Source organism: Phytophthora infestans, genomic scaffold (assembly GCF_000142945.1).
Source record: "Phytophthora infestans T30-4 supercont1.75 genomic scaffold, whole genome shotgun sequence".
NCBI classification, from domain to species: domain Eukaryota; phylum Oomycota; class Peronosporomycetes; order Peronosporales; family Peronosporaceae; genus Phytophthora; species Phytophthora infestans.
In genome coordinates this window covers 48,587-104,553 of record NW_003303684.1, presented here as the reverse complement: position 1 = coordinate 104,553, position 55,967 = coordinate 48,587, and the positions used below count along the sequence as shown (strand labels likewise).

Below are 55,967 nucleotides of genomic sequence, written 5' to 3'. Positions count from 1 at the left end.
TATTACTGTAAGGGCGCTTGCTCGCGTGGTTTGGACAGTGCCGAGACCAAGCATCGAAGCTGGCTCCTGTTCGTTGGCACGCGCTCCGAAATGGCCAAAACACCAGACGTAATAAAACGAAGCAGTACTTTCCCGAATAGGGTAGACGTATGTGAGCATGAGGAGGAAGTGCGACCGTGTGACAGGCCAACACAGCGTTTGGCAGGCTCATGAAAATGGACGACATCAGATCAGTCAAGTCTTGGGTGGGTGAAGACGGAGTGAGGCAAGCGGTGGCGGAGGCGAGTCGTCCAAGACAGGTGGTGTGCTGCATGGTTCGTTTAACTGCGTGTGGCGCGTGGCTTGTGAGCTGTGGTGTGTTGGCGAATGGCGTTTTTTGTTTGCGCGAGGGTTGTGGTTTGCGTAAGGTGGTCAATTGGCCGAGCGGTCTAAGGCGCCAGTTTAAGGCACTGGTGTGGGTTCGAATCCATCATTGGCCAACTTCTTCTTTCTTTTGCCACTGGCTTGCCTGTTTTGGCGTATTTACTCGCTTCACCGACCTCTCGCGTCGTCCAGTGAACCTACCCGTCCTACCGGATCGCCCATCTTACTCTCCAACGACTCATTTCGCGTGGGTTCAAATCCACCATGGGCCTGAGTTCCGATGTCAACCTTTGTCATTTAACGGTACTCGCACTAGAACACAGACCGTGCTGGGTTAAGAGGACTATGCTGTGACACCCTGTCAACGCCTTATTACTGTAAGGGCGCTTGCTCGCGTGGTTTGGACAGTGCCGAGACCAAGCATCGAAGCTGGCTCCTGTTCGTTGGCACGCGCTCCGAATGGCCAAAACACCAGACGTAATAAAACGAAGCAGTACTTTCCCGAATAGGGTAGACGTATGTGAGCATGAGGAGGAAGTGCGACCGTGTGACAGGCCAACACAGCGTTTGGCAGGCTCATGGAAATGGACGACATCAGATCAGTCAAGTCTTGGGTGGGTGAAGACGGAGTGAGGCAAGCGGTGGCGGAGGCGAGTCGTCCAAGACAGGTGGTGTGCTGCATGGTTCGTTTGGCTACGTGCGGCGCGTGGCTTGTGAGCTGTGGTGTGTTGGCGAATGGCGTTTTTTGTTTGCGCGAGGGTTGTGGTTTGCGTAAGGTGGTCAATTGGCCGAGCGGTCTAAGGCGCCAGTTTAAGGCACTGGTCCGAAAGGGCGTGGGTTCGAATCCCACATTGGCCAACTTCTTCTTTCTTTTGCCACTGGCTTGCCTGTTTTGGCGTCTTTACTCGCTTCGCCGACCTCTCGCGTCGTCCAGTGAACCTACCCGTCCTACCGGATCGCCCATCTTACTCTCCAACGACTCATTTCGCGTGGGTTTCAAATCCACCATGGGCCTGAGTTCCGATGTCAACCTTTGTCATTTAACGGTACTCGCACTAGAACACAGACCGTGCTGGGTTAAGAGGACTATGCTGTGACACCCTGTCAACGCCTTATTACTGTAAGGGCGCTTGCTCGCGTGGTTTGGACAGTGCCGAGACCAAGCATCGAAGCTGGCTCCTGTTCGTTGGCACGCGCTCCGAATGGGCAAAACACCAGACGTAATAAAACGAAGCAGTACTTTCCCGAATAGGGTAGACGTATGTGAGCATGAGGAGGAAGTGCGACCGTGTGACAGGCCAGCACAGCGTTTGGCAGGCTCATGGAAATGGACGACATCAGATCAGTCAAGTCTTGGGTGGGTGAAGACGGAGTGAGGCAAGCGGTGGCGGAGACGCGTCGTCCAAGACAGGTGGTGTGCTGCATGGTTCGTTTGGCTACGTGCGGCGCGTGGCTTGTGAGCTGTGGTGTGTTGGCGAATGGCGTTTTTTGTTTGCGCGAGGGTTGTGGTTTGCGTAAGGTGGTCAATTGGCCGAGCGGTCTAAGGCGCCAGTTTAAGGCACTGGTCCGAAAGGGCGTGGGTTCGAATCCCACATTGGCCAACTTCTTCTTTCTTTTGCCACTGGCTTGCCTGTTTTGGCGTCTTTACTCGCTTCGCCGACCTCTCGCGTCGTCCAGTGAACCTACCCGTCCTACCGGATCGCCCATCTTACTCTCCAACGACTCATTTCGCGTGGGTTCAAATCCACCATGGGCCTGAGTTCCGATGTCAACCTTTGTCATTTAACGGTACTCGCACTAGAACACAGACCGTGCTGGGTTAAGAGAACTATGCTGTGACACCCTGTCAACGCCTTATTACTGTAAGGGCGCTTGCTCGCGTGGTTTGGACAGTGCCGAGACCAAGCATCGAAGCTGGCTCCTGTTCGTTGGCACGCGCTCCGAATGGCCAAAACACCAGACGTAATAAAACGAAGCAGTACTTTCCCGAATAGGGTAGACGTATGTGAGCATGAGGAGGAAGTGCGACCGTGTGACAGGCCAACACAGCGTTTGGCAGGCTCATGGAAATGGACGACATCAGATCAGTCAAGTCTTGGGTGGGTGAAGACGGAGTGAGGCAAGCGGTGGCGGAGGCGAGTCGTCCAAGACAGGTGGTGTGCTGCATGGTTCGTTTGGCTACGTGCGGCGCGTGGCTTGTGAGCTGTGGTGTGTTGGCGAATGGCGTTTTTTGTTTGCGCGAGGGTTGCGGCTTGCGTAAGGTGGTCAATTGGCCGAGCGGTCTAAGGCGCCAGTGTAAGGCACTGGTCCGAAAGGGCGTGGGTTCGAATCCCACATTGGCCAACTTCTTCTTTCTTTTGCCACTGGCTTGCCTGTTTTGGCGTCTTTACTCGCTTCGCCGACCTCTCGCGTCGTCCAGTGAACCTACCCGTCCTACCGGATCGCCCATCTTACTCTCCAACGACTCATTTCGCGTGGGTTCAAATCCACCATGGGCCTGAGTTCCGATGTCAACCTTTGTCATTTAACGGTACTCGCACTAGAACACAGACCGTGCTGGGTTAAGAGGACTATGCTGTGACACCCTGTCAACGCCTTATTACTGTAAGGGCGCTTGCTCGCGTGGTTTGGACAGTGCCGAGACCGAGCATCGAAGCTGGCTCCTGTTCGTTGGCACGCGCTCCGAATGGCCAAAACACCAGACGTAATAAAACGAAGCAGTACCTTCCCGAATAGGGTAGACGTATGTGAGCATGAAAAGGAAGTGCGACCGTGTGACAGGCCAACACAGCGTTTGGCAGGCTCATGGAAATGGACGACATCAGATCAGTCAAGTCTTGGGTGGGTGAAGACGGAGTGAGGCAAGCGGTGGCGGAGGCGAGTCGTCCAAGACAAGTGGTGTGCTGCATGGTTCGTTTGGCTACGTGCGGCGCGTGGCTTGTGAGCTGTGGTGTGTTGGCGAATGGCGTTTTTTGTTTGCGCGAGGGTTGTGGTTTGCGTAAGGTGGTCAATTGGCCGAGCGGTCTAAGGCGCCAGTTTAAGGCACTGGTCCGAAAGGGCGTGGGTTCGAATCCCACATTGGCCAACTTCTTCTTTCTTTTGCCACTGGCTTGCCTGTTTTGGCGTCTTTACTCGCTTCGCCGACCTCTCGCGTCGTCCAGTGAACCTACCCGTCCTACCGGATCGCCCATCTTACTCTCCAACGACTCATTTCGCGTGGGTTCAAATCCACCATGGGCCTGAGTTCCGATGTCAACCTTTGTCATTTAACGGTACTCGCACTAGAACACAGACCGTGCTGGGTTAAGAGGACTATGCTGTGACACCCTGTCAACGCCTTATTACTGTAAGGGCGCTTGCTCGCGTGGTTTGGACAGTGCCGAGACCAAGCATCGAAGCTGGCTCCTGTTCGTTGGCACGCGCTCCGAATGGCCAAAACACCAGACGTAATAAAACGAAGCAGTACTTTCCCGAATAGGGTAGACGTATGTGAGCATGAGGAGGAAGTGCGACCGTGTGACAGGCCAACACAGCGTTTGGCAGGCTCATGGAAATGGACGACATCAGATCAGTCAAGTCTTGGGTGGGTGAAGACGGAGTGAGGCAAGCGGTGGCGGAGGCGAGTCGTCCAAGACAGGTGGTGTGCTGCATGGTTCGTTTGGCTGCGTGCGGCGCGTGGGCTTGTGAGCTGTGGTGTGTTGGCGAATGGCGTTTTTTGTTTGCGCGAGGGTTGTGGCTTGCGTAAGGTGGTCAATTGGCCGAGCGGTCTAAGGCGCCAGTTTAAGGCACTGGTCCGAAAGGGCGAGGGTTCGAATCCCACATTGGCCAACTTCTTCTTTCTTTTGCCACTGGCTCGCCTGTTTTGGCGTATTTACTCGCTTCACCGACCTCTCGCGTCGTCCAGTGAACCTACCCGTCCTACCGGATCGCCCATCTTACTCTCCAACGACTCATTTCGCGTGGGTTCAAATCCACCATGGGCCTGAGTTCCGATGTCAACCTTTGTCATTTAACAGTACTCGCACTAGAACACAGACCGTGCTGGGTTAAGAGGACTATGCTGTGACACCCTGTCAACGCCTTATTACTGTAAGGGCGCTTGCTCGCGTGGTTTGGACAGTGCCGAGACCAAGCATCGAAGCTGGCTCCTGTTCGTTGGCACGCGCTCCGAATGGCCAAAACACCAGACGTAATAAAACGAAGCAGTACTTTCCCGAATAGGGTAGACGTATGTGAGCATGAGGAGGAAGTGCGACCGTGTGACAGGCCAACACAGCGTTTGGCAGGCTCATGGAAATGGACGACATCAGATCAGTCAAGTCTTGGGTGGGTGAAGACGGAGTGAGGCAAGCGGTGGCGGAGGCGAGTCGTCCAAGACAGGTGGTGTGCTGCATGGTTCGTTTGGCTGCGTGCGGCGCGTGGCTTGTGAGCTGTGGTGTGTTGGCGAATGGCGTTTTTTGTTTGCGCGAGGGTTGTGGTTTGCGTAAGGTGGTCAATTGGCCGAGCGGTCTAAGGCGCCAGTTTAAGGCACTGGTCCGAAAGGGCGTGGGTTCGAATCCCACATTGGCCAACTTCTTCTTTCTTTTGCCACTGGCTTGCCTGTTTTGGCGTCTTTACTCGCTTCGCCGACCTCTCGCGTCGTCCAGTGAACCTACCCGTCCTACCGGATCGCCCATCTTACTCTCCAACGACTCATTTCGCGTGGGTTCAAATCCACCATGGGCCTGAGTTCCGATGTCAACCTTTGTCATTTAACGGTACTCGCACTAGAACACAGACCGTGCTGGGTTAAGAGGACTATGCTGTGACACCCTGTCAACGCCTTATTACTGTAAGGGCGCTTGCTCGCGTGGTTTGGACAGTGCCGAGACCGAGCATCGAAGCTGGCTCCTGTTCGTTGGCACGCGCTCCGAATGGCCAAAACACCAGACGTAATAAAACGAAGCAGTACTTTCCCGAATAGGGTAGACGTATGTGAGCATGAGGAGGAAGTGCGACCGTGTGACAGGCCAACACAGCGTTTGGCAGGCTCATGGAAATGGACGACATCAGATCAGTCAAGTCTTGGGTGGGTGAAGACGGAGTGAGGCAAGCGGTGGCGGAGGCGAGTCGTCCAAGACAGGTGGTGTGCTGCATGGTTCGTTTGACTGCGTGCGGCGCGTGGCTTGTGAGCTGTGGTGTGTTGGCGAATGGCGTTTTTTGTCTGCGCGAGGGTTGTGGTTTGCGTAAGGTGGTCAATTGGCCGAGCGGTCTAAGGCGCCAGTTTAAGGCACTGGTCCGAAAGGGCGTGGGTTCGAATCCCACATTGGCCAACTTCTTCTTTCTTTTGCTACTGGCTTGCCTGTTTTGGCGTCTTTACTCGCTTCGTCGACCTCTCGCGTCGTCCAGTGAACCTACCCGTCCTACCGGATCGCCCATCTTACTCTCCAACGACTCATTTCGCGTGGGTTCAAATCTACCATGGGCCTGAGTTCCGATGTCAACCTTTGTCATTTAACGGTACTCGCACTAGAACACAGACCGTGCTGGGTTAAGAGGACTATGCTGTGACACCCTGTCAACGCCTTATTACTGTAAGGGCGCTTGCTCGCGTGGTTTGGACAGTGCCGAGACCGAGCATCGAAGCTGGCTCCTGTTCGTTGGCACGCGCTCCGAATGGCCAAAACACCAGACGTAATAAAACGAAGCAGTACTTTCCCGAATAGGGTAGACGTATGTGAGCATGAGGATGAAGTGCGACCGTGTGACAGGCCAACACAGCGTTTGGCAGGCTCATGGAAATGGACGACATCAGATCAGTCAAGTCTTGGGTGGGTGAAGACGGAGTGAGGCAAGCGGTGGCGGAGGCGAGTCGTCCAAGACAGGTGGTGTGCTGCATGGTTCATTTGACTGCGTGCGGCGCGTGGCTTGTGAGCTGTGGTGTGTTGGCGAATGGCGTTTTTTGTCTGCGCGAGGGTTGTGGTTTGCGTAAGGTGGTCAATTGGCCGAGCGGTCTAAGGCGCCAGTTTAAGGCACTGGTCCGAAAGGGCGTGGGTTCGAATCCCACATTGGCCAACTTCTTCTCTCTTTTGCCACTGGCTTGCCTGTTTTGGCGTCTTTACTCGCTTCGCCGACCTCTCGCGTCGTCCAGTGAACCTACCCGTCCTACCGGATCGCCCATCTTACTCTCCAACGACTCATTTCGCGTGGGTTCAAATCCACCATGGGCCTGAGTTCCGATGTCAACCTTTGTCATTTAACGGTACTCGCACTAGAACACAGACCGTGCTGGGTTAAGAGGACTATGCTGTGACACCCTGTCAACGCCTTATTACTGTAAGGGCGCTTGCTCGCGTGGTTTGGACAGTGCCGAGACCAAGCATCGAAGCTGGCTCCTGTTCGTTGGCACGCGCTCCGAATGGCCAAAACACCAGACGTAATAAAACGAAGCAGTACTTTCCCGAATAGGGTAGACGTATGTGAGCATGAGGAGGAAGTGCGACCGTGTGACAGGCCAACACAGCGTTTGGCAGGCTCATGGAAATGGACGACATCAGATCAGTCAAGTCTTGGGTGCGTGAAGACGGAGTGAGGCAAGCGGTGTCGGAGGTGAGTCGGCCAAGACAGGTGGTGTGCTGCATGAACGTTTGGCTGCGTGCGGAGCGTGACTTGTGAGCTGTGGGTGTGGGCGAGTGGGCGTTTTTTGTATGCGCGAGGGTAGTGGGTTGCGTAAAGTGGGGCAGTTGGTCGAGCGGGCTAAGGTGCCCAGTTTAGGGCACTGGTACGACAGGGCGTGGGTTCGAATCCCACATTGGCCAACTTCTTCTTTCTTTTGCCACTGGCTTGCCTGTTTTGGCGTCTTTACTCGCTTCGCCGACCTCTCGCGTCGTCCAGTGAACCTATTCGTCCTACCGGATCGCCCATCTTACTCTCCAACGACTCATTTCGCGTGGGTTCAAATCCACCATGGGCCTGAGCTCCGATGTCAGCCTTTGTCATTTAACGGTACTCGCACTAGAACACAGACCGTGCTGGGTTAAGAGGACTATGCTGTGACACCCTGTCAACGCCTTATTACTGTAAGGGCACTTGCTCGCGTGGTTTGGACAGTGCCGAGACCAAGCATCGAAGCTGGCTCCTGTTCGTTGGCACGCGCTCCGAATGGCCAAAACACCAGACGTAATAAAACGAAGCAGTACTTTCCCGAATAGGGTAGACGTATGTGAGCATGAGGAGGAAGTGCGACCGTGTGACAGGCCAACACAGCGTTTGGCAGGCTCATGGAAATGGACGACATCAGATCAGTCAAGTCTTGGGTGGGTGAAGACGGAGTGAGGCAAGCGGTGGCGGAGGCGAGTCGTCCAAGACAGGTGGTGTGCTGCATGGTTCGTTTGGCTGCGTGCGGCGCGTGGCTTGTGAGCTGTGGTGTGTTGGCGAATGGCGTTTTTTGTTTGCGCGAGGGTTGTGGTTTGCGTAAGGTGGTCAATTGGCCGAGCGGTCTAAGGCGCCAGTTTAAGGCACTGGTCCGAAAGGGCGTGGGTTCGAATCCCACATTGGCCAACTTCTTCTTTCTTTTGCCACTGGCTTGCCTGTTTTGGCGTCTTTACTCGCTTCGCCGACCTCTCGCGTCGTCCAGTGAACCTACCCGTCCTACCGGATCGCCCATCTTACTCTCCAACGACTCATTTCGCGTGGGTTCAAATCCACCATGGGCCTGAGTTCCGATGTCAACCTTTGTCATTTAACGGTACTCGCACTAGAACACAGACCGTGCTGGGTTAAGAGGACTATGCTGTGACACCCTGTCAACGCCTTATTACTGTAAGGGCGCTTGCTCGCGTGGTTTGGACAGTGCCGAGACCGAGCATCGAAGCTGGCTCCTGTTCGTTGGCACGCGCTCCGAATGGCCAAAACACCAGACGTAATAAAACGAAGCAGTACTTTCCCGAATAGGGTAGACGTATGTGAGCATGAGGAGGAAGTGCGACCGTGTGACAGGCCAACACAGCGTTTGGCAGGCTCATGGAAATGGACGACATCAGATCAGTCAAGTCTTGGGTGGGTGAAGACGGAGTGAGGCAAGCGGTGGCGGAGGCGAGTCGTCCAAGACAGGTGGTGTGCTGCATGGTTCGTTTGGCTGCGTGCGGCGCGTGGCTTGTGAGCTGTGGTGTGTTGGCGAATGGCGTTTTTTGTTTGCGCGAGGGTTGTGGTTTGCGTAAGGTGGTCAATTGGCCGAGCGGTCTAAGGCGCCAGTTTAAGGCACTGGTCCGAAAGGGCGTGGGTTCGAATCCCACATTGGCCAACTTCTTCTTTCTTTTGCCACTGGCTTGCCTGTTTTGGCGTCTTTACTCGCTTCGCCGACCTCTCGCGTCGTCCAGTGAACCTACCCGTCCTACCGGATCGCCCATCTTACTCTCCAACGACTCATTTCGCGTGGGTTCAAATCCACCATGGGCCTGAGTTCCGATGTCAACCTTTGTCATTTAACGGTACTCGCACTAGAACACAGACCGTGCTGGGTTAAGAGGACTATGCTGTGACACCCTGTCAACGCCTTATTACTGTAAGGGCGCTTGCTCGCGTGGTTTGGACAGTGCCGAGACCAAGCATCGAAGCTGGCTCCTGTTCGTTGGCACGCGCTCCGAATGGCCAAAACACCAGACGTAATAAAACGAAGCAGTACTTTCCCGAATAGGGTAGACGTATGTGAGCATGAGGAGGAAGTGCGACCGTGTGACAGGCCAACACAGCGTTTGGCAGGCTCATGGAAATGGACGACATCAGATCAGTCAAGTCTTGGGTGGGTGAAGACGGAGTGAGGCAAGCGGTGGCGGAGGCGAGTCGTCCAAGACAGGTGGTGTGCTGCATGGTTCGTTTGGCTGCGTGCGGCGCGTGGCTTGTGAGCTGTGGTGTGTTGGCGAATGGCGTTTTTTGTTTGCGCGAGGGTTGTGGTTTGCGTAAGGTGGTCAATTGGCCGAGCGGTCTAAGGCGCCAGTTTAAGGCACTGGTCCGAAAGGGCGTGGGTTCGAATCCCACATTGGCCAACTTCTTCTTTCTTTTGCCACTGGCTTGCCTGTTTTGGCGTCTTTACTCGCTTCGCCGACCTCTCGCGTCGTCCAGTGAGCCTACCCGTCCTACCGGATCGCCCATCTTACTCTCCAACGACTCATTTCGCGTGGGTTCAAATCCACCATGGGCCTGAGTTCCGATGTCAACCTTTGTCATTTAACGGTACTCGCACTAGAACACAGACCGTGCTGGGTTAAGAGGACTATGCTGTGACACCCTGTCAACGCCTTATTACTGTAAGGGCGCTTGCTCGCGTGGTTTGGACAGTGCCGAGACCGAGCATCGAAGCTGGCTCCTGTTCGTTGGCACGCGCTCCGAATGGCCAAAACACCAGACGTAATAAAACGAAGCAGTACCTTCCCGAATAGGGTAGACGTATGTGAGCATGAGGAGGAAGTGCGACCGTGTGACAGGCCAACACAGCGTTTGGCAGGCTCATGGAAATGGACGACATCAGATCAGTCAAGTCTTGGGTGGGTGAAGACGGAGTGAGGCAAGCGGTGGCGGAGGCGAGTCGTCCAAGACAGGTGGTGTGCTGCATGGTTCGTTTGGCTGCGTGCGGCGCGTGGCTTGTGAGCTGTGGTGTGTTGGCGAATGGCGTTTTTTGTTTGCGCGAGGGTTGTGGTTTGCGTAAGGTGGTCAATTGGCCGAGCGGTCTAAGGCGCCAGTTTAAGGCACTGGTCCGAAAGGGCGTGGGTTCGAATCCCACATTGGCCAACTTCTTCTTTCTTTTGCCACTGGCTTGCCTGTTTTGGCGTCTTTACTCGCTTCGCCGACCTCTCGCGTCGTCCAGTGAACCTACCCGTCCTACCGGATCGCCCATCTTACTCTCCAACGACTCATTTCGCGTGGGTTCAAATCCACCATGGGCCTGAGCTCCGATGTCAGCCTTTGTCATTTAACGGTACTCGCACTAGAACACAGACCGTGCTGGGTTAAGAGGACTATGCTGTGACACCCTGTCAACGCCTTATTACTGTAAGGGCGCTTGCTCGCGTGGTTTGGACAGTGCCGAGACCAAGCATCGAAGCTGGCTCCTGTTCGTTGGCACGCGCTCCGAATGGCCAAAACACCAGACGTAATAAAACGAAGCAGTACTTTCCCGAATAGGGTAGACGTATGTGAGCATGAGGAGGAAGTGCGACCGTGTGACAGGCCAACACAGCGTTTGGCAGGCTCATGGAAATGGACGACATCAGATCAGTCAAGTCTTGGGTGGGTGAAGACGGAGTGAGGCAAGCGGTGGCGGAGGCGAGTCGTCCAAGACAGGTGGTGTGCTGCATGGTTCGTTTAACTGCGTGCGGCGCGTGGCTTGTGAGCTGTGGTGTGTTGGCGAATGGCGTTTTTTGTTTGCGCGAGGGTTGTGGTTTGCGTAAGGTGGTCAATTGGCCGAGCGGTCTAAGGCGCCAGTTTAAGGCACTGGTCCGAAAGGGCGTGGGTTCGAATCCCACATTGGCCAACTTCTTCTTTCTTTTGCCACTGGCTTGCCTGTTTTGGCGTCTTTACTCGCTTCGCCGACCTCTCGCGTCGTCCAGTGAGCCTACCCGTCCTACCGGATCGCCCATCTTACTCTCCAACGACTCATTTCGCGTGGGTTCAAATCCACCATGGGCCTGAGTTCCGATGTCAACCTTTGTCATTTAACGGTACTCGCACTAGAACACAGACCGTGCTGGGTTAAGAGGACTATGCTGTGACACCCTGTCAACGCCTTATTACTGTAAGGGCGCTTGCTCGCGTGGTTTGTACAGTGCCGAGACCGAGCATCGAAGCTGGCTCCTGTTCGTTGGCACGCGCTCCGAATGGCCAAAACACCAGACGTAATAAAACGAAGCAGTACTTTCCCGAATAGGGTAGACGTATGTGAGCATGAGGAGGAAGTGCGACCGTGTGACAGGCCAACACAGCGTTTGGCAGGCTCATGGAAATGGACGACATCAGATCAGTCAAGTCTTGGGTGGGTGAAGACGGAGTGAGGCAAGCGGTGGCGGAGGCGAGTCGTCCAAGACAGGTGGTGTGCTACATGGTTCGTTTGGCTGCGTGCGGCGCGTGGCTTGTGAGCTGTGGTGTGTTGGCGAATGGCGTTTTTTGTTTGCGCGAGGGTTGTGGTTTGCGTAAGGTGGTCAATTGGCCGAGCGGTCTAAGGCGCCAGTTAAGGCACTGGTCCGAAAGGGCGTGGGTTCGAATCCCACATTGGCCAACTTCTTCTTTCTTTTGCCACTGGCTTGCCTGTTTTGGCGTCTTTACTCGCTTCGCCGACCTCTCGCGTCGTCCAGTGAACCTACCCGTCCTACCGGATCGCCCATCTTACTCTCCAACGACTCATTTCGCGTGGGTTCAAATCCACCATGGGCCTGAGTTCCGATGTCAACCTTTGTCATTTAACGGTACTCGCACTAGAACACAGACCGTGCTGGGTTAAGAGGACTATGCTGTGACACCCTGTCAACGCCTTATTACTGTAAGGGCGCTTGCTCGCGTGGTTTGGACAGTGCCGAGACCAAGCATCGAAGCTGGCTCCTGTTCGTTGGCACGCGCTCCGAATGGCCAAAACACCAGACGTAATAAAACGAAGCAGCACTTTCCCGAATAGGGTAGACGTATGTGAGCATGAGGAGGAAGTGCGACCGTGTGACAGGCCAACACAGCGTTTGGCAGGCTCATGGAAATGGACGACATCAGATCAGTCAAGTCTTGGGTGGGTGAAGACGGAGTGAGGCAAGCGGTGGCGGAGGCGAGTCGTCCAAGACAAGTGGTGTGCTGCATGGTTCGTTTGGCTACGTGCGGCGCGTGGCTTGTGAGCTGTGGTGTGTTGGCGAATGGCGTTTTTTGTTTGCGCGAGGGTTGTGGTTTGCGTAATGTGGTCAATTGGCCGAGCGGTCTAAGGCGCCAGTTTAAGGCACTGGTCCGAAAGGGCGTGGGTTCGAATCCCACATTGGCCAACTTCTTCTTTCTTTTGCCACTGGCTTGCCTGTTTTGGCGTCTTTACTCGCTTCGCCGACCTCTCGCGTCGTCCAGTGAACCTACCCGTCCTACCGGATCGCCCATCTTACTCTCCAACGACTCATTTCGCGTGGGTTCAAATCCACCATGGGCCTGAGTTCCGATGTCAACCTTTGTCATTTAACGGTACTCGCACTAGAACACAGACCGTGCTGGGTTAAGAGGACTATGCTGTGACACCCTGTCAACGCCTTATTACTGTAAGGGCGCTTGCTCGCGTGGTTTGGACAGTGCCGAGACCAAGCATCGAAGCTGGCTCCTGTTCGTTGGCACGCGCTCCGAATGGCCAAAACACCAGACGTAATAAAACGAAGCAGCACTTTCCCGAATAGGGTAGACGTATGTGAGCATGAGGAGGAAGTGCGACCGTGTGACAGGCCAACACAGCGTTTGGCAGGCTCATGGAAATGGACGACATCAGATCAGTCAAGTCTTGGGTGGGTGAAGACGGAGTGAGGCAAGCGGTGGCGGAGGCGAGTCGTCCAAGACAGGTGGTGTGCTGCATGGTTCGTTTGGCTGCGTGCGGCGCGTGGCTTGTGAGCTGTGGTGTGTTGGCGAATGGCGTTTTTTGTTTGCGCGAGGGTTGTGGTTTGCGTAAGGTGGTCAATTGGCCGAGCGGTCTAAGGCGCCAGTTTAAGGCACTGGTCCGAAAGGGCGTGGGTTCGAATCCCACATTGGGCCAACTTCTTCTTTCTTTTCCACTGGCTTGCCTGTTTTGGCGTCTTTACTCGCTTCGCCGACCTCTCGCGTCGTCCAGTGAACCTACCCGTCCTACCGGATCGCCCATCTTACTCTCCAACGACTCATTTCGCGTGGGTTCAAATCCACCATGGGCCTGAGTTCCGATGTCAACCTTTGTCATTTAACGGTACTCGCACTAGAACACAGACCGTGCTGGGTTAAGAGGACTATGCTGTGACACCCTGTCAACGCCTTATTACTGTAAGGGCGCTTGCTCGCGTGGTTTGGACAGTGCCGAGACCAAGCATCGAAGCTGGCTCCTGTTCGTTGGCACGCGCTCCGAATGGCCAAAACACCAGACGTAATAAAACGAAGCAGTACTTTCCCGAATAGGGTAGACGTATGTGAGCATGAGGAGGAAGTGCGACCGTGTGACAGGCCAACACAGCGTTTGGCAGGCTCATGGAAATGGACGACATCAGATCAGTCAAGTCTTGGGTGGGTGAAGACGGAGTGAGGCAAGCGGTGGCGGAGGCGAGTCGTCCAAGACAGGTGGTGTGCTGCATGGTTCGTTTGGCTGCGTGCGGCGCGTGGCTTGTGAGCTGTGGTGTGTTGGCGAATGGCGTTTTTTGTCTGCGCGAGGGTTGTGGTTTGCGTAAGGTGGTCAATTGGCCGAGCGGTCTAAGGCGCCAGTTTAAGGCACTGGTCCGAAAGGGCGTGGGTTCGAATCCCACATTGGCCAACTTCTTCTTTCTTTTGCCACTGGCTTGCCTGTTTTGGCGTCTTTACTCGCTTCGCCGACCTCTCGCGTCGTCCAGTGAACCTACCCATCCTACCGGATCGCCCATCTTACTCTCCAACGACTCATTTCGCGTGGGTTCAAATCCACCATGGGCCTGAGTTCCGATGTCAACCTTTGTCATTTAACGGTACTCGCACTAGAACACAGACCGTGCTGGGTTAAGAGGACTATGCTGTGACACCCTGTCAACGCCTTATTACTGTAAGGGCGCTTGCTCGCGTGGTTTGGACAGTGCCGAGACCGAGCATCGAAGCTGGCTCCTGTTCGTTGGCACGCGCTCCGAATGGCCAAAACACCAGACGTAATAAAACGAAGCAGTACTTTCCTGAATAGGGTAGACGTATGTGAGCATGAGGAGGAAGTGCGACCGTGTGACAGGCCAACACAGCGTTTGGCAGGCTCATGGAAATGGACGACATCCGATCAGTCAAGTCTTGGGTGGGTGAAGACGGAGTGAGGCAAGCGGTGGCGGAGGCGAGTCGTCCAAGACAGGTGGTGTGCTGCATGGTTCGTTTGGCTGCGTGCGGCGCGTGGCTTGTGAGCTGTGGTGTGTTGGCGAATGGCGTTTTTTGTTTGCGCGAGGGTTGTGGTTAGCGTAAGGTGGTCAATTGGCCGAGCGGTCTAAGGCGCCAGTTTAAGGCACTGGTCCGAAAGGGCGTGGGTTCGAATCCCACATTGGCCAACTTCTTCTTTCTTTTGCCACTGGCTTGCCTGTTTTGGCGTCTATACTCGCTTCGCCGACCTCTCGCGTCGTCCAGTGAACCTACCCGTCCTACCGGATCGCCCATCTTACTCTCCAACGACTCATTTCGCGTGGGTTCAAATCCACCATGGGCCTGAGTTCCGATGTCAACCTTTGTCATTTAACGGTACTCGCACTAGAACACAGACCGTGCTGGGTTAAGAGGACTATGCTGTGACACCCTGTCAACGCCTTATTACTGTAAGGGCGCTTGCTCGCGTGGTTTGGACAGTGCCGAGACCAAGCATCGAAGCTGGCTCCTGTTCGTTGGCACGCGCTCCGAATGGCCAAAACACCAGACGTAATAAAACGAAGCAGTACTTTCCCGAATAGGGTAGACGTATGTGAGCATGAGGAGGAAGTGCGACCGTGTGACAGGCCAACACAGCGTTTGGCAGGCTCATGGAAATGGACGACATCAGATCAGTCAAGTCTTGGGTGGGTGAAGACGGAGTGAGGCAAGCGGTGGCGGAGGCGAGTCGTCCAAGACAGGTGGTGTGCTGCATGGTTCGTTTGGCTGCGTGCGGCGCGTGGCTTGTGAGCTGTGGTGTGTTAGCGAATGGCGTTTATTGTTTGCGCGAGGGTTGTGGTTTGCGTAAGGTGGTCAATTGGCCGAGCGGTCTAAGGCGCCAGTGTAAGGCACTGGTCCGAAAGGGCGTTGGTTCGAATCCCACATTGGCCAACTTCTTCTTTCTTTTGCCACTGGCTTGCCTGTTTTGGCGTCTTTACTCGCTTCGCCGACCTCTCGCGTCGTCCAGTGAACCTACCCGTCCTACCGGATCGCCCATCTTACTCTCCAACGACTCATTTCGCGTGGGTTCAAATCCACCATGGGCCTGAGTTCCGATGTCAACCTTTGTCATTTAACGGTACTCGCACTAGAACACAGACCGTGCTGGGTTAAGAGGACTATGCTGTGACACCCTGTCAACGCCTTATTACTGTAAGGGCGCTTGCTCGCGTGGTTTGGACAGTGCCGAGACCGAGCATCGAAGCTGGCTCCTGTTCGTTGGCACGCGCTCCGAATGGCCAAAACACCAGACGTAATAAAACGAAGCAGTACTTTCCCGAATAGGGTAGACGTATGTGAGCATGAGGAGGAAGTGCGACCGTGTGACAGGCCAACACAGCGTTTGGCAGGCTCATGGAAATGGACGACATCAGATCAGTCAAGTCTTGGGTGGGTGAAGACGGAGTGAGGCAAGCGGTGGCGGAGGCGAGTCGTCCAAGACAGGTGGTGTGCTGCATGGTTCGTTTGGCTGCGTGCGGCGCGTGGCTTGTGAGCTGTGGTGTGTTGGCGAATGGCGTTTTTTGTTTGCGCGAGGGTTGTGGGTTGCGTAAGGTGGTCAATTGGCCGAGCGGTCTAAGGCGCCAGTTTAAGGCACTGGTCCGAAAGGGCGTGGGTTCGAATCCCACATTGGCCAACTTCTTCTTTCTTTTGCCACTGGCTTGCCTGTTTTGGCGTCTTTACTCGCTTCGCCGACCTCTCGCGTCGTCCAGTGAACCTACCCGTCCTACCGGATCGCCCATCTTACTCTCCAACGACTCATTTCGCGTGGGTTCAAATCCACCATGGGCCTGAGTTCCGATGTCAACCTTTGTCATTTAACGGTACTCGCACTAGAACACAGACCGTGCTGGGTTAAGAGGACTATGCTGTGACACCCTGTCAACGCCTTATTACTGTAAGGGCGCTTGCTCGCGTGGTTTGGACAGTGCCGAGACCGAGCATCGAAGCTGGCTCCTGTTCGTTGGCACGCGCTCCGAATGAGCGAAACACCAGACGTAATAAAACGAAGCAGTACTTTCCCCGAATAGGGTAGACGTATGTGAGCATGAGGAGGAAAGTGCGACCGTGTGACAGGCCAACACAGCGTTTGGGCAGGCTCATGGAAATGGACGACATCAGATCAGTCAAGTCTTGGGTGGGTGAAGACGGAGTGAGGCAAGCGGTGGCGGAGGCGAGTCGTCCAAGACAGGTGGTGTGCTGCATGGTTCGTTTGGCTGCGTGCGGCGCGTGGCTTGTGAGCTGTGGTGTGTTGGCAAATGGCGTTTTTTGTTTGCGCGAGGGTTGTGGTTTGCGTAAGGTGGTCAATTGGCCGAGCGGTCTAAGGCGCCAGTTTAAGGCACTGGTCCGAAAGGGCGTGGGTTCGAATCCCACATTGGCCAACTTCTTCTTTCTTTTGCCACTGGCTTGCCTGTTTTGGCGTCTTTACTCGCTTCGCCGACCTCTCGCGTCGTCCAGTGAACCTACCCGTCCTACCGGATCGCCCATCTTACTCTCCAACGACTCATTTCGCGTGGGTTCAAATCCACCATGGGCCTGAGTTCCGATGTCAACCTTTGTCATTTAACGGTACTCGCACTAGAACACAGACCGTGCTGGGTTAAGAGGACTATGCTGTGACACCCTGTCAACGCCTTATTACTGTAAGGGCGCTTGCTCGCGTGGTTTGGACAGTGCCGAGACCAAGCATCGAAGCTGGCTCCTGTTCGTTGGCACGCGCTCCGAATGGCCAAAACACCAGACGTAATAAAACGAAGCAGTACTTTCCCGAATAGGGTAGACGTATGTGAGCATGAGGAGGAAGTGCGACCGTGTGACAGGCCAACACAGCGTTTGGCAGGCTCATGGAAATGGACGACATCAGATCAGTCAAGTCTTGGGTGGGTGAAGACGGAGTGAGGCAAGCGGTGGCGAAGGCGAGTCGTCCAAGACAGGTGGTGTGCTGCATGGTTCGTTTGGCTGCGTGCGGCGCGTGGCTTGTGAGCTGTGGTGTGTTGGCGAATGGCGTTTTTTGTTTGCGCGAGGGTTGTGGTTTGCGTAAGGTGGTCAATTGGCCGAGCGGTCTAAGGCGCCAGTTTAAGGCACTGGTCCGAAAGGGCGTGGGTTCGAATCCCACATTGGCCAACTTCTTCTTTCTTTTGCCACTGGCTTGCCTGTTTTGGCGTCTTTACTCGCTTCGCCGACCTCTCGCGTCGTCCAGTGAACCTACCCGTCCTACCGGATCGCCCATCTTACTCTCCAACGACTCATTTCGCGTGGTTCAATCCACCATGGGCCTGAGTTCCGATGTCAACCTTTGTCATTTAACGGTACTCGCACTAGAACACAGACCGTGCTGGGTTAAGAGGACTATGCTGTGACACCCTGTCAACGCCTTATTACTGTAAGGGCGCTTGCTCGCGTGGTTTGGACAGTGCCGAGACCGAGCATCGAAGCTGGCTCCTGTTCGTTGGCACGCGCTCCGAATGGCCAAAACACCAGACGTAATAAAACGAAGCAGTACTTTCCCGAATAGGGTAGACGTATGTGAGCATGAGGAGGAAGTGCGACCGTGTGACAGGCCAACACAGCGTTTGGCAGGCTCATGGAAATGGACGACATCAGATCAGTCAAGTCTTGGGTGGGTGAAGACGGAGTGAGGCAAGCGGTGGCGGAGGCGAGTCGTCCAAGACAGGTGGTGTGCTGCATGGTTCGTTTGGCTGCGTGCGGCGCGTGGCTTGTGAGCTGTGGTGTGTTGGCGAATGGCGTTTTTTGTTTGCGCGAGGGTTGTGGTTTGCGTAAGGTGGTCAATTGGCCGAGCGGTCTAAGGCGCCAGTTTAAGGCACTGGTCCGAAAGGGCGTGGGTTCGAATCCCACATTGGCCAACTTCTTCTTTCTTTTGCCACTGGCTTGCCTGTTTTGGCGTCTTTACTCGCTTCGCCGACCTCTCGCGTCGTCCAGTGAACCTACCCGTCCTACCGGATCGCCCATCTTACTCTCCAACGACTCATTTCGCGTGGGTTCAAATCCACCATGGGCCTGAGTTCCGATGTCAACCTTTGTCATTTAACGGTACTCGCACTAGAACACAGACCGTGCTGGGTTAAGAGGACTATGCTGTGACACCCTGTCAACGCCTTATTACTGTAAGGGCGCTTGCTCGCGTGGTTTGGACAGTGCCGAGACCAAGCATCGAAGCTGGCTCCTGTTCGTTGGCACGCGCTCCGAATGGCCAAAACACCAGACGTAATAAAACGAAGCAGTACTTTCCCGAATAGGGTAGACGTATGTGAGCATGAGGAGGAAGTGCGACCGTGTGACAGGCCAACACAGCGTTTGGCAGGCTCATGGAAATGGACGACATCAGATCAGTCAAGTCTTGGGTGGGTGAAGACGGAGTGAGGCAAGCGGTGGCGGAGGCGAGTCGTCCAAGACAAGTGGTGTGCTGCATGGTTCGTTTGGCTACGTGCGGCGCGTGGCTTGTGAGCTGTGGTGTGTTGGCGAATGGCGTTTTTTGTTTGCGCGAGGGTTGTGGTTTGCGTAAGGTGGTCAATTGGCCGAGCGGTCTAAGGCGCCAGTTTAAGGCACTGGTCCGAAAGGGCGTGGGTTCGAATCCCACATTGGCCAACTTCTTCTTTCTTTTGCCACTGGCTTGCCTGTTTTGGCGTCTTTACTCGCTTCGCCGACCTCTCGCGTCGTCCAGTGAACCTACCCATCCTACCGGATCGCCCATCTTACTCTCCAACGACTCATTTCGCGTGGGTTCAAATCCACCATGGGCCTGAGCTCCGATGTCAGCCTTTGTCATTTAACGGTACTCGCACTAGAACACAGACCGTGCTGGGTTAAGAGGACTATGCTGTGACACCCTGTCAACGCCTTATTACTGTAAGGGCGCTTGCTCGCGTGGTTTGGACAGTGCCGAGACCAAGCATCGAAGCTGGCTCCTGTTCGTTGGCACGCGCTCCGAATGGCCAAAACACCAGACGTAATAAAACGAAGCAGTACTTTCCCGAATAGGGTAGACGTATGTGAGCATGAGGAGGAAGTGCGACCGTGTGACAGGCCAACACAGCGTTTGGCAGGCTCATGGAAATGGACGACATCAGATCAGTCAAGTCTTGGGTGGGTGAAGACGGAGTGAGGCAAGCGGTGGCGGAGGCGAGTCGTCCAAGACAGGTGGTGTGCTGCATGGTTCGTTTGGGCTGCGTGCGGCGCGTGGCTTGTGAGCTGTGGTGTGTTGGCGAATGGCGTTTTTTGTTTGCGCGAGGGTTGTGGTTTGCGTAAGGTGGTCAATTGGCCGAGCGGTCTAAGGCGCCAGTTTAAGGCACTGGTCCGAAAGGGCGTGGGTTCGAATCCCACATTGGCCAACTTCTTCTTTCTTTTGCCACTGGCTTGCCTGTTTTGGCGTCTTTACTCGCTTCGCCGACCTCTCGCGTCGTCCAGTGAACCTACCCGTCCTACCGGATCGCCCATCTTACTCTCCAACGACTCATTTCGCGTGGGTTCAAATCCACCATGGGCCTGAGTTCCGATGTCAACCTTTGTCATTTAACGGTACTCGCACTAGAACACAGACCGTGCTGGGTTAAGAGGACTATGCTGTGACACCCTGTCAACGCCTTATTACTGTAAGGGCGCTTGCTCGCGTGGTTTGGACAGTGCCGAGACCAAGCATCGAAGCTGGCTCCTGTTCGTTGGCACGCGCTCCGAATGGCCAAAACACCAGACGTAATAAAACGAAGCAGTACTTTCCCGAATAGGGTAGACGTATGTGAGCATGAGGAGGAAGTGCGACCGTGTGACAGGCCAACACAGCGTTTGGCAGGCTCATGGAAATGGACGACATCAGATCAGTCAAGTCTTGGGTGGGTGAAGACGGAGTGAGGCAAGCGGTGGCGGAGGCGAGTCGTCCAAGACAGGTGGTGTGCTGCATGGTTCGTTTGGCTGCGTGCGGCGCGTGGCTTGTGAGCTGTGGTGTGTTGGCGAATGGCGTTTTTTGTTTGCGCGAGGGTTGTGGTTTGCGTAAGGTGGTCAATTGGCCGAGCGGTCTAAGGCGCCAGTTTAAGGCACTGGTCCGAAAGGGCGTGGGTTCGAATCCCACATTGGCCAACTTCTTCTTTCTTTTGCCACTGGCTTGCCTGTTTTGGCGTCTTTACTCGCTTCGCCGACCTCTCGCGTCGTCCAGTGAACCTACCCGTCCTACCGGATCGCCCATCTTACTCTCCAACGACTCATTTCGCGTGGGTTCAAATCCACCATGGGCCTGAGTTCCGATGTCAACCTTTGTCATTTAACGGTACTCGCACTAGAACACAGACCGTGCTGGGTTAAGAGGACTATGCTGTGACACCCTGTCAACGCCTTATTACTGTAAGGGCGCTTGCTCGCGTGGTTTGGACAGTGCCGAGACCGAGCATCGAAGCTGGCTCCTGTTCGTTGGCACGCGCTCCGAATGGCCAAAACACCAGACGTAATAAAACGAAGCAGTACTTTCCCGAATAGGGTAGACGTATGTGAGCATAAGGAGGAAGTGCGACCGTGTGACAGGCCAGCACAGCGTTTGGCAGGCTCATGGAAATGGACGACATCAGATCAGTCAAGTCTTGGGTGGGTGAAGACGGAGTGAGGCAAGCGGTGGCGGAGGCGAGTCGTCCAAGACAGGTGGTGTGCTGCATGGTTCGTTTGGCTGCGTGCGGCGCGTGGCTTGTGAGCTGTGGTGTGTTGGCGAATGGCGTTTTTTGTTTGCGCGAGGGTTGTGGTTTGCGTAAGGTGGTCAATTGGCCGAGCGGTCTAAGGCGCCAGTTTAAGGCACTGGTCCGAAAGGGCGTGGGTTCGAATCCCACATTGGCCAACTTCTTCTTTCTTTTGCCACTGGCTTGCCTGTTTTGGCGTCTTTACTCGCTTCGCCGACCTCTCGCGTCGTCCAGTGAACCTACCCGTCCTACCGGATCGCCCATCTTACTCTCCAACGACTCATTTCGCGTGGGTTCAAATCCACCATGGGCCTGAGTTCCGATGTCAACCTTTGTCATTTAACGGTACTCGCACTAGAACACAGACCGTGCTGGGTTAAGAGGACTATGCTGTGACACCCTGTCAACGCCTTATTACTGTAAGGGCGCTTGCTCGCGTGGTTTGGACAGTGCCGAGACCGAGCATCGAAGCTGGCTCCTGTTCGTTGGCACGCGCTCCGAATGGCCAAAACACCAGACGTAATAAAACGAAGCAGTACCTTCCCGAATAGGGTAGACGTATGTGAGCATGAGGAGGAAGTGCGACCGTGTGACAGGCCAACACAGCGTTTGGCAGGCTCATGGAAATGGACGACATCAGATCAGTCAAGTCTTGGGTGGGTGAAGACGGAGTGAGGCAAGCGGTGGCGGAGGCGAGTCGTCCAAGACAGGTGGTGTGCTGCATGGTTCGTTTGGCTACGTGCGGGCGCGTGGCTTGTGAGCTGTGGTGTGTTGGCGAATGGCGTTTTTTGTTTGCCGCGAGGGTTGTGGGTTTGCGTAAGGTGGGCAATTGGGCCGAGCGGTCTAAGGCGCCAGTTTAAGGGACTGGTCCGAAAGGGCGTGGGTTCGAATCTCACAATTGGCCAACTTCTTCTTTCTTTTGCCACTGGCTTGCCTGTTTTGGCGTCTTTACTCGCTTCGCCGACCTCTCGAGTCGTCCCAGTGAACCTACCCGTCCTACCGGATCGCCCATCTTACTCTCCAACGACTCATTTCGCGTGGGTTCAAATCCCACCATGGGCCTGAGTTCCGATGTCAACCTTTGTCATTTAACGGTACTCGCACTAGAACACAGACCGTGCTGGGTTAAGAGGACTATGCTGTGACACCCTTTCAACGCCTTATTACTGTAAGGGCGCTTGCTCGCGTGGTTTGGACAGTGCCGAGACCGAGCATCGAAGCTGGCTCCTGTTCGTTGGCACGCGCTCCGAATGGCCAAAACACCAGACGTAATAAAACGAAGCAGTACTTTCCCGAATAGGGTAGACGTATGTGAGCATGAGGAGGAAGTGCGACCGTGTGACAGGCCAACACAGCGTTTGGCAGGCTCATGGAAATGGACGACATCAGATCAGTCAAGTCTTGGGTGGGTGAAGACGGAGTGAGGCAAGCGGTGGCGGAGGCGAGTCGTCCAAGACAAGTGGTGTGCTGCATGGTTCGTTTGGCTACGTGCGGCGCGTGGCTTGTGAGCTGTGGTGTGTTGGCGAATGGCGTTTTTTGTTTGCGCGAGGGTTGTGGTTTGCGTAAGGTGGTCAATTGGCCGAGCGGTCTAAGGCGCCAGTTTAAGGCACTGGTCCGAAAGGGCGTGGGTTCGAATCCCACATTGGCCAACTTATTCTTTCTTTTGCCACTGGCTTGCCTGTTTTGGCGTCTTTACTCGCTTCGCCGACCTCTCGCGTCGTCCAGTGAACCTACCCGTCCTACCGGATCGCCCATCTTACTCTCCAACGACTCATTTCGCGTGGGTTCAAATCCACCATGGGCCTGAGTTCCGATGTCAACCCTTTGTCATTTAACGGGTACTCGCACTAGAACACAGACCGTGCTGGGTTAAGAGGACTATGCTGTGACACCCTGTCAACGCCTTATTACTGTAAGGGCGCTTGCTCGCGTGGTTTGGACAGTGCCGAGACCAAGCATCGAAGCTGGCTCCTGTTCGTTGGCACGCGCTCCGAATGGCCAAAACACCAGACGTAATAAAACGAAGCAGTACTTTCCCGAATAGGGTAGACGTATGTGAGCATGAGGAGGAAGTGCGACCGTGTGACAGGCCAACACAGCGTTTGGCAGGCTCATGGAAATGGACGACATCAGATCAGTCAAGTCTTGGGTGAGTGAAGACGGAGTGAGGCAAGCGGTGGCGGAGGCGAGTCGTCCAAGACAAGTGGTGTGCTGCATGGTTCGTTTGGCTACGTGCGGCGCGTGGCTTGTGAGCTGTGGTGTGTTGGCGAATGGCGTTTTTTGTTTGCGCGAGGGTTGTGGTTTTGCGTAACGGTGGTCTAATTGGCCGAGCGAGTCTCAAGGCGCCAGTTTAAAGGCACTGGTCCGAAAGGGTCGTGGGTTCGAATCCCACATTGAGCCAACTTCTTCTTTCTTTTGCCACTGGCTTGCCTGTTTTTGGCGTCTTTACTCTGCTTCGCCGACCTCTCGCGTCGTCCAGGTGAACCTACCCGTCCTACCGGGATCGCCCATCTTACTCTCCAACGACTCATTTCGCGTGGGTTCAAATCCACCATGGGCCTGAGTTCCGATGTCAACCTTTGTCATTTAACGGTACTCGCACTCAGAACACAGACCGTGCTGGGTTAAGAGGACTATGCTGTGACACCCTGTCAACGTCTTTATTACTGTAAGGGCGCTTGCTCGCGTGGTTTGGACAGCGCCGAGACAAAGCATCGAAGCTGGCTCCTGTTCGTTGGCACGCGCTGCGAATGGCCAACACACGAGACGTAATAAAACGAAGCAGTACTTTCCCGAATAGGGTAGACGTATGTGAGCATGAGGAGGAAGTGCGACCGTGTGACAGGCCAACACAGCGTTTGGCAGGCTCATGGAAATGGACGACATCAGATCAGTCAAGTCTTGGGTGGGTGAAGACGGAGTGAGGCAAGCGGTGGCGGAGGCGAGTCGTCCAAGACAGGTGGTGTGCTGCATGGTTCGTTTGGCTGCGTGCGGCGCGTGGCTTGTGAGCTGTGGTGTGTTGGCAAATGGCGTTTTTTGTTTGCGCGAGGGTTGCGGCTTGGGTAAGGTGGTCAATTGGCCGAGCGATCTAAGGCGCCAGTTTAAGGCACTGGTCCGAAAGGGCGTGGGTTCGAATCCCACATTGGCCAACTTCTTCTTTCTTTTGCCACTGGCTTGCCTGTTTTGGCGTCTTTACTCGCTTCGCCGACCTCATGCGTAGTCCAGTGAACCTACCCGTCCTACCGGATCGCCCATCTTACTCTCCAACGACTCATTTCGCGTGGGTTCAAATCCACCATGGGCCTGCGCTCCGATGTCAACCTTTGTCATTTAACGGTACTCGCACTAGAACACAGACCGTGCTGGGTTAAGAGGACTATGCTGTGACACCCTGTCAACGGCCTTATTACTGGTAAGGGGCGCTTGCTCGGCGTGGATTTGGACAAGTGCCCGAAGACCAAGGCATCGAAAGCTGGCTTCCTGTTTCGTTGGCACGGCGCTCCGGAATGGCCAAAACACCCAAGACGTAATAAAAACGAAGCAGTTCCTTTCCCGAATAGGGTAGACGTATGTGAGCATGAGGAGGAAGTGCGACCGTGTGACAGGCACAACACAGCGGTTGGCAGCATCATGGAAAATGGACGACATCAGATCAGTCAAGTCTTGGGTGGGTGAAGACGGAGTGAGGCAAGCGGTGGCGGAGGCGAGTCGTCCAAGACAGGTGGTGTGCTGCATGGTTCGTTTGGCTGCGTGCGGCGCGTGGCTTGTGAGCTGTGGTGTGTTGGCGAATGGCGTTTTTTGTTTGCGCGAGGGTTGTGATTTGCGTAAGGTGGTCAATTGGCCGAGCGGTCTAAGGCGCCAGTTTAAGGCACTGGTCCGAAAGGGCGTGGGTTCGAATCCCACATTGGCCAACTTCTTCTTTCTTTTGCCACTGGCTTGCCTGTTTTGGCGTCTTTACTCGCTTCGCCGACCTCTCGCGTCGTCCAGTGAACCTACCCGTCCTACCGGATCGCCCATCTTACTCTCCAACGACTCATTTCGCGTGGGTTCAAATCCACCATGGGCCTGAGTTCCGATGTCAACCTTTGTCATTTAACGGTACTCGCACTAGAACACAGACCGTGCTGGGTTAAGAGGACTATGCTGTGACACCCTGTCAACGCCTTATTACTGTAAGGGCGCTTGCTCGCGTGGTTTGGACAGTGCCGAGACCGAGCATCGAAGCTGGCTCCTGTTCGTTGGCACGCGCTCCGAATGGCCAAAACACCAGACGTAATAAAACGAAGCAGTACTTTCCCGAATAGGGTAGACGTATGTGAGCATGAGGAGGAAGTGCGACCGTGTGACAGGCCAACACAGCGTTTGGCAGGCTCATGGAAATGGACGACATCAGATCAGTCAAGTCTTGGGTGGGTGAAGACGGAGTGAGGCAAGCGGTGGCGGAGGCGAGTCGTCCAAGACAAGTGGTGTGCTGCATGGTTCGTTTGGCTACGTGCGGCGCGTGGCTTGTGAGCTGTGGTGTGTTGGCGAATGGCGTTTTTTGTTTGCGCGAGGGTTGTGGTTTGCGTAAGGTGGTCAATTGGCCGAGCGGTCTAAGGCGCCAGTTTAAGGCACTGGTCCGAAAGGGCGTGGGTTCGAATCCCACATTGGCCAACTTCTTCTTTCTTTTGCCACTGGCTTGCCTGTTTTGGCGTCTTTACTCGCTTCGCCGACCTCTCGCGTCGTCCAGTGAACCTACCCGTCCTACCGGATCGCCCATCTTACTCTCCAACGACTCATTTCGCGTGGGTTCAAATCCACCATGGGCCTGAGGTCCGATGTCAACCTTTGTCATTTAACGGTACTCGCACTAGAACACAGACCGTGCTGGGTTAAGAGGACTATGCTGTGACACCCTGTCAACGCCTTATTACTGTAAGGGCGCTTGCTCGCGTGGTTTGGACAGTGCCGAGACCGAGCATCGAAGCTGGCTCCTGTTCGTTGGCACGCGCTCAGAATGGCCAAAACACCAGACGTAATAAAACGAAGCAGTACTTTCCCGAATAGGGTAGACGTATGTGAGCATGAGGAGGAAGTGCGACCGTGTGACAGGCCAGCACAGCGTTTGGCAGGCTCATGGAAATGGACGACATCAGATCAGTCAAGTCTTGGGTGGGTGAAGACGGAGTGAGGCAAGCGGTGGCGGAGGCGAGTCGTCCAAGACACGTGGTGTGCTGCATGGTTCGTTTGGCTGCGTGCGGCGCGTGGCTTGTGAGCTGTGGTGTGTTGGCGAATGGCGTTTTTTTGTTTGCGCGAGGGTTGTGGTTTGAGTAAGGTGGTCAATTGGCCGAGCGGTCTAAGGCGCCAGTTTAAGGCACTGGTCCGAAAGGGCGTGGGTTCGAATCCCACATTGGCCAACTTCTTCTTTCTTTTGCCACTGGCTTGCCTGTTTTGGCGTCTTTACTCGCTTCGCCGACCTCTCGCGTCGTCCAGTGAACCTACCCGTCCTACCGGATCGCCCATCTTACTCTCCAACGACTCATTTCGCGTGGGTTCAAATCCACCATGGGCCTGAGTTCCGATGTCAACCTTTGTCATTTAACGGTACTCGCACTAGAACACAGACCGTGCTGGGTTAAGAGGACTATGCTGTGACACCCTGTCAACGCCTTATTACTGTAAGGGCGCTTGCTCGCGTGGTTTGGACAGTGCCGAGACCAAGCATCGAAGCTGGCTCCTGTTCGTTGGCACGCGCTCCGAATGGCCAAAACACCAGACGTAATAAAACGAAGCAGTACTTTCCCGAATAGGGTAGACGTATGTGAGCATGAGTAGGAAGTGCGACCGTGTGACAGGCCAACACAGCGTTTGGCAGGCTCATGGAAATGGACGACATCAGATCAGTGAAGTCTTGGGTGGATGAAGACGGAGTGAGGCAAGCGGTGGCGGAGGCAAGTCGTCCAAGACAGGTGGTGTGCTGCATGGTTCGTTTGGCTGCGTGCGGCGCGTGGCTTGTGAGCTGTGGTGTGTTGGCGAATGGCGTTTTTTGTTTGCGCGAGGGTTGTGGTTTGCGTAAGGTGGTCAATTGGCCGAGCGGTCTAAGGCGCCAGTTTAAGGCACTGGTCCGAAAGGGCGTGGGTTCGAATCCCACATTGGCCAACTTCTTCTTTCTTTTGCCACTGGCTTGCCTGTTTTGGCGTCTTTACTCGCTTCGCCGACCTCTCGCGTCGTCCAGTGAACCTACCCGTCCTACCGGATCGCCCATCTTACTCTCCAACGACTCATTCGCGTGGGTTCAAATCCACCATGGGCCTGAGTTCCGATGTCAACCTTTGTCATTTAACGGTACTCGCACTAGAACACAGACCGTGCTGGGTTAAGAGGACTATGCTGTGACACCCTGTCAACGCCTTATTACTGTAAGGGCGCTTGCTCGCGTGGTTTGGACAGTGCCGAGACCAAGCATCGAAGCTGGCTCCTGTTCGTTGGCACGCGCTCCGAATGGCCAAAACACCAGACGTAATAAAACGAAGCAGTACTTTCCCGAATAGGGTAGACGTATGTGAGCATGAGGAGGAAGTGCGACCGTGTGACAGGCCAACACAGCGTTTGGCAGGCTCATGGAAATGGACGACATCAGATCAGTCAAGTCTTGGGTGGGTGAAGACGGAGTGAGGCAAGCGGTGGCGGAGGCGAGTCGTCCAAGACAGGTGGTGTGCTGCATGGTTCGTTTGGCTGCGTGCGGCGCGTGGCTTGTGAGCTGTGGTGTGTTGGCGAATGGCGTTTTTTGTTTGCGCGAGGGTTGTGGTTTGCGTAAGGTGGTCAATTGGCCGAGCGGTCTAAGGCGCCAGTTTAAGGCACTGGTCCGAAAGGGCGTGGGTTCGAATCCCACATTGGCCAATTTCTTCTTTCTTTTGCCACTGGCTTGCCTGTTTTGGCGTCTTTACTCGCTTCGCCGACCTCTCGCGTCGTCCAGTGAACCTACCCGTCCTACCGGATCGCCCATCTTACTCTCCAACGACTCATTTCGCGTGGGTTCAAATCCACCATGGGCCTGAGTTCCGATGTCAACCTTTGTCATTTAACGGTACTCGCACTAGAACACAGACCGTGCTGGGTTAAGAGGACTATGCTGTGACACCCTGTCAACGCCTTATTACTGTAAGGGCGCTTGCTCGCGTGGTTTGGACAGTGCCGAGACCGAGCATCGAAGCTGGCTCCTGTTCGTTGGCACGCGCTCCGAATGGCCAAAACACCAGACGTAATAAAACGAAGCAGTACTTTCCCGAATAGGGTAGACGTATGTGAGCATGAGGAGGAAGTGCGACCGTGTGACAGGCCAACATAGCGTTTGGCAGGCTCATGGAAATGGACGACATCAGATCAGTCAAGTCTTGGGTGGGTGAAGACGGAGTGAGGCAAGCGGTGGCGGAGGCGAGTCGTCCAAGACAAGTGGTGTGCTGCATGGTTCGTTTGGCTGCGTGCGGCGCGTGGCTTGTGAGCTGTGGTGTGTTGGCGAATGGCGTTTTTTGTTTGCGCGAGGGTTGTGGTTTGCGTAAGGTGGTCAATTGGCCGAGCGGTCTAAGGCGCCAGTTTAAGGCACTGGTCCGAAAGGGCGTGGGTTCGAATCCCACATTGGCCAACTTCTTCTTTCTTTTGCCACTGGCTTGCCTGTTTTGGCGTCTTTACTCGCTTCGCCGACCTCTCGCGTCGTCCAGTGAACCTACCCGTCCTACCGGATCGCCCATCTTACTCTCCAACGACTCATTTCGCGTGGGTTCAAATCCACCATGGGCCTGAGTTCCGATGTCAACCTTTGTCATTTAACGGTACTCGCACTAGAACACAGACCGTGCTGGGTTAAGAGGACTATGCTGTGACACCCTGTCAACGCCTTATTACTGTAAGGGCGCTTGCTCGCGTGGTTTGGACAGTGCCGAGACCAAGCATCGAAGCTGGCTCCTGTTCGTTGGCACGCGCTCCGAATGGCCAAAACACCAGACGTAATAAAACGAAGCAGTACTTTCCCGAATAGGGTAGACGTATGTGAGCATGAGGAGGAAGTGCGACCGTGTGACAGGCCAACATAGCGTTTGGCAGGCTCATGGAAATGGACGACATCAGATCAGTCAAGTCTTGGGTGGGTGAAGACGGAGTGAGGCAAGCGGTGGCGGAGGCGAGTCGTCCAAGACAGGTGGTGTGCTGCATGGTTCGTTTAACTGCGTGCGGCGCGTGGCTTGTGAGCTGTGGTGTGTTGGCGAATGGCGTTTTTTGTTTGCGCGAGGGTTGTGGTTTGCGTAAGGTGGTCAATTGGCCGAGCGGTATAAGGCGCCAGTTTAAGGCACTGGTGTGGGTTCGAATCCCACATTGGCCAACTTCTTCTTTCTTTTGCCACTGGCTTGCCTGTTTTGGCGTCTTTACTCGCTTCGCCGACCTCTCGCGTCGTCCAGTGAACCTACCCGTCCTACCGGATCGCCCATCTTACTCTCCAACGACTCATTTCGCGTGGGTTCAAATCCACCATGGGCCTGAGTTCCGATGTCAACCTTTGTCATTTAACGGTACTCGCACTAGAACACAGACCGTGCTGGGTTAAGAGGACTATGCTGTGACACCCTTTCAACGCCTTATTACTGTAAGGGCGCTTGCTCGCGTGGTTTGGACAGTGCCGAGACCGAGCATCGAAGCTGGCTCCTGTTCGTTGGCACGCGCTCCGAATGGCCAAAACACCAGACGTAATAAAACGAAGCAGTACTTTCCCGAATAGGGTAGACGTATGTGAGCATGAGGAAGAAGTGCGACCGTGTGACAGGCCAACACAGCGTTTGGCAGGCTCATGGAAATGGACGACATCAGATCAGTCAAGTCTTGGGTGGGTGAAGACGGAGTGAGGCAAGCGGTGGCGGAGGCGAGTCGTCCAAGACAGGTGGTGTGCTGCATGGTTCGTTTAACTGCGTGTGGCGCGTGGCTTGTGAGCTGTGGTGTGTTGGCGAATGGCGTTTTTTGTTTGCGCGAGGGTTGTGGTTTGCGTAAGGTGGTCAATTGGCCGAGCGGTCTAAGGCGCCAGTTTAAGGCACTGGTCCGAAAGGGCGTGGGTTCGAATCCCACATTGGCCAACTTCTTCTTTCTTTTGCCACTGGCTTGCCTGTTTTGGCGTCTTTACTCGCTTCGCCGACCTCTCGCGTCGTCCAGTGAACCTACCCGTCCTACCGGATCGCCCATCTTACTCTCCAACGACTCATTTCGCGTGGGTTCAAATCCACCATGGGCCTGAGTTCCGATGTCAACCTTTGTCATTTAACGGTACTCGCACTAGAACACAGACCGTGCTGGGTTAAGAGGACTATGCTGTGACACCCTTTCAACGCCTTATTACTGTAAGGGCGCTTGCTCGCGTGGTTTGGACAGTGCCGAGACCGAGCATCGAAGCTGGCTCCTGTTCGTTGGCACGCGCTCCGAATGGCCAAAACACCAGACGTAATAAAACGAAGCAGTACTTTCCCGAATAGGGTAGACGTATGTGAGCATGAGGAGGAAGTGCGACCGTGTGACAGGCCAACACAGCGTTTGGCAGGCTCATGGAAATGGACGACATCAGATCAGTCAAGTCTTGGGTGGGTGAAGACGGAGTGAGGCAAGCGGTGGCGGAGGCGAGTCGTCCAAGACAAGTGGTGTGCTGCATGGTTCGTTTGGCTACGTGCGGCGCGTGGCTTGTGAGCTGTGGTGTGTTGGCGAATGGCGTTTTTTGTCTGCGCGAGGGTTGTGGTTTGCGTAAGGTGGTCAATTGGCCGAGCGGTCTAAGGCGCCAGTTTAAGGCACTGGTCCGAAAGGGCGTGGGTTCGAATCCCACATTGGCCAACTTCTTCTTTCTTTTGCCACTGGCTTGCCTGTTTTGGCGTCTTTACTCGCTTCGCCGACCTCTCGCGTCCTCCAGTGAGCCTACCCGTCCTACCGGATCGCCCATCTTACTCTCCAACGACTCATTTCGCGTGGGTTCAAATCCACCATGGGCCTGAGTTCCGATGTCAACCTTTGTCATTTAACGGTACTCGCACTAGAACACAGACCGTGCTGGGTTAAGAGGACTATGCTGTGACACCCTGTCAACGCCTTATTACTGTAAGGGCGCTTGCTCGCGTGGTTTGGACAGTGCCGAGACCGAGCATCGAAGCTGGCTCCTGTTCGTTGGCACGCGCTCCGAATGGCCAAAACACCACACGTAATAAAACGAAGCAGTACTTTCCCGAATAGGGTAGACGTATGTGAGCATGAGGAGGAAGTGCGACCGTGTGACAGGCCAACACAGCGTTTGGCAGGCTCATGGAAATGGACGACATCAGATCAGTCAAGTCTTGGGTGGGTGAAGACGGAGTGAGGCAAGCGGTGGCGGAGGCGAGTCGTCCAAGACAGGTGGTGTGCTGCATGGTTCGTTTGGCTGCGTGCGGCGCGTGGCTTGTGAGCTGTGGTGTGTTGGCGAATGGCGTTTTTTGTTTGCGCGAGGGTTGTGATTTGCGTAAGGTGGTCAATTGGCCGAGCGGTCTAAGTTAAGGCACTGGTCCGAAAGGGCGTGGGTTCGAATCCCACATTGGCCAACTTCTTCTTTCTTTTGCCACTGGCTTGCCTGTTTTGGCGTCTTTACTCGCTTCGCCGACCTCTCGCGTCGTCCAGTGAACCTACCCGTCCTACCGGATCGCCCATCTTACTCTCCAACGACTCATTTCGCGTGGGTTCAAATCCACCATGGGCCTGAGTTCCGATGTCAACCTTTGTCATTTAACGGTACTCGCACTAGAACACAGACCGTGCTGGGTTAAGAGGACTATGCTGTGACACCCTGTCAACGCCTTATTACTGTAAGGGCGCTTGCTCGCGTGGTTTGGACAGTGCCGAGACCGAGCATCGAAGCTGGCTCCTGTTCGTTGGCACGCGCTCCGAATGGCCAAAACACCAGACGTAATAAAACGAAGCAGTACTTTCCCGAATAGGGTAGACGTATGTGAGCATGAGGAGGAAGTGCGACCGTGTGACAGGCCAACACAGCGTTTGGCAGGCTCATGGAAATGGACGACATCAGATCAGTCAAGTCTTGGGTGGGTGAAGACGGAGTGAGGCAAGCGGTGGCGGAGGCGAGTCGTCCAAGACAGGTGGTGTGCTGCATGGTTCGTTTGGCTGCGTGCGGCGCGTGGCTTGTGAGCTGTGGTGTGTTGGCGAATGGCGTTTTTTGTTTGCGCGAGGGTTATGGTTTGCGTAAGGTGGTCAATTGGCCGAGCGGTCTAAGTTAAGGCACTGGTCCGAAAGGGCGTGGGTTCGAATCCCACATTGGCCCAACTTCTTCTTTCTTTGCCACTGGCTTGCCTGTTTTGGCGTCTTTACTCGCTTCGCCGACCTCTCGCGTCGTCCAGTGAACCTACCCGTCCTACCGGATCGCCCATCTTACTCTCCAACGACTCATTTCGCGTGGGTTCAAATCCACCATGGGCCTGAGTTCCGATGTCAACCTTTGTCATTTAACGGTACTCGCACTAGAACACAGACCGTGCTGGGTTAAGAGGACTATGCTGTGACACCCTGTCAACGCCTTATTACTGTAAGGGCGCTTGCTCGCGTGGTTTGGACAGTGCCGAGACCAAGCATCGAAGCTGGCTCCTGTTCGTTGGCACGCGCTCCGAATGGCCAAAACACCAGACGTAATAAAACGAAGCAGTACTTTCCCGAATAGGGTAGACGTATGTGAGCATGAGGAGGAAGTGCGACCGTGTGACAGGCCAACACAGCGTTTGGCAGGCTCATGGAAATGGACGACATCAGATCAGTCAAGTCTTGGGTGGGTGAAGACGGAGTGAGGCAAGCGGTGGCGGAGGCGAGTCGTCCAAGACAGGTGGTGTGCTGCATGGTTCGTTTGGCTGCGTGCGGCGCGTGGCTTGTGAGCTGTGGTGTGTTGGCGAATGGCGTTTTTTGTTTGCGCGAGGGTTGTGGTTTGCGTAAGGTGGTCAATTGGCCGAGCGGTCTAAGGCGCCAGTTTAAGGCACTGGTCCGAAAGGGCGTGGGTTCGAATCCCACATTGGCCAACTTCTTCTTTCTTTTGCCACTGGCTTGCCTGTTTTGGCGTCTTTACTCGCTTCGCCGACCTCTCGCGTCGTCCAGTGAACCTACCCGTCCTACCGGATCGCCCATCTTACTCTCCAACGACTCATTTCGCGTGGGTTCAAATCCACCATGGGCCTGAGTTCCGATGTCAACCTTTGTCATTTAACGGTACTCGCACTAGAACACAGACCGTGCTGGGTTAAGAGGACTATGCTGTGACACCCTGTCAACGCCCTTATTACTGTAAGGGCGCTTGCTCGCGTGGTTTGGACAGTGCCGAGAACCAAGCATCGAAGCTGGCTCCTGTTCGTTAGCCACGCGCTCCGAATGGACCAAAACACCAGACGTAATAATACGAAGCAGTTCTTTCCCGAATAGGGTAGACGTATGTGAGCATGAGGAGGAAGTGCGACCGTGTGACAGGCCAACACAGCGTTTGGCAGGCTCATGGAAATGGACGACATCAGATCAGTCAAGTCTTGGGTGGGTGAAGACGGAGTGAGGCAAGCGGTGGCGGAGGCGAGTCGTCCAAGACAGGTGGTGTGCTGCATGGTTCGTTTGGCTGCGTGCGGCGCGTGGCTTGTGAGCTGTGGTGTGTTGGCGAATGGCGTTTTTTGTTTGCGCGAGGGTTGTGGTTTGCGTAAGGTGGTCAATTGGCCGAGCGGTCTAAGGCGCCAGTTTAAGGCACTGGTCCGAAAGGGCGTGGGTTCGAATCCCACATTGGCCAACTTCTTCTTTCTTTTGCCACTGGCTTGCCTGTTTTGGCGTCTTTACTCGCTTCGCCGACCTCTCGCGTCGTCCAGTGAGCCTACCCGTCCTACCGGATCGCCCATCTTACTCTCCAACGACTCATTTCGCGTGGGTTCAAATCCACCATGGGCCTGAGTTCCGATGTCAACCTTTGTCATTTAACGGTACTCGCACTAGAACACAGACCGTGCTGGGTTAAGAGGACTATGCTGTGACACCCTGTCAACGCCTTATTACTGTAAGGGCGCTTGCTCGCGTGGTTTGGACAGTGCCGAGACCAAGCATCGAAGCTGGCTCCTGTTCGTTGGCACGCGCTCCGAATGGCCAAAACACCAGACGTAATAAAACGAAGCAGTACTTTCCCGAATAGGGTAGACGTATGTGAGCATGAGGAGGAAGTGCGACCGTGTGACAGGCCAACACAGCGTTTGGCAGGCTCATGGAAATGGACGACATCAGATCAGTCAAGTCTTGGGTGGGTGAAGACGGAGTGAGGCAAGCGGTGGCGGAGGCGAGTCGTCCAAGACAGGTGGTGTGCTGCATGGTTCGTTTGGCTGCGTGCGGCGCGTGGCTTGTGAGCTGTGGTGTGTTGGCGAATGGCGTTTTTTGTTTGCGCGAGGGTTGTGGTTTGCGTAAGGTGGTCAATTGGCCGAGCGGTCTAAGGCGCCAGTTTAAGGCACTGGTCCGAAAGGGCGTGGGTTCGAATCCCACATTGGCCAACTTCTTCTTTCTTTTGCCACTGGCTTGCCTGTTTTGGCGTCTTTACTCGCTTCGCCGACCTCTCGCGTCGTCCAGTGAACCTACCCGTCCTACCGGATCGCCCATCTTACTCTCCAACGACTCATTTCGCGTGGGTTCAAATCCACCATGGGCCTGAGTTCCGATGTCAACCTTTGTCATTTAACGGTACTCGCACTAGAACACAGACCGTGCTGGGTTAAGAGGACTATGCTGTGACACCCTGTCAACGCCTTATTACTGTAAGGGCGCTTGCTCGCGTGGTTTGGACAGTGCCGAGACCAAGCATCGAAGCTGGCTCCTGTTCGTTGGCACGCGCTCCGAATGGCCAAAACACCAGACGTAATAAAACGAAGCAGTACTTTCCCGAATAGGGTAGACGTATGTGAGCATGAGGAGGAAGTGCGACCGTGTGACAGGCCAACACAGCGTTTGGCAGGCTCATGGAAATGGACGACATCAGATCAGTCAAGTCTTGGGTGGGTGAAGACGGAGTGAGGCAAGCGGTGGCGGAGGCGAGTCGTCCAAGACAGGTGGTGTGCTGCATGGTTCGTTTGGCTGCGTGCGGCGCGTGGCTTGTGAGCTGTGGTGTGTTGGCGAATGGCGTTTTTTGTTTGCGCGAGGGTTGTGGTTTGCGTAAGGTGGTCAATTGGCCGAGCGGTCTAAGTTAAGGCACTGGTCCGAAAGGGCGTGGGTTCGAATCCCACATTGGCCAACTTCTTCTTTCTTTTGCCACTGGCTTGCCTGTTTTGGCGTCTTTACTCGCTTCGCCGACCTCTCGCGTCGTCCAGTGAACCTACCCGTCCTACCGGATCGCCCATCTTACTCTCCAACGACTCATTTCGCGTGGGTTCAAATCCACCATGGGCCTGAGTTCCGATGTCAACCTTTGTCATTTAACGGTACTCGCACTAGAACACAGACCGTGCTGGGTTAAGAGGACTATGCTGTGACACCCTGTCAACGCCTTATTACTGTAAGGGCGCTTGCTCGCGTGGTTTGGACAGTGCCGAGACCGAGCATCGAAGCTGGCTCCTGTTCGTTGGCACGCGCTCCGAATGGCCAAAACACCAGACGTAATAAAACGAAGCAGTACTTTCCCGAATAGGGTAGACGTATGTGAGCATGAGGAGGAAGTGCGACCGTGTGACAGGCCAACACAGCGTTTGGCAGGCTCATGGAAATGGACGACATCAGATCAGTCAAGTCTTGGGTGGGTGAAGACGGAGTGAGGCAAGCGGTGGCGGAGGCGAGTCGTCCAAGACAGGTGGTGTGCTGCATGGGTCGTTTGTCTGCGTGCGGCGCGTGGCTTGGTGAGCTGTGGTGTGTTGGCGAAATGGCGTTTTTTGTTTGCGCGAGGGGTTGTGGTTTGCGTAAGGTGGTCAATTGGCCGAGCGGTCTAAGGCGCCAGTTTAAGGCACTGGTCCGAAAGGGCGTGGGTTCGAATCCCACATTGGCCAACTTCTTCTTTCTTTTGCCACTGGCTTGCCTGTTTGGCGTCTTTACTCGCTTCGCCGACCTCTCGCGTCGTCCAGTGAACCTACCCGTCCTACCGGATCGCCCATCTTACTCTCCAACGACTCATTTCGCGTGGGTTCAAATCCACCATGGGCCTGAGTTCCGATGTCAACCTTTGTCATTTAACGGTACTCGCACTAGAACACAGACCGTGCTGGGTTAAGAGGACTATGCTGTGACACCCTGTCAACGCCTTATTACTGTAAGGGCGCTTGCTCGCGTGGTTTGGACAGTGCCGAGACCAAGCATCGAAGCTGGCTCCTGTTCGTTGGCACGCGCTCCGAATGGCCAAAACACCAGACGTAATAAAACGAAGCAGTACTTTCCCGAATAGGGTAGACGTATGTGAGCATGAGGAGGAAGTGCGACCGTGTGACAGGCCAACACAGCGTTTGGCAGGCTCATGGAAATGGACGACATCAGATCAGTCAAGTCTTGGGTGGGTGAAGACGGAGTGAGGCAAGCGGTGGCGGAGGCGAGTCGTCCAAGACAGGTGGTGTGCTGCATGGTTCGTTTGGCTACGTGCGGCGCGTGGCTTGTGAGCTGTGGTGTGTTGGCGAATGGCGTTTTTTGTTTGCGCGAGGGTTGTGGTTTGCGTAAGGTGGTCAATTGGCCGAGCGGTCTAAGGCGCCAGTTTAAGGCACTGGTCCGAAAGGGCGTGGGTTCGAATCCCACATTGGCCAACTTCTTCTTTCTTTTGCTACTGGCTTGCCTGTTTTGGCGTCTTTACTCGCTTCGCCGACCTCTCGCGTCGTCCAGTGAACCTACCCGTCCTACCGGATCGCCCATCTTACTCTCCAACGACTCATTTCGCGTGGGTTCAAATCCACCATGGGCCTGAGTTCCGATGTCAACCTTTGTCATTTAACGGTACTCGCACTAGAGCACAGACCGTGCTGGGTTAAGAGGACTATGCTGTGACACCCTTTCAACGCCTTATTACTGTAAGGGCGCTTGCTCGCGTGGTTTGGACAGTGCCGAGACCGAGCATCGAAGCTGGCTCCTGTTCGTTGGCACGCGCTCCGAATGGCCAAAACACCAGACGTAATAAAACGAAGCAGTACTTTCCCGAATAGGGTAGACGTATGTGAGCATGAGGAGGAAGTGCGACCGTGTGACAGGCCAACACAGCGTTTGGCAGGCTCATGGAAATGGACGACATCAGATCAGTCAAGTCTTGGGTGGGTGAAGACGGAGTGAGGCAAGCGGTGGCGGAGGCGAGTCGTCCAAGACAAGTGGTGTGCTGCATGGTTCGTTTGGCTACGTGCGGCGCGTGGCTTGTGAGCTGTGGTGTGTTGGCGAATGGCGTTTTTTGTTTGCGCGAGGGTTGTGGTTTGCGTAAGGTGGTCAATTGGCCGAGCGGACTAAGGCGCCAGTTTAAGGCACTGGTCCGAAAGGGCGTGGGTTCGAATCCCACATTGGCCAACTTCTTCTTTCTTTTGCCACTGGCTTGCCTGTTTTGGCGTCTTTACTCGCTTCGCCGACCTCTCGCGTCGTCCAGTGAACCTACCCGTCCTACCGGATCGCCCATCTTACTCTCCAACGACTCATTTCGCGTGGGTTCAAATCCACCATGGGCCTGAGTTCCGATGTCAACCTTTGTCATTTAACGGTACTCGCACTAGAACACAGACCGTGCTGGGTTAAGAGGACTATGCTGTGACACCCTGTCAACGCCTTATTACTGTAAGGGCGCTTGCTCGCGTGGTTTGGACAGTGCCGAGACCAAGCATCGAAGCTGGCTCCTGTTCGTTGGCACGCGCTCCGAATGGCCAAAACACCAGACGTAATAAAACGAAGCAGTACTTTCCCGAATAGGGTAGACGTATGTGAGCATGAGGAGGAAGTGCGACCGTGTGACAGGCCAACACAGCGTTTGGCAGGCTCATGGAAATGGACGACATCAGATCAGTCAAGTCTTGGGTGGGTGAAGACGGAGTGAGGCAAGCGGTGGCGGAGGCGAGTCGTCCAAGACACGTGGTGTGCTGCATGGTTCGTTTGGCTGCGTGCGGCGCGTGGCTTGTGAGCTGTGGTGTGTTGGCGAATGGCGTTTTTTGTTTGCGCGAGGGTTGTGGTTTGCGTAAGGTGGTCAATTGGCCGAGCGGTCTAAGGCGCCAGTTTAAGGCACTGGTCCGAAAGGGCGTGGGTTCGAATCCCACATTGGCCAACTTCTTCTTTCTTTTGCCACTGGCTTGCCTGTTTTGGCGTCTTTACTCGCTTCGCCGACCTCTCGCGTCGTCCAGTGAACCTACCCGTCCTACCGGATCGCCCATCTTACTCTCCAACGACTCATTTCGCGTGGGTTCAAATCCACCATGGGCCTGAGTTCCGATGTCAACCTTTGTCATTTAACGGTACTCGCACTAGAACACAGACCGTGCTGGGTTAAGAGGACTATGCTGTGACACCCTGTCAACGCCTTATTACTGTAAGGGCGCTTGCTCGCGTGGTTTGGACAGTGCCGAGACCGAGCATCGAAGCTGGCTCCTGTTCGTTGGCACGCGCTCCGAATGGCCAAAACACCAGACGTAATAAAACGAAGCAGTACTTTCCCGAATAGGGTAGACGTATGTGAGCATGAGGAGGAAGTGCGACCGTGTGACAGGCCAACACAGCGTTTGGCAGGCTCATGGAAATGGACGACATCAGATCAGTCAAGTCTTGGGTGGGTGAAGACGGAGTGAGGCAAGCGGTGGCGGAGGCGAGTCGTCCAAGACAGGTGGTGTGCTGCATGGTTCGTTTGGCTGCGTGCGGCGCGTGGCTTGTGAGCTGTGGTGTGTTGGCGAATGGCGTTTTTTGTTTGCGCGAGGGTTGTGGTTTGCGTAAGGTGGTCAATTGGCCGAGCGGTCTAAGGCGCCAGTTTAAGGCACTGGTCCGAAAGGGCGTGGGTTCGAATCCCACATTGGCCAACTTCTTCTTTCTTTTGCCACTGGCTTGCCTGTTTTGGCGTCTTTACTCGCTTCGCCGACCTCTCGCGTCGTCCAGTGAACCTACCCGTCCTACCGGATCGCCCATCTTACTCTCCAACGACTCATTTCGCGTGGGTTCAAATCCACCATGGGCCTGAGTTCCGATGTCAACCTTTGTCATTTAACGGTACTCGCACTAGAACACAGACCGTGCTGGGTTAAGAGGACTATGCTGTGACACCCTGTCAACGCCTTATTACTGTAAGGGCGCTTGCTCGCGTGGTTTGGACAGTGCCGAGACCAAGCATCGAAGCTGGCTCCTGTTCGTTGGCACGCGCTCCGAATGGCCAAAACACCAGACGTAATAAAACGAAGCAGTACTTTCCCGAATAGGGTAGACGTATGTGAGCATGAGGAGGAAGTGCGACCGTGTGACAGGCCAACACAGCGTTTGGCAGGCTCATGGAAATGGACGACATCAGATCAGTCAAGTCTTGGGTGGGTGAAGACGGAGTGAGGCAAGCGGTGGCGGAGGCGAGTCGTCCAAGACAGGTGGTGTGCTGCATGGTTCGTTTGGCTACGTGCGGCGCGTGGCTTGTGAGCTGTGGTGTGTTGGCGAATGGCGTTTTTTGTTTGCGCGAGGGTTGTGGTTTGCGTAAGGTGGTCAATTGGCCGAGCGGTCTAAGGCGCCAGTTTAAGGCACTGGTCCGAAAGGGCGTTGGTTCGAATCCCACATTGGCCAACTTCTTCTTTCTTTTGCCACTGGCTTGCCTGTTTTGGCGTCTTTACTCGCTTCGCCGACCTCTCGCGTCGTCCAGTGAACCTACCCGTCCTACCGGATCGCCCATCTTACTCTCCAACGACTCATTTCGCGTGGGTTCAAATCCACCATGGGCCTGAGTTCCGATGTCAACCTTTGTCATTTAACGGTACTCGCACTAGAACACAGACCGTGCTGGGTTAAGAGGACTATGCTGTGACACCCTGTCAACGCCTTATTACTGTAAGGGCGCTTGCTCGCGTGGTTTGGACAGTGCCGAGACCAAGCATCGAAGCTGGCTCCTGTTCGTTGGCACGCGCTCCGAATGGCCAAAACACCAGACGTAATAAAACGAAGCAGTACTTTCCCGAATAGGGTAGACGTATGTGAGCATGAGGAGGAAGTGCGACCGTGTGACAGGCCAACACAGCGTTTGGCAGGCTCATGGAAATGGACGACATCAGATCAGTCAAGTCTTGGGTGGGTGAAGACGGAGTGAGGCAAGCGGTGGCGGAGGCGAGTCGTCCAAGACAGGTGGTGTGCTGCATGGTTCGTTTGGCTGCGTGCGGCGCGTGGCTTGTGAGCTGTGGTGTGTTGGCGAATGGCGTTTTTTGTTTGCGCGAGGGTTGTGGTTTGCGTAAGGTGGTCAATTGGCCGAGCGGTCTAAGGCGCCAGTTTAAGGCACTGGTCCGAAAGGGCGTGGGTTCGAATCCCACATTGGCCAACTTCTTCTTTCTTTTGCCACTGGCTTGCCTGTTTTGGCGTCTTTACTCGCTTCGCCGACCTCTCGCGTCGTCCAGTGAACCTACCCGTCCTACCGGATCGCCCATCTTACTCTCCAACGACTCATTTCGCGTGGGTTCAAATCCACCATGGGCCTGAGTTCCGATGTCAACCTTTGTCATTTAACGGTACTCGCACTAGAACACAGACCGTGCTGGGTTAAGAGGACTATGCTGTGACACCCTGTCAACGCCTTATTACTGTAAGGGCGCTTGCTCGCGTGGTTTGGACAGTGCCGAGACCAAGCATCGAAGCTGGCTCCTGTTCGTTGGCACGCGCTCAGAATGGCCAAAACACCAGACGTAATAAAACGAAGCAGTACTTTCCCGAATAGGGTAGACGTATGTGAGCATGAGGAGGAAGTGCGACCGTGTGACAGGCCAACACAGCGTTTGGCAGGCTCATGGAAATGGACGACATCAGATCAGTCAAGTCTTGGGTGGGTGAAGACGGAGTGAGGCAAGCGGTGGCGGAGGCGAGTCGTCCAAGACAGGTGGTGTGCTGCATGGTTCGTTTGGCTGCGTGCGGCGCGTGGCTTGTGAGCTGTGGTGTGTTGGCAAATGGCGTTTTTTGTTTGCGCGAGGGTTGTGGTTTGCGTAAGGTGGTCAATTGGCCGAGCGGTCTAAGGCGCCAGTTTAAGGCACTGGTCCGAAAGGGCGTGGGTTCGAATCCCACATTGGCCAACTTCTTCTTTCTTTTGCCACTGGCTTGCCTGTTTTGGCGTCTTTACTCGCTTCGCCGACCTCTCGCGTCGTCCAGTGAACCTACCCGTCCTACCGGATCGCCCATCTTACTCTCCAACGACTCATTTCGCGTGGGTTCAAATCCACCATGGGCCTGAGTTCCGATGTCAACCTTTGTCATTTAACGGTACTCGCACTAGAACACAGACCGTGCTGGGTTAAGAGGACTATGCTGTGACACCCTGTCAACGCCTTATTACTGTAAGGGCGCTTGCTCGCGTGGTTTGGACAGTGCCGAGACCAAGCATCGAAGCTGGCTCCTGTTCGTTGGCACGCGCTCCGAATGGCCAAAACACCAGACGTAATAAAACGAAGCAGTACTTTCCCGAATAGGGTAGACGTATGTGAGCATGAGGAGGAAGTGCGACCGTGTGACAGGCCAACACAGCGTTTGGCAGGCTCATGGAAATGGACGACATCAGATCAGTCAAGTCTTGGGTGGGTGAAGACGGAGTGAGGCAAGCGGTGGCGGAGGCGAGTCGTCCAAGACAGGTGGTGTGCTGCATGGTTCGTTTGGCTGCGTGCGGCGCGTGGCTTGTGAGCTGTGGTGTGTTGGCGAATGGCGTTTTTTGTTTGCGCGAGGGTTGTGGTTTGAGTAAGGTGGTCAATTGGCCGAGCGGTCTAAGGCGCCAGTTTAAGGCACTGGTCCGAAAGGGCGTGGGTTCGAATCCCACATTGGCCAACTTCTTCTTTCTTTTGCCACTGGCTTGCCTGTTTTGGCGTCTTTACTCGCTTCGCCGACCTCTCGCGTCGTCCAGTGAACCTACCCGTCCTACCGGATCGCCCATCTTACTCTCCAACGACTCATTTCGCGTGGGTTCAAATCCACCATGGGCCTGAGTTCCGATGTCAACCTTTGTCATTTAACGGTACTCGCACTAGAACACAGACCGTGCTGGGTTAAGAGGACTATGCTGTGACACCCTGTCAACGCCTTATTACTGTAAGGGCGCTTGCTCGCGTGGTTTGGACAGTGCCGAGACCAAGCATCGAAGCTGGCTCCTGTTCGTTGGCACGCGCTCCGAATGGCCAAAACACCAGACGTAATAAAACGAAGCAGTACTTTCCCGAATAGGGTAGACGTATGTGAGCATGAGGAGGAAGTGCGACCGTGTGACAGGCCAACACAGCGTTTGGCAGGCTCATGGAAATGGACGACATCAGATCAGTCAAGTCTTGGGTGGGTGAAGACGGAGTGAGGCAAGCGGTGGCGGAGGCGAGTCGTCCAAGACACGTGGTGTGCTGCATGGTTCGTTTGGCTGCGTGCGGCGCGTGGCTTGTGAGCTGTGGTGTGTTGGCAAATGGCGTTTTTTTGTTTGCGCGAGGGTTGTGGTTTGCGTAAGGTGGTCAATTGGCCGAGCGGTCTAAGGCGCCAGTTTAAGGCACTGGTCCGAAAGGGCGTGGGTTCGAATCCCACATTGGCCAACTTCTTCTTTCTTTTGCCACTGGCTTGCCTGTTTTGGCGTCTTTACTCGCTTCGCCGACCTCTCGCGTCGTCCAGTGAACCTACCCGTCCTACCGGATCGCCCATCTTACTCTCCAACGACTCATTTCGCGTGGGTTCAAATCCACCATGGGCCTGAGTTCCGATGTCAACCTTTGTCATTTAACGGTACTCGCACTAGAACACAGACCGTGCTGGGTTAAGAGGACTATGCTGTGACACCCTGTCAACGCCTTATTACTGTAAGGGCGCTTGCTCGCGTGGTTTGGACAGTGCCGAGACCAAGCATCGAAGCTGGCTCCTGTTCGTTGGCACGCGCTCCGAATGGCCAAAACACCAGACGTAATAAAACGAAGCAGTACTTTCCCGAATAGGGTAGACGTATGTGAGCATGAGGAGGAAGTGCGACCGTGTGACAGGCCAACACAGCGTTTGGCAGGCTCATGGAAATGGACGACATCAGATCAGTCAAGTCTTGGGTGGGTGAAGACGGAGTGAGGCAAGCGGTGGCGGAGGCGAGTCGTCCAAGACAAGTGGTGTGCTGCATGGTTCGTTTGGCTACGTGCGGCGCGTGGCTTGTGAGCTGTGGTGTGTTGGCGAATGGCGTTTTTTGTTTGCGCGAGGGTTGTGGTTTGCGTAATGTGGTCAATTGGCCGAGCGGTCTAAGGCGCCAGTTTAAGGCACTGGTCCGAAAGGGCGTGGGTTCGAATCCCACATTGGCCAACTTCTTCTTTCTTTTGCCACTGGCTTGCCTGTTTTGGCGTCTTTACTCGCTTCGCCGACCTCTCGCGTCGTCCAGTGAACCTACCCGTCCTACCGGATCGCCCATCTTACTCTCCAACGACTCATTTCGCGTGGGTTCAAATCCACCATGGGCCTGAGTTCCGATGTCAACCTTTGTCATTTAACGGTACTCGCACTAGAACACAGACCGTGCTGGGTTAAGAGGACTATGCTGTGACACCCTGTCAACGCCTTATTACTGTAAGGGCGCTTGCTCGCGTGGTTTGGACAGTGCCGAGACCAAGCATCGAAGCTGGCTCCTGTTCGTTGGCACGCGCTCCGAATGGCCAAAACACCAGACGTAATAAAACGAAGCAGTACTTTCCCGAATAGGGTAGACGTATGTGAGCATGAGGAGGAAGTGCGACCGTGTGACAGGCCAACACAGCGTTTGGCAGGCTCATGGAAATGGACGACATCAGATCAGTCAAGTCTTGGGTGGGTGAAGACGGAGTGAGGCAAGCGGTGGCGGAGGCGAGTCGTCCAAGACAGGTGGTGTGCTGCATGGTTCGTTTGGCTGCGTGCGGCGCGTGGCTTGTGAGCTGTGGTGTGTTGGCGAATGGCGTTTTTTGTTTGCGCGAGGGTTGTGGTTTGCGTAAGGTGGTCAATTGGCCGAGCGATCTAAGGCGCCAGTTTAAGGCACTGGTCCGAAAGGGCGTGGGTTCGAATCCCACATTGGCCAACTTCTTCTTTCTTTTGCCACTGGCTTGCCTGTTTTGGCGTCTTTACTCGCTTCGCCGACCTCTCGCGTCGTCCAGTGAACCTACCCGTCCTACCGGATCGCCCATCTTACTCTCCAACGACTCATTTCGCGTGGGTTCAAATCCACCATGGGCCTGAGTTCCGATGTCCAACCTTTGTCATTTAACGGTACTCGCACTAGAAACACAGACCGTGCTGGGTTAAGAGGAACTATGCTGTGACACCCTGTCAACGCCTTATTACTGTAAGGGCGCTTGCTCGCGTGGTTTGGACAGTGCCGAGACCGAGCATCGAAGCTAGGCTCCTGTTCGTTGGCACGCGCTCCGAATGGCCAAAAACACCAGACGTAATAAAACGAAAGCAGTACTTTCCCGAATAGGGTAGACGTATGTGAGCATGAGGAAGGAAGTGCCGACCGTGTGACAGGCCAACACAGCGTTTGGCAGGCTCATGGAAATGGACGACATCAGATCAGTCAAGTCTTGGGTGGGTGAAGACGGAGTGAGGCAAGCGGTGGCGGAGGCGAGTCGTCCAAGACAGGTGGTGTGCTGCATGGTTCGTTTGGCTGCGTGCGGCGCGTGGCTTGTGAGCTGTGGTGTGTTGGCGAATTGGCGTTTTTTTGTTTGCGCGAGGGGTTGTGGTTTGCGTAAAGGTGTTCATTTGCCGAAGCGGTCTAAGGGCGTCCAGTTTAAGGCACTGGTCCGAAAAGGGCGTGAGTTTCGAACTCCCACATTGGCCATACTTCTTCTTTCTTTTGCCACTGGCTTGCCTGTTTTGGCGTCTTTACTCGCTTCGCCGACCTCTCGCGTCGTCCAGTGAACCTACCCGTCCTACCGGATCGCCCATCTTACTCTCCAACGACTCATTTCGCGTGGATTCAAATCCACCATGGGCCTGAGTTCCGATGTCAACCTTTGTCATTTAACGGTACTCGCACTAGAACACAGACCGTGCTGGGTTAAGAGGACTATGCTGTGACACCCTGTCAACGCCTTATTACTGTAAGGGCGCTTGCTCGCGTGGTTTGGACAGTGCCGAGACCAAGCATCGAAGCTGGCTCCTGTTCGTTGGCACGCGCTCCGAATGGCCAAAACACCAGACGTAATAAAACGAAGCAGCACTTTCCCGAATAGGGTAGACGTATGTGAGCATGAGGAGGAAGTGCGACCGTGTGACAGGCCAACACAGCGTTTGGCAGGCTCATGGAAATGGACGACATCAGATCAGTCAAGTCTTGGGTGGGTGAAGACGGAGTGAGGCAAGCGGTGGCGGAGGCGAGTCGTCCAAGACAGGTGGTGTGCTGCATGGTTCGTTTGGCTGCGTGCGGCGCGTGGCTTGTGAGCTGTGGTGTGTTGGCGAATGGCGTTTTTTGTTTGCGCGAGGGTTGTGGTTTGCGTAAGGTGGTCAATTGGCCGAGCGGTCTAAGGCGCCAGTTTAAGGCACTGGTCCGAAAGGGCGTGGGTTCGAATCCCACATTGGCCAACTTCTTCTTTCTTTTGCCACTGGCTTGCCTGTTTTGGCGTCTTTACTCGCTTCGCCGACCTCTCGCGTCGTCCAGTGAACCTACCCGTCCTACCGGATCGCCCATCTTACTCTCCAACGACTCATTTCGCGTGGGTTCAAATCCACCATGGGCCTGAGTTCCGATGTCAACCTTTGTCATTTAACGGTACTCGCACTAGAACACAGACCGTGCTGGGTTAAGAGGACTATGCTGTGACACCCTGTCAACGCCTTATTACTGTAAGGGCGCTTGCTCGCGTGGTTTGTACAGTGCCGAGACCGAGCATCGAAGCTGGCTCCTGTTTGTTGGCACGCGCTCAGAATGGCCAAAACACCAGACGTAATAAGACGAAGCAGTACTTTCCCGAATAGGGTAGGCATATGTGAGCATGAGCAAGAAGTGTGACCGAGTGACTCCGCTCGAACATGAGCCTGGTAGTTTCTGGAATCTACAACAAGTAAGCGTCATTAGCTGCAACATCACTAAATGGAGCTTTCAACGAAGTAACTGAAGCCAAGCGAAGTAGCCGTGAGTGCACTGTAAACCCGGAAGGCGTTTCCAGTCTCGAAGACGTGGAAAACCGAGAGAAGCGTCAGGTTGACTAGTACGCCGTTCAGCCATAACGTGCCAAATGTAAGGCCCAACTTAATGGAGTGAAATTTGTCCGGCAGAATCTCTGAGCAGACGACCCACATCAACGGCGCCCAGCTCAGATTCCAGACAAATACGTAGAGGTTCCATGCGCCTATCGTTTGTACGGTTTCCGAGTGTGTTGAGCTGAGGGTCCAAAAGGAAAAGGCGAAAATGAAGTGGCAGATTAGCATCAAGCTAGCTCCGATGATCAGCAGGGGCGACGACCTCTGCTTTAGCCTTCGCTCAGGCCATTCAGATGGTCATTGTCCTCTTTGTTCATATAGTCTAGATGTTTAAATAATAGACCAGTAATTTAGTATTATTACTATTGTAGTGTCTCTTCTCGTCTCGCTAATACTTCTTGAGTATTAGTTTTGTGGACTGTAATTTGGCAAAATATCATTCCCCTGACTACAGGAGTAATTCTGAAATTAGGCCCAGCCATTCTTGGTAATGCAACTGCTACACTCTCAGCACCAAAACTAGTCTGATGTTGGGAGTTTGTTCGTTATGTTGGTCCTGTTGTAGCACGTCGCACCTCTTTGGAGAAGCCATTGCACTTCTCGCCCGCCAGCAAGCCGAATTTCAAGCAATGATGCTGGACCAATACGCTGCCACCAAGATACGCATCGACGCGCTCGCATTGATGCCAACAGCGGCCCGCAAGAATCAACCTTCGACGTATAGCAAGCTAGACGAGGATCTGGAGCTTTGGGGTTTCACCCTGAAGCAATATTACACCGACTATCACCCTCAAATGACGGAGGAGTCACCGCAATTTGTAACAATGTCATCATGTCGTCTGGGGATGACCTTTAAAAACTGGTACCGTTATTTTGTCAGCGGGATGCGACGCGAGAGGACAAGTGAAGACCTGCGCGGTTTTTAAAGCGGTCATGCGCAAGCGATTCCTACCACCTGAAAGCGAGTATCACTTACGGGATCTAATGTGTGCTTAGTCAGTCCACGTCACTTCATGATTACGTGGAGAAGTTTTTAAATTTGCTCATCCCATGCACGATGCAAGTAAGCCAGCTGGAACTGCGTCTCTACTTCCAACAAGGGTTAAGGCCGGCGACCGCAAATCATTTGTGAGAGAATCACCCGGTGACGCTCGATGAGACTAACCAGCTAGCGCTTTGTTTCGATCACGCAAGGCAAAGAGCCGCCGCAGCTAAAGAGGACTGATAGAGCTCAGCGAGTGTCATCGCTGCAAGAAAGTCGGCCACATCGCTCCAAACCGCCCGGCGAAATAAGCACCTTCTTTCAAAAGGAAGTCGTGTGACGTATCCGTTCAAATTATTACTGTACGCTTAAGGTCAGGTAAAAGTATGGTGGGTATAATATAGGTTAAGCTTACTGTAAGCTTCCAAGACGGAATAAAATGAGTAAACAAGCCTAAAGGAGTGGACACGACAAAGTGTAGACGTCCTTCAAGCTCTAGTTTATAATGTCACTTTTCATTTTGTCAAACACTACACAAGCCTCATCAATCGGTTACATCAAGAGGTCAGTAAGCCCAGAAATTTACGTGGGGCTTCTGATGGTGTAAGCACCTACACATAACTATAAATGACCAGAAAATAAACGCATTGCAGCTGCGCAAGAAGAATGTATAACAAAAATATTGCTTCCAATGGCTGCACGGATGAGAAGACGGACTTCGCTGGTGGATAGAAGCTCGATGGCAGAAAGTACAGGGCACAACAGCGATGTTCTGGCAATGGCGTTCCCAAACACAGCTACAGTTGAGTCAGATTTAAGCAATTTTCGGCTGGGAGCGCAATGAATACTGACAAAGTTTTCACTGGAGAACAGTTTACGGGCTAAACAACTTGATCCGCTCTCGCAGATTTCCACAGAACAAATACGTAGTAAACGTTTCAAAACATATATGCTATATTTACTATGGATGTTTGTTTATGCACGTTACATTTCATATCATCATTAGCTTTATAGTAACCCCCTTCATTAATAAAGAGGCAGCGGCTTGGCGCTCAACGGAGCACTGCTGATCCGCAGTAAAAAGAAATTTGTAATTGTCATCCGCGCCTAAAGCTTTCATTGTGATGGCAAATCCGTGTACATTGTTTCCCGCATGGTTCATCGTAACACATTTGCGATGAAAAATATATTTCTACACTCGCCATTCCTTGTTAAGGCAACGGAGAAACTCGAATACTAGGGGCTGTGCGCTCCGTACATGTATCTGCACAGTTTGAGCGCGTTGTGGAGGGTGATTCGAAATTGCGGGCACCGCATACTCGTAAACTCAAGGCAAGTAGGATTCAGCGAAGAAGAGTAACGCCACGAGATATCAGCTTCGGAACACTCGCAATCTCCTACATCGGCTTCCAAAGCTCGCCTCATCGTTGCTATTAGTAGTATAGATGTGAACGGCGTGCAAGGCCAGTACGTTGGCGACATCTTTTATACCTTTAAAACCCGACAAAGCTCGGTCCGTTTGTACACAGTTGTGGGATATAAATCGCTTTATATATAAGTGTTTGGGACAACGAGACATGCAATGCGACAACCCATCCAGAAGGCTTCTCGGCTTATTTGACTGCCCCCCGTGTTGTCCAGTACTCTGCCAAAGTTGCGGCTGCCGACTTTGGCAGCTGTATTAGCTGGCTCCTGCTGCCTAAACCGGCTGTAAAAAGCTGCTGAAATTCCGCACGTTCCAGGATCAAATTGTACAGCGGTTGATCATTGATGTGAATGTGGCGATACTTGACCAATTCTAGCATGTCTTTGATGTCATTACGAAGCATTGTTGGCGAGAGGTTTTCCATCAAAATCTTCGTTCTTGATTCATTTTGGCTGCATAAGCACCGTCTGTCGCCTTTCCTCTGACCAGGTTCTCCTAGAAACCGTTGTCAGCAATGTTTCTCTCAAACTAACGAAAGTATTTAGTCTCGACGAGGAACATCTTTAATATAGAGATTTTTTTTAGTTGCTGGGAAAAAGCGCTGAAGGACTAACCAAATAGTCAGTGGTGTCTTTTTTCTCCTTGCTAATCTCATAAGAATCCAGGAACTAGGGCAAGTCTGGGCCCGCCGCAGTGCTCTCCGGACCATTGAAAACGATCCCAGACTGTCATCTTGCACTGCACTTCCGCTCCCCACAACGTTATCAGCGACACATAATCCCATGCTTCCAGCTTCGGCGGCAAAACAAAAACCTCGAATATCAGATGTAGGACTGTCGTGATCACGTCGCATTTACTGTCCATTCAGAAGCGCGATATCAGTGCTAGTAGTTGATCTTCGAATTTTTTCCAACTGCTCGCAACTAAAGTATATTTCGTAGTCGCTTGTTCTGTAGAAAAAAAACTGATAATGTGTACTGTGAAGCTGCTTGCTGCTCCTATATATGCAATGATTGGCAGCTAGTACTACGACTCTTGGCATGGCGACTTCGGGTTGGATCGCCATGGGCATTGTCCGTTAGAGCATCTCCAGTGGCAAATCTTAGTGCCGGTTTTAATGTGAAAGTAATGAGATTAAGACCTGACCAGGTTTTAATTGCTTCCAGCCACAAGTCTTTTTTTAGCAGCGTTTTTTTACGTTTTGAAGTTCTAAAGTAGCGATTCAAGTCTAAAGATAAGACTCCAGTTTTAACAGATTATGAGGCCCACCCACTTCAACATACGTGGGCAAAGTCGCAGATTGCATCGATTCATGGGCAAGTGGCCTGAGTGGAGCGACGACGACACTACTTAGCTGTGCAAGTCACGAATAGACACCTCATAAGACCATATACGTGGTGTCGGTCAGAAGAAGACGACGTACAACATGAGGATTTACCAACTTTGGCTTCAAATTAAAAGCAAAGAATCGGATGACTGCTCCGAGCTCGCTGTCGCTGGCAGGTGAAAAACAAACTGCAGCCCGCAATGACAAAGTTCGAAGGAATTTTCTCAAACTGAAAAGCTGAAAAGTGCTCTGGATGCAATGAGGAAAAGTACATAACATAGGCAGTGGAGATTTACGCTGAGCGGCATAAGCAACAATTCAAGTTCCTGGCGGCGTAAAAAGAGCTCCGTGACAAGTCGAAGTGGACAGCTCAGCTCACAGCGACGGCAGGTGCGAAACGAAGTGGAACGGATGCATTGGTTGTCTGTCGACCACGGGGCGAAAAAGCTGCAAAGCGATCAAAAGATGGGTTGGCAAATGACGTTCAGCTACGCTTCGTTGCTGCTTCAAAGAAGAAGGCGTCGTTGATGGAGCAACAACTACACTTCAATATCTTTATGCAGGACCCGTACAGTGACGATTCAAAAGAGTACTTTTCGATTCAGCGGAAGCAATTATAATCAAAATGCGAGAGACTGCGCGCACTGTTATTATTCAAGATGAAGAGAAGACTGCTGAAAGCCAAGATATGCACCCATTTGACAACGAAAACGGTAACAGTACAGACAGCAATCAAATCGATATTCAAGCTTCGACTTCAGTTTAGCACAGTGATATCAAGACCACGTGCTACCTCCCGTTCATAACCTCTCTACTCATTAGCGCTAACTAGTACCGTAGGCTTGTGAAATGTGTTCAATCAGGTCGTGTTTTAATCCGTAATGTAAATATTTATCCTTCACAATTTTTAATGCGTGGGCAATCAGCAATACTGGACAAATGTTGATAAGCCTTACGATAAGACTTGCCGCTGGAGATGCAGACTTGGCTACACTAACGCTCTTAGAGAGCGTTAGTGTAGCCAAGTCTGGAATCACACTCTCACGCTCCACAACGAGTGTGATGCGGGGCTGGCTTGCTTATAGGTTTGACTGACATTTTGATGGCACTAGCTCAATTGAGAACCCGGGAGGGACCGCAAACAAAAAACTGGAATTGGTGATTGACCTTTTATTTGTGTGCCATTTAGAATGTATACTAAAGCTTAGCCACCCCCATAATAAGGAAATGCATGTTGACTTAGATAGGAATAAAGGGTTGAAGGAACCGGTAAGAGTGCTATCCCAAATTTAAAAGCGAGTTTTTTAGGCTGCTGATTGTTCTACTCTTGAAAAAATGTAGTCAAATAAATTGTCGGTATGTCCAAGTGCCACACTAATTTATTCTAATAAATCTATCTAAATTCATACTAACCCCCTGATAGGTTGTACCTGAAGAAAGATCGTCAATTGGTGTCATCACCAGGCGCAACGTGACCGCTCAGACTGAGGTCCTGCTCTGAGCGTGGCGTCATGCTCACGCGGAAGTGCATAAGCATAGCTTTACATACAGAGGGCGTCAAGGTACAGGCTTATGACGAGGACACTATTTTGTAAGAAAACATGAGCGGAAGGTCCAGCTTGTGCTGAGTAAACTAGGAGGCACCTCGCCATCATGCCCAGGGCCTGGGCATGAGGACCGTGTAGTATTGCTAGTATCTCACGAGCCAGGAGGCTATGCGCTTCTTCTCTTTCAACGCTTCCGTCTTGCGAGCATGTGTGTGTACGGAAAAGACTGCTGTAGTCGCTGAAGTGTAATGGGTATGATGATCAACGCTGCAGCACAGCATCGATCTAGCATTACATCTTCGACAAGGTGCTGAATCCTGCTGTCCTATGCAGAGTGTAGGCGCTCTCTGTTGGTCCTTATACCCCCCTGACTGATAGTCTTTTTACCCCTGCTGCGTGTAGTTACCATGTAGAGGATAATAGTGTAACACGGTCAAGGGCAGGGACGAAAGTTCAGCAGGGAGAAATGCCGCGTTGCTGCTGCTTGCTGCGTGCTGCGCAAGTTGACGAGTGAGCAGCAGTACCGACGGCTAAACCTGTAGTGTATTTGTAGGATTAGAAGTAGGATGGGGCGTGCAAACTACCGGCCTGCTATCCGTAAAAATGTGGCTCAGGACACGCGCAGCAGGTGGAGCTGGGGCGCGGCCCTGGCTCTTCCTCTCCGCTCGACATCCCACTTGATCATGTTGAAGAGCATCTTTAACACGATCGCCTTAGAGATCGCCGCGATGTCCTTGGCGCCGTCACGCTTCGCAGTAGCGATAGTACTTTGTCATTGGCGTATCTTCTTCATCTCATTCTTGCTTGCATGAACGCATAGTAGTAGGTAGCTGTCATCTCACGCGCGGCGATGATGATTGGCTTCCACTGGACGAGCTGAGTCGTGCTGACGGTCGATTCGTAGCACCTTCATTCCGTCTCGACAGCAGTCAATCTTCTCCTTCAGAAACGGCTTTGTTATCGCGTCGGCGATTATATCTTCGATGCCAACATGGCGAATTCGTAGCCGCTCGCTCTGCACCAGATGGCACACCAGGTCAAATTTGCTCAAAATGTTCTTGTTATTGCTGTGTTTGCCAGGCCTGGTAGCTAGGTAGATGCACGACTTGTTATCGCCGCAGATCTCCGGCGTCGCAAACGCCCAGGGCAGCTCCTCACAAAGTCCCATTAGCCACAGTACGTCTCTAATTTCCTTCATTCATTGCAATATTCTATGCTTTCGCTGTGCTCTGTGCGTTTATCTCTTGCTTTCTGGATCCGTACGAAACCACATTGCCATTGACGAATGTCACAAACCCGCTCACACTCTTTCGGTCCTCAGGATCATTCGCATAGTCAGCATCGATGTAACACGTGAGCTCGACGCTGTTCCTGGCAACAATGTTCATCACTAAGCCGTACTTGTTGGTACCAGCTAGGTAGCGTAGCACTCATTTAGCCACAGCATAATGTGTGTGGTCGAAACAGGACAGGTACTTGCTGCGATGACGCACAGCATGCGCAATTTCCGGTCTTGAGGCTGAGACTAGATACAACGAGCTCTCGGTACGGGGGCGGTGTATCATCTTGTACGGGCACGACCACCTCAGCGCGTAGCGCCTCCGACTTAGCAATCGCATTGCATCCTTCCATATGAAATCATTTCAGCACCTCCCGACTGTACTGCCACTGGCAGAAAATCGCATGTCCCCGCTGGCGATCGATCAATATCTCCACGCCGAGTAGATATTTGACTGGTCCGAGAGCAGTGAGCTGGTACTCCTCACTGAGTTGCTTGGAAACCTTAGCGCACAGGTCACTCGGGCCAAGTAGTAGGATGTCGTCAACATACACCGTGAGCAACACGGTGACTTCTCCTCCCACTTTTCTGGTGTAGGGTCCGTAGTCAGAGTCGAGGTGCTCGAGTCCGATCTTCGTCAGAAACCTATGCAACGTCTTGCTCCAAACGCGCGGCGCTTGCTTTAGCCCGTACAAACTCCTCTTTAGCTTGCATACGTACCGCGTAGAGTCCTCTCCAAAACCTGGACGCTGGTCCATATAGACCCTTTCGTCGAGATCACCGTACAAGAACGCGGTCTTGACGTCAAGTTGTAAAATAACCCACCCGCGTTGCAACGCGAACACGATCACGCATCTGATCGTCTCGAACCTGATGGCAGGCGCGCAGGCTTCGCTGTAGTCGATGCCCACGCGCTGTAGTAATCCTCTGATGACCAACCTGGCTTTGTATCGCTTGATCCTGCCGGTTGAAACCCTCTTCAATGCATAAACTCACTTGCACAAGATGGCACGCTTGCCGTTGGCTTCTGTACGCGGCACAAGCACCCAAGCTCCGCGTTGCTACTGTGAGTCCATCTCGACTTGCACGACATCTTTCCACTCCTTCCACTTCTTTGACCTTGACGCGTGTTTGTGACTGATAGAAATCTGCACATCCTCAACGCGCTGGGCCGTCACGATCGTCACTACGTAGTCCTTGAGGCGGGTGGATTTCTGTCGCTTCCGCTTCGGTCACGATGCAGCGATGCTGCTATCGTTTGGCGACGACTTCTTCTCCTTGTGTAGCTCCCCAATGCCATCGTGTGAGCGTCACGTTGACCGGCCTTGGTGTTTGAGGCTCCAACTCAATCTCCACACTGCTGTTTCTTTTTCTTTTTCTTTGTAGTCTTCCTTCGCTTGGAATCTCCCACTGAAGCTGCTGGCTCCGCAGTCTTCTCTGCGATTTCTCTTGTTCGCACTGGGTCACCACTCTGAGTCGATGACTCACTTTCAAGTTCTTTGACTTGGTCTTGGTTTTCACCGGCTATAGCGAGCTTCTTCATCTGCGCTGCTCGCTTTGCAGCAAGTTCTGCAGGCACGTATACATCGTTGTCCGGATCGGCACGATCGGAATCTCCGCAGGTAAGTCGTAGTCTCTGTAGATGAAGGCACTTAATAAAAGCTGTTCAACGTACACGCTGTGCACAGTATACTTCTCATGCGCTTTCATGTTCCCATCTCGACACGTCGTCACTGATCCTGTGCGCAGATTCAGTAGCTTGTAGCCCTTGGTCTTCTTGCTGTTACCAAGTAGTAAGCACACTTGCGTCTTTGAAGTGAGCTTCTCCTTCCTTTGACGAGAGTCTTCAGGGATGTGGGTGTGCACCAATCATCCCCACGTGCACAGCACGCTAAGGTCTTGTGGTGTAGGGATTTCCAGATTCGACCATACGCCGACCTACTTTAGGTCAAGAATCGGCTCGGTCTGATAACCCAGAGCTTAGGAGCCAAGGATCACGGTAAGTACTCGGCGATCTGTCCGGATATGCTATCCGGATAGCCGTTGAGCTCAACGGCCGCCTGAAGAGTCGGTAGAGATCCGAAACGACTACATTTCACTAGATATTTGTATGAGAAGCATAGGGATTAAATAGGAGGAGCCGAAAAGGCTCTCAGAAGATAACAGAGCAGAATTTTCTAGTCCAAGACACGTGTACACTTTTTCTGGTAAGTCCCTGCATAGGGCTGGATTATGCCTGCCGTCAATACTCGAGAGGCATAGCTGTAGAGTATTGACTGGTAGCGCCAAGAGATTAGGTCGGTCCGGGTAGGACAAAGTCTGCTACGCGCGAAAGAAAGTCCCGCATACTCAGCGGGCCGGTACGTCGGATAGCCCGGGTGCCGTAACACTTCTAGCTGAGCAGCCTCTGCGCTCGGTGACCTGTAAAAGCGCTCGCGCGCCGTCGTCCATCCTTTGGTGGAGGGCACAGGGCTGTGAACGAGCTCAGCCGAACCAAACTCGGCGGAGCCTCGGAAGTGATCTGACTTGGTTAGTCGGAACCGAGTGGAAGCGAGCCACTCGTCTGTCCCGGAAGGGCCGGACCGCGAGGGGACCACCCTCTGCGCAGGCCATACAACCGCCGAACTAACTCGGCGATTCGTTGTGGTTTGTGTAAGGAATCCACATCTGACGGTATTTGTGTGTTCTACTACACCACAACTGGTGCCGCGACCCGGGAACAGGAGTGTGTGCTTGTTTTTATAGGTGCCAGCTAACCAAGTTAAGAGGAAGAGAAGAGAAAGAGAAGAGTGAAGATGGTCAAGGGATCAGCAACTCCGAGCGACGGAAGCCCAGCGACGGCTGGAGGATCGCCTCTCGTGGAGTCGGACCCGGCGGATCAACGACTCATCGCCATGACGATGGAGGTGGGACGAACCGTCCAGTTCGACGAGGATGGCCAAGACCAGGAGAGCGAGAAGCGGAGACGCAAGTGAAGGAGAGTATGAAGAGAAGGCCGAGACCGCTTAA

The 55,967-nt window shown here is 53.8% G+C and overlaps 1 protein-coding gene, 5 non-coding genes and 3 pseudogenes across 9 annotated transcripts; 8 read left to right on the top strand and 1 right to left on the bottom strand.

The window, feature by feature from the left end:
* The first annotated feature begins 409 nt into the window (after window positions 1-409).
* On the top strand, window positions 410-479 carry PITG_30311. Its single transcript has one exon. It is a non-coding gene; the product is annotated as a tRNA-Leu (tRNA).
* Window positions 480-7,079: 6,600 nt separating this feature from the next.
* PITG_30302 lies at window positions 7,080-7,160 on the top strand. The gene has a single exon. It is a non-coding gene; the product is annotated as a tRNA-Pro (tRNA).
* Window positions 7,161-21,925: 14,765 nt separating this feature from the next.
* PITG_30282 lies at window positions 21,926-22,005 on the top strand. Its single transcript has one exon. It is a non-coding gene; the product is annotated as a tRNA-Leu (tRNA).
* Window positions 22,006-23,417: 1,412 nt separating this feature from the next.
* On the top strand, window positions 23,418-23,501 carry PITG_30280. Its single transcript has one exon. It is a non-coding gene; the product is annotated as a tRNA-Phe (tRNA).
* Window positions 23,502-23,546: 45 nt separating this feature from the next.
* PITG_19092 (uncharacterized protein) lies at window positions 23,547-44,383 on the bottom strand (the record flags this gene model as incomplete). The annotated part of the gene is made up of 29 exons (XM_002997363.1): window positions 23,547-23,660; window positions 24,336-24,404; window positions 25,098-25,166; window positions 25,840-25,908; window positions 26,583-26,651; window positions 27,351-27,392; window positions 28,066-28,134; window positions 28,808-28,876; window positions 29,540-29,608; window positions 30,282-30,350; window positions 31,033-31,092; window positions 31,758-31,826; window positions 32,492-32,560; window positions 33,234-33,302; window positions 33,989-34,048; window positions 34,722-34,790; window positions 35,456-35,524; window positions 36,200-36,268; window positions 36,942-37,010; window positions 37,684-37,752; window positions 38,426-38,494; window positions 39,168-39,236; window positions 39,910-39,978; window positions 40,652-40,720; window positions 41,394-41,462; window positions 42,136-42,204; window positions 42,879-42,947; window positions 43,621-43,689; window positions 44,363-44,383. The coding sequence occupies 29 exons, from the start codon at window positions 44,381-44,383 to the stop codon at window positions 23,547-23,549; spliced, it is 1,953 nt and encodes a 650-aa protein (XP_002997409.1).
* On the top strand, window positions 29,385-29,454 carry PITG_30272. The gene has a single exon. It is a non-coding gene; the product is annotated as a tRNA-Leu (tRNA).
* On the top strand, window positions 31,601-31,672 carry PITG_30269 (annotated as a pseudogene). The gene has a single exon. The product of its transcript is annotated as a tRNA-OTHER (tRNA).
* On the top strand, window positions 32,335-32,406 carry PITG_30268 (annotated as a pseudogene). The gene has a single exon. The product of its transcript is annotated as a tRNA-OTHER (tRNA).
* PITG_30264 lies at window positions 35,299-35,370 on the top strand (annotated as a pseudogene). The gene has a single exon. The product of its transcript is annotated as a tRNA-OTHER (tRNA).
* Window positions 44,384-55,967: the final 11,584 nt, after the last annotated feature.